General features: G+C 34.7%; 4 protein-coding genes across 5 annotated transcripts; 3 read left to right on the plus strand and 1 right to left on the minus strand.

Moving 5' to 3' along the window:
• The first annotated feature begins 2,017 nt into the window (after positions 1-2,017).
• LOC142623798 (protein MIZU-KUSSEI 1-like) lies at positions 2,018-2,761 on the plus strand. Its single transcript, XM_075797255.1, has one exon. The coding sequence runs from the start codon at positions 2,036-2,038 to the stop codon at positions 2,759-2,761; it is 726 nt and encodes a 241-aa protein (XP_075653370.1). The 5' UTR covers positions 2,018-2,035.
• Positions 2,762-9,346: 6,585 nt separating this feature from the next.
• LOC142624300 (uncharacterized) lies at positions 9,347-20,184 on the plus strand. The gene is made up of 8 exons (XM_075797831.1): positions 9,347-9,700; positions 9,799-9,915; positions 14,155-14,381; positions 14,469-14,680; positions 14,804-14,906; positions 16,243-16,613; positions 17,539-18,037; positions 18,773-20,184. The coding sequence occupies exons 1-8, from the start codon at positions 9,538-9,540 to the stop codon at positions 19,919-19,921; spliced, it is 2,841 nt and encodes a 946-aa protein (XP_075653946.1). The 5' UTR covers positions 9,347-9,537; the 3' UTR covers positions 19,922-20,184.
• On the minus strand, positions 20,163-26,632 carry LOC142624301 (putative glucan 1,3-beta-glucosidase A). 2 transcript variants are annotated; one of them, XM_075797833.1, is made up of 10 exons: positions 26,404-26,632; positions 26,189-26,304; positions 25,951-26,070; positions 24,284-24,466; positions 23,458-23,616; positions 22,427-22,596; positions 22,180-22,332; positions 20,932-21,284; positions 20,462-20,641; positions 20,163-20,301 (listed from the first exon to the last, which is right to left on the minus strand). In XM_075797833.1, the coding sequence occupies exons 1-10, from the start codon at positions 26,477-26,479 to the stop codon at positions 20,216-20,218; spliced, it is 1,596 nt and encodes a 531-aa protein (XP_075653948.1). In that variant the 5' UTR covers positions 26,480-26,632; the 3' UTR covers positions 20,163-20,215. The 2 variants fall into 2 exon arrangements, with proteins under 2 accessions (XP_075653948.1, XP_075653947.1); XM_075797832.1 differs by having other exon boundaries at positions 22,180-22,294; positions 22,467-22,596; positions 26,404-26,620.
• A 16,348-nt stretch (positions 26,633-42,980) lies between these two features.
• Positions 42,981-44,519, plus strand: LOC142626262 (transcription factor bHLH94-like). The gene is made up of 3 exons (XM_075800062.1): positions 42,981-43,460; positions 43,634-44,017; positions 44,238-44,519. The coding sequence occupies exons 1-3, from the start codon at positions 42,990-42,992 to the stop codon at positions 44,331-44,333; spliced, it is 951 nt and encodes a 316-aa protein (XP_075656177.1). The 5' UTR covers positions 42,981-42,989; the 3' UTR covers positions 44,334-44,519.
• The last annotated feature ends 17,564 nt before the right edge of the window (positions 44,520-62,083 follow it).

Below are 62,083 nucleotides of genomic sequence, written 5' to 3' on the forward strand. Positions count from 1 at the left end.
ATTTAAACTTTTGTTTGGATGGAGGGAGAGATAGGGAAAGATTATAGATAAGAAAGGAAGATGATCAAAATTTACTCATTTTTAATATATTAACATATTCCAACATCTTTTCTCTCTACGTTATTCTTCTCTCCTTTTATTTCCTATGTTCCAAACATATCTTAAGGTCGGTTGCCGCCCTAGACCAACACACTCGCCCATTATACAAGAAAAAAAAAAGGTATGCAAATACTTATGAATAATAGGGGGTTTTACTTTCAATTTTGATAATTGCTTCTTATATATAAAATTAGTACTATGTTTGTGCAATGCACAGATTAACCCAAAATTATACCTTCCCTAAAAAAATGTTTCAATGGTATAAGAAAAATTAAATGATAAAATAGAAAATAAAAATTATATCAAGTTACATGGTGAAAAACACATAATTTAAGACCGAAATTTTATTAAGGCAATAATTATAAAATAATTTAAAATAAATAATAAAATCTTTTTAAATATCTTCAAAATTTTGATACTTGAGTTTTTTCAAAGTAGTATTTAAAAGTGTAGTTACTTAACACAAAAAGAAGATAATCACTTGATTTATATAACTTATTGTTTTAAGATTTGTTAGATTTTAGACCCCTGGAAACACAGTTTGTTTAACCTAATTTAATAGCCAAGTTATTACTTAGGTCAATTATGCAGATCTAAGTTAAACAATAATAAATCATATTATGCACAGCAAAAAAGTAAATAATATAAGATATGATGACTTAGGAAAACCAATAAAACAACTGGTTTCAAGGTAAAAAACCTAGGGGGAACTATCCCAGGCGAACAATCCACCATATCAAGTTGAGATTTACAGTTCGGAATATCAATCCGTAATAAATCTAACACAGTTACCAAACTGAGCTGTGACTCTACAGACTTCCTTGATCTGGATCTTGTTCTCACATGAACCACCTGTTCATGCTTTGATCTACAGTATGCTTGATAGCTGAAGGCTTGACAACAATTTTACTCCACCGATACTAGCAATATGGATTTGATCTCCGATAGGTTCTTGTAGAGTTAGAAGGTTATAGAACCTCACAGATCTCATAGGAGTAACTCTCAAAACTTGAAAAACATGTATTAGGATTTTCCTTTTATACCTAGCAGTGTTGGACTCAAACCCTAAACATTTCTGCAGAATCGCAGATCAATTGGTCGAAGGTCTCTCTTGATCGGTCGAAGGTCTCTCTCGATCGGTCGAGCTCTTCAGATTTTGAATTCTCCTTTTTGCAGCTTGTATGTTCTTGAATCTTGACTTGTATCAACTTGAGCAATGTCTAAAACACTTCTAAGACACAAATATCTTATACTAAACATGTTTTTGTACTCGATTTGCCAACATACAATAAATTTAGAACCTAAACATTTAATGCTTAATATTTAGAACTTAAAAGGATTCATATTTTATTAGGTGCTCTTTTAATTTTAATTAGGTGCTCTTTTATTTCGAGCCTCTATCCTGTGTTTGAATTCCTCCTCTCCGCTTGTTACACTTCTAAATATATGTTCAACATCTTTTGAGCATTTAGTGGCCAAATACATTATCACATCACTGTGCAATAACTCAGTGTAACATTTATCTGTTTGGCAGCATTACTCCAATCTTATTTTTATCTTTCTTGTGAGCTAGGCTTCATTATTTCGATAAAATAGTGGTCAGCTCCATTCTTTAGTATCAACTGCACATATTTCAAACTTTTGGCGTCTAATATTTATCATTTCCACTTGTCATGGTCTTTAAATATTGCAAATCTGCAATTGAAGGTCCTCATATGTTTAATTAAAAATTTTTTGGTCAGAATTTGAGCACTCTCGTGTGTACTAAAATGCCAATTGCAATTTGATGAACTCACGGATATTCGTTAAACAAGTTTACATGAGAGGACACACGTCACGAAACAAACGCAACTCACTTTCACTATATAATCCTATACCATCTGCTAACTACTCACGAAGTCACACCCTTGACCCTCCCTTTAATTTAAGGTACACCATGTCCTACCCAACAATTGGTGGTGCCACAGCCACCAACATAGCCAATGGTGTCACCACCGTGGACTGCCAGAAGCAAGTCCGGTCATGGAGGTTTCTACGCTCTCTCATGGAGCTCCTTATCCCAAGCTGCAACTGCACCTTTATAGAAGAACAAGACCAAGATATCAAACAAGAAAACCATGTCCAAAACTGCAATAACAATTTACACCCAACCTTCACTTCTTCTTCCACAATCATCATTGGCACCATATTTGGCTATCGGCGTCGGAAAGTTAGCCTTTGTATACAAACCAACTCCAACTCCACCAACCCAATTCTCCTCCTAGAATTGGCTGTTCCCACAACAACTTTAGCTAGAGAAATGCAAGGAGGTATTCTTCGAATTGCGCTAGAGTGTGCCACACCAACAACATATATTACTCGTTCTTGCTCTCTTTTGTCCATGCCAGTGTGGACTATGTATTGTAATGGGAGGAAAGTTGGGTACGCAGTTAAGAGACAACCTTGTAAGGCTGATTTAGATGCACTTAGGCTAATGAGTGAGGTTGCTGTGGGTGCTGGCATGATTAGTGGGAAGGAGCTTAATTGCGAAGATGAGCTACTGTACCTCAGGTCCAACTTTGAGAGAGTTTGTGGGTCGGCTAATTCTGAGTCATTTCATTTGAATGATCCAGATGGAAGCATTGGTCAGGAGCTTAGTATTTTCTTTTTTCGTTCAAGCTGACCAATACTTAATTAGCTAGTCCATTGAATTGATAACTCCAAGTTCTATGGAGATGGCTTATGATCCATTTTTATTACCCTCCCCTTTTTTAGCCTAAACATTGTACCAATTTTTATTGGCTTTTGTGGTTCGAAAAAAGTCAGAAGTTTGAAGAGAACGTTCAGCAAAGAAGCCTCCTCCTTTTTTCTTTTTTATTAGTTTTTTTTAATCTCCTCTATAGCTTAAAATGAATACTTCTATTTTTCACGTTTGTTTTTGGTGCCTCGCGGTTTCTTCGTTTATTTTTCAATCACAAAAGACGCCTCTAGGATTTGAATACCTGATAGAGTAATGTTTAAATAATTAAATTTAGATTAAATTTTTAGAAGAATTGATAAATTATCATTGATATTAGAGGATGTGATTTTGAGTGTTAAGCTTGTCTCTATTCTACTTATGAATTTAATTGATAATTTATCAAATTTCACTTTTTACATTAGGAGAAAGTGAGAAACATATATAGTTACCACGCGAGGCAAGAGATTGGCTACTATGTATTAAATATTCTATGATTAATTTTAACAAAAAGGAAGAACAAAAAAGCCAATATATATATACTGTGATGCTGGTTATTATTTGGGGAAAGTGTTTTAGGTTTATTACTTAAAAGAGATATGTCATCATTAAATATAAATAAAAAAAAAAAAATTTGATTCATTATATTATAGCTCCAATAAAATAGCTTAAACCAGATATCATTACACCAATATTATTAATTAAAAACTTGTTCAACCACCAACTTTGCATAATAACTTGACATACTGGCCCGCGTACAGCTACCAAATTTCTGTCTCATTCCTTTCATTTCTGTACGTACTTGTTCTTTAGCAGACAAGATGAATTTTTTTTCCCAAATAAAATATGGTTAAGGAAATTATTTGAAAAGCCACTATATCCTTATTTACAAGATCTAATCATGGAGAGGATCAACAATAACGTTCCACGTCTCCATGTACCATGATGAAAGCATGTTACTTCCATTATTTTGTTAGCTAGCTTGTATGTGTAGTAGTGTTCGATCTTTCTATAACTTTCTGTGGGTCTTTCTTTCAAAATTGGTAAAGTAATTATATGAGCTGGTGCTGATTCCTTGTGTCCTTTCAAATAAAATGGACAACCAGGATGTGTCTGATTATGTGGGATGCACACATAGGCACATAGCTATAGACTTTGGGAACATAAATGTTTCATGAGGAGTTGATTATCATACCATGTGCACACTGTTATTGTTCAGGTGTTATTGTGGACAGTGAATATCACACATACAAGTTTGGATATTGTTGGAAATATATCCTGAGATTGCTAAAATTAATTAATAAAAGTATAAGACAGATACAATGATATCAATGTTATGGAATAAGAAGGTAGAGAATAGAAACTTATTGATTTGAGCTGAGGCACCGAACTAAATTCGCTGTCCTTAAGAAGTGATTTCGCACTTACTCTTATGATATTTGGTGCAAATAGCTTAGACGTTCACTCTTCAAGATACAACGGTCACTTTGTTAGTGTACACTCACAAACATTCGTGATGGATACCCAATCAGAAATTTTCAGTATATCAAAGAGGGAAATTATATTTGATATATTTATACATCTTTTGATACCAGTCTTATATAGAAAATTCTCATGTACTAAAGTACCATACTTATGATTTCTCTCAGCAAAAACCACGGTATACTCTCTATGGAAAAATCCTTGACTGCAACGGTAATATGCATAGGATTTCAATCTCAAGCTCTGAAATATAGGATTGATCATGGGTGATTTAGGTGAAAGGAGAAAGACAAGATTTGAGGAAGTTTTCCATCCATATATGCCGCAGGTCATTGTCAACTTTCTGCAAAAGGAGAAAGGAGCTGGACAGATTTGTTGTTTAAGTAAAGGAGGAGAGAAACAAGGGATTTATTTTAGCTAGGTCTCCACGTGATGGCGGACTTAGTTGTTGTTATGGGCTTGGGCTTAGTCAAGCAAACAATTGAGCTTTCAAGATTATAAATTTTAAACATATCCAACAATGATGTGTTGAGAGTGTACACTATTGAGTATGTAACAAGATTTACACTTATTTATGGATAAGAGGAGACCGATATGTTTTATATCATGGAGACAGATAATAAAGTCGAGTGTTGGGTTTGAGTAGAGTTTGAAGTATGTTTTTATGTTAGAATTCATTTTCTTTTCTCTTGTCCGTATGTGTGTGTATTTGTTTCTAAAAAAATAAGAGGAATGATATGTCCACAACATTTTTACAACATTTTTACAACAAATCCTAAGTGGCAAGTTGTTACTGGTTGTTATTGTTGGGACAAAAAAGTAATCTTAGTGTTAGATTCAAATTTGAACCTATAACAACTAACCACCTATGATTTGTTGTAAAATTGTTGTAAAAATGTTGTGGACGTAGCAGCTCTCAAAAAATAAATAGATAATTATCTTACATTGATTAAAAGAATGTATTATGTGTATTATAACTTATTTCACATTTCTTTAAAAATTACTATAGTTTTTTAGTAGAGTTAGAACTTAGAACTCTTTTTCCTCTCTCTTATAGGTGTGTGTATATGTTTGTTTCTCAAAAAACAAAGTCGAGCGTTGGGCCATTTTGTGTCATCAACACAAGAATGACCAATCTCTTCCTTTTGGGTATATAGGGTGGGCTAAGCCCAACTAAAAGCAAATAAATTAGATTCAAGAGCCCAACGCTATCATGAAACATATGGACTTTCAAACAATTGGGAAGGAAAAGTAAAAGGTTTGAGACCCAGAGTCAGAGATTTAAAAACTGTTGGCAATGGCAAGCCGATCAGCATATGGATTGGCTTCTATGTGAATACGAGTAGTTTTATAGGACAAATCCCTCCCAATAAGCTTCTTTCAAGCTTAAGTGATTCCTCCATTAGGGCCTACAGAGAAGGATGTTTTGCGAAATGAAATTATCAACTATCACCGTTCTGAAGCCAAACATTAAAAAAGTCTTTGAAGTTTTTTATTTCCAATTTTTTTTTTCTAATCCATGTTTAGTCCTTGTTAAAACCTCTGTAGATCAAAAGTACTACGCAAATGCTAAATTGCTGGCACAAAAAGTAAATCCTATGATACACATTCAGCAAAGGACAAACATTAGGACTACTTAACTAAAAAGGTTATAAAAAAAAAAGGACTACTTAGCTAAAAAAATAGAAACAAAGTTCTACTCAATGAGAAATTATTAGGTGCAGGAGAATTACTGACATGGTCTTTTTTGACTTTCTAACTAATAAAATGCTATTATTTATACAAATGTGATATCACTTGGTAATTTTTTATTTTTTATTTCTTATGTTGATTAAAAAACTCTCTCATGCATTTGCATAAATAGCATCATCTTATTGATTTAAAAGACCACGTCAACAATTCTCTTTCTAGACCTAATAATTTCTTTTACTCAAGCCCACTCTTTACAGCTAAGCAGTCCACCTATAGCCAAAACCAACTCCAGGTCCAGCCACATTGGCCCAACCACATGTCCTCCTACCTACCTCACTCAAGTGAGAAGAAAAAAGAGCTTTTTAATTTGGGCTCGTGTGATGTTTACATAAAAGCAACTATATTTAAGATTGTTACGGCCAACACCAACCAAAATTCATAATTATCCATATGAACTACAACTACTTTCTCATAGATTGAGCTCAAAAATTCACATCCTCACACAAATAACACCCACATATCTCACAAACCAAATATCTCACAAATATAAATTAACTCAAAAATCCCAAAATTCCAATACATCAATAACTCTCTCACACAGTCACACTTAACAAAACAAACAAACTATGAAAACGCAAAACAAGTTGCTTACATTTACAAAAAAAAAAAAAAAAACTACTGAAATTACTCTTTGAAGAAACCTATTTATGTTCTTCTAGGAGTCTTCTTCTCTCCTCATGTAAGACCCTTGGGCTAAGACCACTATACTTTTTGCAACAATGCTTATCCACAAACTTTCAACTCTATTCCTTGATGGATAATGAATATTCAATTACTTCAACAACAAAGAATTTTATTCCATTCTAAGAAAAATTAATTTGTCTTTCACACTAAGGAAAAACATTTCCTTCAACATTAAGAAAACTTAAACTAAATCAAATTAGGAATTTGAGATAATTTCTCAACCATAAAGATAAAGGAACATTTGAGTATGACATCATTTAGCAACAAAAAAAAAAGATATGAAATTAATTATCATAATGATGTGATGTTTTTTCTTTGATAAATAAATTAGTTACATTTTTAAGATAATAATATGACGCATATATAATTTTTTTGGGTATAATATTCCTTGGTGGTCCTTGTCATTCATTTTTAATTCCTAAAACATCAATTATTTATTTATATTTGTGTAATAATTATACTAAAGTGACGATTCAAATTATGTGGGTGTCATGCCCAAATGATCTTTTATTGGACTTGTGTATCTTATAATGGGTTGAGTTCACAATCAAGTTAAACAGACAAATAATATATGCAATTTTTTTTTTTGGCTTTCTACTTTTTTACATGGCCCATATGAAAATAAAATAAAATTTAAGTGATTATTAATCACATAAAGATTATTGAAGATATATCATCATAGACAAATAATATATGCAATTTTTTTTTTGGCTTTCTGCTTTTTTTTTACATGGCCTATATGAAAACACAATAAAATTTAAGTCATAATTAATCACATCAAGATTATTGAAGATATATCATCATAGACAAATAATATATGAAATTTTTTTTTTTGGCTTTCTGCTTTTTTACATGGCCCATATGAAATCACAATAAAATTTAAGTCATAATTAATCACATCAAGATTATTGAAGATATATCATCACAGACAAATAATATATGCAATTTTTTTTTTTGGCTTTCTGCTTTTTTATATGGCCCATATGAAAACACAATAAAATTTAAGTGATAATTAATTACATCAAGATTATTGAAAATATATCATCCTCGAACAATCAAGTTAAACAGACAAATAATATATGCAATTTTTTTTTTGGCTTTCTACTTTTTTACATGGCCCATATGAAAACACAATAAAATTTAAGTGATAATTAATCACATCAAGATTATTGAAGATATATCATCATCCAACAATCAAGTTAAATAGACAAATAATATATGCAAATTTTTTTTTTGGCTTTCTGCTTTTTTACATGGCCCATATGAAAACACAATAAAATTTAAATGATAATTAATCACATCAAAATTATAGAAGATATATCATCATGGAACAAACATATTTGGTAGTCAAAATACCCTTCATGAATATAATAATAACACCTTTTTTAATTTTTATTTTATCAGAATAATAATGTCTACCTATTAGGAACCAATGCCCGAACGACCTATAATGTCTACTCTTCACGTGGGTTCAATTATAACATGACCTTAATCTTAATCTTACTAGGGTCCTAATTGCTTGGCCAATGGATATCTTAAAGGGCTAATAAGACAATCAAAAGGTACTCCTTTGTTTCCAGTATAAAATTAAGGGATGTTCTAATTTAGAAACTATTTTTTAAAACTTTTTATTAGAAAAGAGAAAAATGAAAAATGAAATGTTCACAATATTTTCACAACAAATTTTAAGTAGTAGATTGTTATTGGTTGTTATAGGTGAACAAAAAATAATTTAAGTTGTAAATACAAATTAGAATCAATAACAATTTATCACCTATGATTTGTTATGAAATGTTTGACTTACCTCTAGTACTTTTTTAACTGAAGGTCTCCTTTTATTTTATATTCATAATGACAAGTGGTGGTGAATTTTAATCTTCTCCTAGTTAGTGGGTGATATGATAGTTTCTCATTAAAATAAAATAGAATCTAGTTAAAAAAAATATTGAAGATAAGTAAAACCCTGTTATGAAAAGTTTGTAAAAAATATTGTAGACATAGCACTTCGTAAGAAAGAAAACAAATGACTTTTTTTTGACAATTTTTCATATCTACTATAAAATTTGTATTAAAAATTTCTTAAAAAAAGATAATAACAATTGCACTAAAATAACATCCTATTATTGATTTGCAACTTTGCAAGTCAAGGTGTTTACTTTTCCTCTCTTGTTTGGAAGACTAAAAACAATTATGCTAATTCCGATAAAGTTATAAATAATAAAACCATAACCACTAAGTTAGGTGTGGATGTTTAGATGTTGCCCAACAAATTCTAAAGATCAAATTAAAACTCATAAACAAAATCATTTAACATTTCAGCAAAAAAATCAAAATCATTTAACAATCACAGTGGACCCGGTTTGGATTCAAAAGTTCAAAGTTCAAACTTACTCAACAAACATAAAAAAAACGAGCACTAACAGTCTCTAACCGCCATTTAGGCTTTTGGTTCTTTCAGTCTGCAACAAAAAACTACACCAAACAGTCATATGAAGTCTGGTAGTTGAAGCTAGTAGGCAGCTGTAGAATTTAGAAACACATCAAAAAAAAAAAAAAAGTCTCTTTTGAGTTTAGAGAGAGAAACAAACTCTCAAACTATCAAAAAACACCAATTTTTTCTTTAACTAAAAATTGATTCTCTCTCTCTCTCTCTCTCTCTCTCTCTATACCTTCTCTTCAAACTTCTTACCCCAAAAAATGCTTAAGTTATCTTATCAACATCGTCATTCTTATTATCTTCTTGGTTCACTCTTTTTCATGTATGTCTTGTTCCATATCCCATAGACCAACAACACATAGCTCTTATGGGACGCCCCAAACTCACCACCATTTTCACCTCAAACAATCACCAAAGACTTCCTTCTTCTGACCCCACTAGCCAAAACCTTGTCGGCGACAAGTCCGATGCACCCAATGATGGATTCCCTAGTTCTGTTTTCGGGTTTCTACGCCGCCTTATGTCTGGAAGTAAGTGATTTTTCTGGGGTTTCTGTTTTAAGGATTTTTTGGGACTATGGTTTTTGTTTGCTATGTGTTTGTGCTTATGTCTCTTTGAAATTTTGTAGATAAAATTGATGGGGGGTCAAGGACAGAGGCGGAAGAGAAGGTGTACTCTTGGTTATACGCCTTGGCCCAGTCAGATAAGTACGTGGTTTTCGAGTATGTTGGATCCACCGAAAGAGGTGAGAATCTTGTCTTCATATCTTAGTTTTGGAATTGTTGGCATGGTAAATACAATGCCAAAAAAAGTATTTGATATTTCTCTTTAATATTCCCTAGAATTCTTGAATTTCTTCCTATCAAAAAAAAAAAAAAAAAGAATTCTTGAATTTCTTGTTTGAACTTTGTGTGGTACTTTGGTGGTGTTGTTGTTGTTGGCGCACATGCTAGTGTTGTTGAGTCCCATTCTTATGAAAAAGTCTGGTACCACACCCTTGGCCACAACATTGGCCATAATTCGCCTATGTGGCGAGTTGTGGTTAGTGGAGGGGTGACCCACCATCACTCCTCCACCAATCACAACTTGCCACATTGTGGCCAAGGGTGTAGTACCAAAAGTGCTCCATTCTTAAAGATTTAAGCTCTAAAATTGACACAATTAAAAGTTGAGTGGATTAAATTAACACAATTAATAATGTGAGGGACCAGATTGAAATTTGCTTAATAATTTGAGGCTAAATCTGTAATTTAGCTATAAATTTATAATCTATAATAAGATCGTTGTGAAAGTAATTGGAAGCCTTCAAGTCAAATATGAGATTGTACCATTTCTAGAAATTCATCTGACTTTGACTATCAACTAGGCCAACGTTGATACTTGGAGTTAGGGGTGGAAGTATAAAAAAAAAAAAATTATGAAATTTGAAATAAACATCTATTTAGGGTCCGTTTGGGATCCGCTTATTTTGTTGAAACTGAAAACTTTTTACTAAAAGTACTGTAGTAAAAGATAAAAATTGGCTGAAATAGTATAGTGAGACCCATGAATAGTACAAAAGTACAGTGAGGTCTTTTTTAAGAATAATAGCAAAAATAAACTGAATAGTAAAATAAGTTAGTAAAAATAATCCATGCCAAACACACACTTAGGGTCCGTTTGGATACAACTTATTTTGCTGAAAACTGAAAATACTGTAATAAAATAATTTTTAAATGTGTGAATAGTGCCATGGGACTCATTTTTTAATAATTTTTATGAATAAAGTGGTTGTGGGTCTCATGAACAGTGTGTAAACAATGCACTTTATCCCCTAAAAGCTGAAACACGTGTATAAAGAAAAAAAAAAAAAAAAAGAAAAAAAAAAAGAGGAAAACACAAAACGGCAGACGCATGAAAATAATTCCTATCCAAACATATACTTAGTATTAAATTATTAACAAAGATAAAGACACAAAATCACTATTTCTTAAAACATTTCAATGCAAATATTTATAAAAAAAAGAACTTGGCGTGTATCTTTGATGCGTGAGTTTGCTATTGGGTAAGTGTAAAATTATTTTGTTTAAAATTTTTTACCGGGCCAAGTTGTTTGTTTAGAGTAAATTTGGTTGATTGAACTTAATTTTTTCTAGCTTTGTTATTGATAATTTTTGTTGTTGGGTTAATTTTTTTAGGCTTGTTATTGAAGTAGTATAATTTTAACCCAAATAAAAAAATTTGGGGGCAACGTCCATGAATAGCTACTTCCCTGCTAACGACCCTGAGAGTAAAATTTCATATCAAATATGTCTCTATTCCTAGCTTAATGAAGCTTCTTGGAAAGAGGAATAATGTCTAACAAATTGAAGCATTAACGGATGTTGCTAAAGAAAAGCAGTGAGCGTAATGGGGATATCAGTTTTTGACTTTAGTTTTCATGGAACCCCCTCTGGAAATGTGTACGAGTGTGTTCAAACTATTTAGAAGCAGACCTAATAAACTATTCTCTGCTTCATATAGGGCATGAAATATTTATGAAATACCCTCTGCATTACTTGCTCACAAAAAAAAATGGCTCCATCTCTTGCCTGACCACTTTTCTAGTGTACTTGATGAAATCCACTACTTGTTCAAATATGTCAAGAATGTACCTAAATAAATTGGTATTATGCGGTGTTCCCTGTGGCCTGTGGGCTAGGAGTATGAATAAACTGTAGGCATATAGTTTCAAATACCATATGTAGGGACATGGGATTAGGAGTCTACTGGAAATTTTAGTTTGTGTTGTGGCTAACATATTGCAATTAATCTCTATACCATCAATAGTATACTGAAAGGTTTGTGTACAATGGCAAAAATTGAATAGCCACATCTGGTAGAAGTCATCAATAAGTTGGTGTTTAGTGTAAATGTTTCTGCCTGGTTCTAGGGCTTGTCAAGTTTTGCACATAATCTTGTTAGTCTAGAATGCAAGGAACAACAACCAAACCTTAGTCTCAAATTTTTGGGATTGGCTATGTATCTTCAACAGATTAGTCTAGTTTGGCCGCATGAATTCTTTTCTAACATTCTAATTTCTATTCTATTAGAGGTCACAATTTTTTTCCTTCTTCCGCAAGAAAGGTAATGCTAGACTCATTATCTTCTAATACTTATTATAGTCATGGTATTTTCCTACTCTCGGTCTAGGTCAGGATTGTCCTTTGCCTAATTATCTCTCTCAATTTTGAAGAAGAGTGTGCAGGATGACAATCGCAAAATGTGATTAAGGTTTGAACCTGTCACCAATTGGTTTTGTGTCTAGATGCACTGGTTTTAACTACATTGATTAAAATTGGATGGCTTTAGTTATAATGCTATACTGAAAGCAGAAGTTATAACACTGAAGTTGGATGGTTTTAACTACTATTCTGAAAGCTGAAGTTATAATGCTGATTATAAGACTATATTGCAAATGCACCAAGATTTTTTCAGATAACGTTATCTAAAAATTAAAGCAATTTATTTGAAGGGCTGGATCAGCAAAAACGTCCCTAAATTTCAGTTTTCAATAAGTCATGAGAAATCTCAAACTCACTGCCACTACAATTTCCTTAAATCTATGAAATGTGAGATGTAAATAAAAATTTAAAAAGGATTCGTTAGCATTTCCCATATAAAAAATATATGTGAGTTTTGTTAATGAGTGCCTAAGCCCAAGTTAAGAAATTATAAATATTTTATTAAGAGTTGTAATGCACACTTTTCAAAATGAAATTACATTTGGCATGCTTTCTTGATATTTGTGCATAGTTTGACTTATATTATTATTATTATTATTATGTAAAAAAAAAATCATTTCATGGAGTATTAAATACACCTTCTTGATAAGTATAAAATTTCATCGAAAAAAGAAATAAGTAATGCTAGTATCATAATTTTTGTCACAACTTTGCCACTATTTATCTATGTGGCGAGTTGTGAGTGGTGGAGTTATAGACTCACATGAACCTACCACATTTACTCCACTATTTATAATTTGCCACGTGGGTAAGTTGTAATCCTAACATTTTCTTAAAAAAATCGATAAAGGAACCAAAGCACACAGGCCTGGTACTAAGGATCCAACAAAAACATCAAAACTATGGTGCAAATAAAGTACAACTATCTAACAACTCAGCCAATGAATTTAAAATAATAACACCCGAAGCATTTGTCCACTCTAGCAACATCTGGAGGAAAAATAGCTTCAAATCATAAATTGATCTCTTAGTTCCTTCAAAAGTATGAGCATTCTTCTCGCCTCAGATAGCACATAATGCAATTAGAGATCATATTCCAAATCACCGTAGGCTTACGTCTGCTAAACAACCTAAACTTGTTCAACCAGCTAGCTAGGAGATCCATAACAGATCATTTTTTTTTTTTTTTTGAGTAAACATAACAGAACGTGGTGTCACCCAATGAACCCCAAATAAGGAAAATAAAATATTCCGCAACTCTTTAACTACATGGCAATGTAACATTAAATGATCAATCTTCTCCACATCCTTCTTACTCATGCAACACCAATCCAATACACGCGACAGAGTACTAAATGCACCTTAACTTGCGTCCTCAAGGCACTTATTAACTAAGCCTATGTATATTAGTTGAAGTAGAATTTGAAGTTCTCACACTGATGATCTTAAATGATGAAGTAAATAGAAAAGTCATTGTAATACTTTCTCCAAGGAAACTGGAAAGATCGGTAAACAAGCAAAATTTCTTTGTTTATTAACATCTGCATTCATGTACGGCATTATCTACCAAAAATTTCTGTAAGACTTACCCATGTCAAGACAAAGAGGATGGGGATTTCTAAACAAATCTTTTTCTTATTTTTTAATGGAAGGTGATTTTTTTTTAATCTTTTCCTTTTTCACTTTACCTAAATTGTCAAATTTGATCCTATTATTCTACAAAATTTATTGCATTAAATGATACAATGAAATATCTTAGTCTTCCTTTTGCTTTTGTGCAGGCCTGAGCTTCACCGAAGCTGAGAGAAGATTGAAGGAAAATGGCCCAAATGTTCCTCTTGATCATTCTTTTCCAAGCTGGTGGCATCTTCTTTGGAATGCCTTTTTTCATCCTTTTAATATCATTCTTATTGTTTTGTCTGTGGTTGCATACATAACCAGTGACAATCCAAATGGATGCATCATGCTTGTGTTGGTTTTTATTAGTGTCTCCCTGCGATTCTACCAGGTATCTATTTACTTTGTTGAGTTGATTGGTGCCATAAATTTCCATTTCTAAAATGTGGTCTTTACTAACTTTCCATTTGCCTTTCAGGAATATAGCAGTTCAAAAGCAGCTATGAAACTTTCAGAATTAGTTAGATGTCCCGTCAAAGTTCAAAGATGTGCAGGAAGAGTTGTTCAGACTGAATTAACTGTTCAAATTGATCAAAGGGATGTTGTTGCTGGTGATATTGTCATTTTTGAACCTGGGGACCTTTTTCCTGGAGATGTGAGGCTGTTATCTTCAAAACACCTTGTTGTAAGGTATTAGCTGGAAAACTTTATCCTTTCTGTAGATGAGGATTTCTGAGTTCTTTCATTCCATTTCTTCATTTTTTTTCTACAGCCAATTTTAAATCACATGATCACACCCTGCTTCTTGAACAGTCAGTCCTCACTTACAGGGGAGTCCATGACAACAGAAAAAACGGCTGACATCAGAGAAGATCAGAGCACTCCTTTACTAGAATTAAGGAATATTTGCTTCATGGTGGGTATACTTATTACTGTGATTGTTATACACCACACACACACAATCACAGAGTTTCCTGGAATTTTCATAAAAAAAAGATCATTTTTCAATCTTTTCCTTATTCTCTCATTAATTTTACGTAATTAAATTAGACATGATATAATTACTTCGAATGTATGAAAAAAATATTCAAACATAATTATCACATCGTGGAAAACAGGATTTTTTTTCAAGAGGTCTTAAATGTCAACTGAATTTATAGTTTTATACCCCTTACTCAAATATAAGTTGAGTTCAGGACATGGGCTTTTCTGCCTACTTTACTTGAACCCATATTACGTCAATAGCAGTCAAAAGCTACTGATCATCTTGGTAAATTTTTTACTTCACTTGGTGTTTGTGAGAAGCAGATCTGTTTCTCTTTTATGGCTGTAGGAGAACTCTGGTATGATTGTCTTTCCAACACTGGGATAATAAGATATTGCATTGATGAATAAAAAAAAACAAAAAAAAAACCTTGATCAGAATGTTTTAGAGAGGTCTCATCTTGAATTTTTAAAATGCCATCTTTTTTTATGTAGTCTGGATGTCCCAACTTTTCATATCATGTTTTACAGAGTGTTACCGTTTATCCTTTTCTTTCTTCTTCTTCTTCTTCTTCTTCTTCTCTCTCTCTCTCTCTCTCTCTCTCTCTCTCTCTCTCTCTCTCTCTCCCCCCCCCCCCTCTCCCTGCCTAACACTTTTATGTTAAAAACATTATTAAATACTATGTCCACATAAACTAGATACGTAACATCATTCAGCAGCATGTACATTATTTTTCTATATCATGTTTCCAAGCATAACATATAGAAAGACCACTGCATAAATAACTGAAGCTGATGATTATTTATGTGCTTCTAAATTATCATTGTTTTAGGGCTAACCATATCTGAACTTCTTTATTTTCAAGTGTCAACTGGTAAATGAACCTAGGGCTTCATCCGTTCACTTTTAAGAGCATCATCATTACTGAAAAAATCAGAGAGTCATACATAGGGCAATTTACTTTGATACAATAAAGAATTTGATTTTAAAGCAAGGCCTTCTACAATGTTAATGAACCCAAGAACCTAAAATCATAAATCATAAATTTTGGAGGACCCAACTACAAATGGGATTGAAATCTAAAAGATTTTGCTGTTGGACCTGGGCGTAGGGGGTAGATCAGGTAGTATTTTTATCTCTTTTTTTGTCCTTTACATTTTTTTGACAAGTCTGTCTTCTCATCAGGGCTCTTTCATAATTGGTTGCGTATTGGTTATTATGTTTAAATTAGTGAGAGTATAATATTGGTTCTAATAAAATATTTCAGGGAACAAATGTGGTATCAGGTATTGGAACCGGCCTAGTAGTTTCTACTGGATCCAAGACTTACATGAGCACCATGTTTTCAGCCATAGGGAAGAGGAAACCACCGGATGACTTCGAGAATGGTGTCCGCCGCATATCTTATGTGCTTATTGCTGTTATGCTTGTAGTAGTCACAATCATAGTCTTAACTGATTACTTTACATCCCATAATTTGAGCGAAAGTGTTATTTTTGGAATCTCAGTTGCAAGTGCACTGACTCCTCAAATGCTTCCCCTCATTGTTAACACAAGTCTTGCTAAAGGAGCACTTTCCATGGCCAGAGATAGATGTATAGTCAAAAGCATAACTGCTATTCGAGACATGGGATCGATGTAAGTTTAAATTTACTTGACAATTTACTGGAAGATAGTTTCAATACATAAGTACATAAACATGTTTATCTATACAATTCTTGAACTTGCTGCAGTTTATATACAGATGTACATAAACACATATATCTATAAAAATCTTGAACTTAATGCAGAGTCCTGTTGACCCTGAATATCAGAAACCATTTTCTGCATCTTAGAATGCCCTAATTAGTGCCCCTGTCCCTCCCCACTTCATTCCAAACTGGAAAAAGGATCAGAAATTCACAGGAAAAGATTGCATTTATCTTATATATAAATGATCAAATATTTAAGTTCCTTTAAATCTCACCATGATATGTCATGGTTAGTAGATCCGTTAAATTACTGATTGCCCCAAAAACTTAAGCTATTTGGATACGATAAATTTAATCATTTAACCAATACTTCTAACAAGATCAAGTGTACAAAAGCAGTACCATTTGATGTTTTCAGTTATTAAGTAAATTATTGGATGGTGGAACCATATGTTAATTATTAGAGAAAAGAATGTTAGAATTTGACTGGGTTGTAGTGATTGTCTCAGGTTTTATGTTGTCAATACTGAACTAAAATTTTCAATAACCCTAGTTCACATTCTATTAAAGAAAAGTGCTACTAACTCATTTTATCATATTAATAGGTCTATACAAACAATTTGATGGAGGAGGACATACTGTTCCAGTACAACATGAACTAAGTCTGACCAAGCCAGGTGTCAAGCCATTTCCATGAACTTGAAAATGAATAATATTTACAGTTAGATGCTAAACTAGGCAAAGGAGATACCCTTTTGAGTCTTAACCTGGTTCCTATCATCCATTTTGTAATTGCTAATTCATCAACATTTTCATTTTGAGATTACAACATTTTATGTCCCTTTTTTCATCCATTTCCTCTTTTTGTTCAGGGATGTCTTATGCATTGATAAGACAGGTACACTTACCATGAACCGTGCAATCATGGTTAATCATCTTGACAGCCAGGGTTTACCCAAAGAAAAGGTTCTACGGTTTGCGTTCCTTAACTCCTACTTCAAGACTGACCAGAAGTATCCTCTGGATGATGCAATTTTGGCATATGTATATACAAATGGGTACAGGTTCCAGCCATCCAAGTGGAGCAAGATAGATGAGATCCCATTTGATTTCATAAGAAGAAGAGTTTCTGTTATTTTGGAAACAGAGTCATATGTAGAAGATAGAGATCATCAATTCCTCAAACGATTCATGGTAACAAAAGGTGCACTGGAAGAAGTAATGAAAGTTTGTTCTTTCATTGAGCATGTTGACAGTGGTGCAATTTCAACTTTATCCTCAGAAGACTATCAGAGGATTCTAAGTATGGCAGAAGAAGTAAGCAATGAGGGATTAAGGACTATAGGAGTAGCAATAAAGAGGCTGAAACTGGTGCGTCAGGATCTCTCTCTGTCTCTCCTGTGTTCTAAAATATTTAATTCTATCCAACCGAGTTTGAAAAATCTTATAGCTTCTGCTTGCTTTATATATTCAAAACGTTCCTTTTCCTTTGTTGCCTGATGTGACGTCATATTGCTGGTAAAAAACAATAAGTGGCACACTAAACGAACTACCAAATACTAATTTCTTCCTATTTGAGTTTCTGAAATTGGAAGTCCTTGGACTTGGTTTTAACCAAAACTAATACACTGTAGACAGAAAACATTGTATAGCAATCAGCTCAGCTGAGTTTGAACTAATTACAGTTCCAAGGTACATCTGAACTACAAAGTCACGTATAATAGGAGTGTTCAAGTTCAATAGTTACTAACTACCTAGTTGATGCAGCCCAAGAAAATTTCTTCATATTATTTCTAGCAGAAGTAAAAGGTATAAAAGATCTTCCTTTATTTCAGGGAGCTTCAAGTACAAAATTCCATCGGTATATTTGCACAGTTGTGTGTGATGTGTATGCATGAGTATACAGGAACTCCTCATAAAAACCCCCCTATGATTTGATCCTTTACCATTTATAACATAGTGTGTTAAGAGTTCTAGCGAATCATATTTGTAATTAGTGTTTCTTGTCATTCTGCAAACTGTGGGAGAGTGAGATTGATAGCCACTACAGAAGAATTGAGTCAGCTTAAAAAGTATTTACTCATAGTTCTATTTCTAATTTTGCAGCAAAACAGTAATGGAAGCATGGCCAATGATGAGGCTTTTGAATCGGACATGGTGTTCCTCGGCCTTGTAACTTTCTTTGACCCACCTAAGGACTCAGCAAAGCAAGCTTTGTGGCTGTTGGCTGAGAAGGGGGTGAAAGCAAAGGTATTAACAGGTGATTCACTCTCCCTTGCGATAAGGGTTTGCAAGGAAGTAGGCATCAAAACAACCCATGTAATTACTGGACCCGAGCTTGAGCTACTCAGCCAGGAATCCTTCCATGAGACTGTTAAACAAGCAACGGTACTAGCTAGGCTTACTCCAACTCAGAAACTCCGAGTAGTACAGTCATTGCAGACGGCTGGCAAGCATGTTGTTGGGTTTTTAGGAGATGGTGTAAATGACTCCCTGGCATTGGATGCTGCCAATGTAGGTATATCAGTTGACTCAGGAGTATCAGTTGCAAAAGACTTTGCTGACATTATCTTACTAGAGAAAGACCTCAATGTCCTTGTTGCCGGAGTTGAGCAGGGTCGGCTTACTTTTGGGAATACTATGAAGTACTTAAAAATGTCAGTTATTGCCAATGTAGGAAGTGTTATTTCACTCCTAATAGCAACCCTGGTCCTTCAGTATGAGCCTCTGAGTCCAAAACAGCTTCTTACGCAAAACTTTTTGTATAGTGTGGGTCAAATTGCTATCCCGTGGGACAAGATGGAAGAAGATTATGTGAAAACCCCACAAAGATGGTCCAGGAAAGGCTTACCTTTGTTCATATTATGGAACGGGCCCGTGTGTACTATTTGTGATGTAGCCACTCTCGTGTTCCTTTATTTCTATTACCATGCTACCGATCTAGAAGATGACAAATTCTTTCATTCTGCTTGGTTTATCGAAGGGCTTCTTATGCAAACTTTAATTATCCACTTGATCCGGACAGAGAAAATTCCCTTCATTCAGGAGGTTGCCTCATGGCCTGTGATCTGTTCAACGGTTGTGATTTCGGCCATCGGCATTGCAATTCTTTACACACCAATTGGGGAAGTCATGGGATTCGTTTATCTGCCTTTATCATATTTTGGATTTCTGGTTGTTCTTTTTGTAGGATACTTTTCGGTTGGTCAGGTGGTCAAGAGACTCTACATTTTTGTTTACAAAAGATGGCTTTAGATAACAGAATGAATTGACATGAGAAAGTGCATTTGCACAAAAGGCTACTAGGAATGCGAGATTAGGAAGAAAATTTTCCTCTGAATATTATTGAGTGTAACACATATAGCCTTGAAGTTTTTACAGTATCATCTACAAATTCTGTAGATTCTTTCTGCTATAGCAATATTATTGCACTTTGCAATTTTGTAAAAGAACATGAATGTGATGGTTGAGAAGCCAAAAATCAAAGAAATGCCGCATGGTAGAATCTTCCTCTTCAATGGTAGGTCATGATGCAACTTAGTTGTGACTTCACAATAAAGAATGCATGCAGAACCAGGCACATGTCAACCCAAGCAACATTAAACTGTTGAAAATTTTCTTGTTGGGTGAATCACCTGCACAAATATATAGACTTCATACGATACCTTAAAACTGACTTGCTTGTAACAGCAAATGTAAGAAGTAATTAAGGAACTTAGATTCACTACCAAGATTTGTGCATTTTATGCATTTTGTGCATGCAAGACAAAAACCAGACGAGCCAAGAGTATTTACCTAGTTGGAGATAATTGTTCCTTATGTTCCATTCAAAATCCCAGTGCATTCTGTCATTTTTTAGCGTCCAATATGCCCATCCAAAAGAAGCTGAATCATAAACCTCCAACTGGGCCTTCCCAAACTCTTGGTAATCTGTCGGAGACCCATTCGTCACATTCCATTCATTCACCCATTCCCCTGAAATCAATCCACTTTCAAGATACTAAGAAACAATAGTATTTGTGCCAGAAGAAACTAGGGAAACTAGGGTTTCAAATTCAGAATATTAACAAAGACAAAGAAACAATAGTTGTCCTCTCTATGCACAAAAAATTTCAATTAATTTTAGTTTGTTTTGACCTACATATTAAGAAAGAAAAGGTTCATTTTGAAATTGATATGATGATATCTGAATTCAAAATTTGATGTGTAGCACCTCTAAGTAGAGTAGTGCTTAATAAAAGACAGAACGCAGACTTTTGACTTACCAATAAAAACAAGTGGACCATTTGTGCTATTGAGGGCCTGTAATTGGTCTTCCCTGCTCTTGTATATGAATTGTATATTATCCACAGCGCTCATATTAACATAGAAAGGGTCAAAGAGATTGTAGAAATGCAAATCCACCACTATGTTGTGAGAGCCTATGTTAGCCTGATAAAGTTCCAAGGGATCTGCATTGCCAATTCTTTGGCAAATTATTACATGAGCCGTTGATGAGTACTTTCGAACAATTTGGTAGCCTTGTTTGTAATATGAAACTAAAGTATCCAATGGAACTGTGGCTGCTGATGGTTCATTTAAGAGCTCAATTCCTAGTAATGCTGGATGTTTTGCATACCTGCAAATGAAAGAAGCCATATTTTATGGTAAATTCAGAGGGGCTGAACTATCCTTAAGGTGTCATAAAATTACAAGGTGAAAAACATAGAGATTCTTCAACTGGAAATTTTACCATCGTTCAACAAATCATATTACAGAATAATACCTCACAACTCTCTCAGTGTGTGTGTGTGTGTGTTTGAAAGAGAGTGGCGGGGAGGCACAGAAAAGAAAATATATGAGGGAAACATATGCATCATGCTTTGTGAAGCCTTCAATGATGGCTTTCATGAGAGCGTAGTAGCCGCAAGTGCTAGTCAGAAATATATAAAGTATGTTGTAACTGGGAGAGTTTCCTCCAAGAGCAGCAAGAACCTGGGTAAATCTTTTAGTCGAATGAACATGATACTTTAATGTCACAATTAGTAAAATGCTTTGTTTGCTATCAGTTCACCAAAATAAATTCTTTATGTTCATCTTCATTATATGCCAATGATATGACTAAATGGAGTTCTGTTGATTATCATACTCTATTGTTTCAAGAATTTTATTGATAGAATTCCCTTTTCTGATTTCAATATACAAACCTGGTTCTATATTTTTAAACGTTATTCTGGTGATAAATCCCTTTTAAGTAATTGATTCCCCCCCCCCCCCACACCCCCCCAAAAAAAAAAAAAAAAAACTTCTTTTAAAGTTGACCCATTTCAACCCCATCAACTAATCATCCCCATAAAACTAATATGATTACTAGATAAAATAACATTTCAATAAAAGCATGTAAGCTTTTAATGCTCAACACCAACCATAAAAAATCTGACACTTTTGATAGATATTTAAAAGAACAAGCGGAGAACTCTGAACAATGACTATATCTTAACAATCCAATAATTTGAGCAGACTGCAGAATATACCTGGAAGCTAGAAAGTCTATAACATCCAATGTTTGAGAGATGTAATCTGGAGAAGGCCAGCCTGTAAAACCATCTCGACTAGCACTATGTTCCATCCCATTTTGGGAGCCAGGAGCTGCATGAAGGTCGATTATGCACTTAATGTTATAGGCTCTGCACCAAAAATTTTCAGGCACAATATCAGAAGGAAATGCTAAGTTCTGAAGTGTCACCAATCAGAACAGAATAAGGTGAAAGCAAGACCTACTGTGCCCATGAGAATGCATTATCCAGGGCTTCCAGAGTACCTCCAATAAATGGAGCAGGAGGATTAGGATCAGAAGCAATCCACCAGCCAACTGGGATCCTCACAGTATTTATTCCATGTCTATACAAAAAATGGAAATCTTCGGTAGTGATAAAAGTGTTTCTATGTCTCTGCATTTTCAAAAGGTTGATAAATTAATAAGACAAGAAGAAGATAACACTAGAGGAATCTTTAACTATATTTTTTTATTGGTAATTTATGCACGCACCCAGTGGGTCTCTTACCCACAACCTCACCTTCCACCTAACACTTGCAAGGGGAGGAGATGCTAGCTAGCTCATTGGCTTGAAAGAATATATAACTCTCATCTAGAAAATATTTCAGTCTTATAATAAATTAAAACCAAGAGATTGTTCTCAAGGGGCTTTATATGGCTCATGGATATATAAAATCTTTTTCATACCTATCCAAAGTAAAATAAGAATGCTAATTAAAGCATCCTAAATACATCACATGGCCATGCTCATTTGCTAGATAAGTGCAGACAAAGATTTGGAGATAAACACATGGCTAACACAAAAAGAGTTGATTGCTAAACATTTACTAAAAGTCTTTCTTATGCATTTTACTTTCAGTAATACTTACCAATCCAAAATGCTGTTGTAGTGTCAGAAAATGCTATTATGAATATTTAAGCTGTTAAATTTTATCTCACCCCTTTACTACCACTATTCATTAGTTCTCATTACATTAGTCAAATAGAAAAAAAAAAAAAAAAAAAAAAAATATATATATATATATATATATATATATATATATATATACTGTGTGTGAAAATAAGCCAGTGCTAAATACCCCTGGCTTTTTAATTTTAATCTCTACCTTTTGGATCTTGACATCTTTGCAGATTACCTAAGTTTATGAGAATACCCAGATAAATTAATATAGAGGGTGCCTTTCCACCTGGTATACTGGTTGAAAAGATTTTTAAGAAAAGAAACAAATAGGTGTTGCAGAAGATATGGAGTTACCTGAAGAACCTTTTTGGCATCATTGTGTCCATATCCGTTTGCAAGCTGGTAATCTCCATGCAAGCTATTTGCTACAATCATCATCTCAAATGTGGCTTCATTATCATCCCATCCCGGCGTCCCTGGATAGTCTCCGGTGAGCTGATTTCCTATTGTAGCCTAAAGAAGGGAGTATATGCTATCACGTTTCTATAAATAATAATTTTTAACATCCTATGAAGAGGCAATTGCACGATGACATAATCTCAAATGCAGCAGGTTTAGTGTTGACACAGTGGTGCACATGACATGGTTTAAAAGTATTTGATGGCTACAAGCCAATTAAAGCCTAATTATGACCACCAGATTATCTCAAACTTTTTATGAGCACAACTTGACAAAGTCCTCTGAATCTTCAATAAGTGCGCCAAAGTATATAAATAGAGTTGATATATGAATATATGACTATCGTGAAAAATAATTGCATTATTTCTGATTCTCATTGTCCCTGATTTATATTTTTATTAATTAAGCAGAAACTTTTGCACAATTTTATTGTTATTAATGGTTTAAATTTATTTACAACTTCCCTATCAGTTGATAAATCATTCTCAAATCCAAATGACTGTTGGACCCCAAAATGAGAGATTTTGGAAACTGATTCACAGAGGAAAAAAATATGGTATGGCTGAAGATGTTTAACACTATGCTCCAATCGGTAATGGAACATTCACACTGCAAGCTAACAAGCATGCCTGCACATCATTTTTTGCTACAAATGCAATGCAGAAAATGTGGGTACTTTTGAATCTTTTCCTAAACACACAAAGCAGGTGAAAAATTATACCTGCAAATAAGCCCCACTCTTGACTTTGATGTGAACTCTACTGTTATTCCTTTCAATGAAAAATGTTTCTGACGTGGAAGGTGATTCTGCAGTTGCAGAGATATAGCAACCTACTCCATCACATGTTAGAAATTGGCCTTGGGAGGTGTGAAACTGAAATTCTGATTCTGAAACTCTCCATAACTGTAGGAGGATAAAGTAGAGAGAAAACTTCATCAGGAGCACTTCTCGTATTGAATCCACAAACTAATTAATGAGGTTATGATAATTAGTTCAGAACATCAAAAGAGGCTGTCATGTTCATTCAGTTATACATAAAAGACAAAACATTACTTCTTAGCCTCCAAGCAATGATAAATGAATATAAGATTATTTCAATGAAGCTGAACTAGTAATGACAGTTGCTTGATACAACTAGTAGGGACCTCAAAATTCAATTATTCCACCATCTCTCAACAGGCACATTATTGTGTTACTCCTGGGAGCAGTTATCCATGAAATTTTTACTTCCCATTCCTCAAAATAAAGAAAAAAAAATAAAAGAAAAATAAAGGGAGAAAATAAAACCCTAGAAAAGCCCAATTCTATCCATACATCTCTAAATAACAAATGTCCATGCAAAGATAAACTTTTTTATGTATTGGGTTGACACCAGCAACTCATAGTACTAATCACTGTAAAACATGAAAATCTGACCTTATTTTATTATTATTTTTCTTATTCTTGGTAACTTGTCCCATTCACTCTGCAGGAAAATATGTTCCAGTAAAATTTCATCCCCACAACAAACGAGATAGTTGGGATAAGGTTTTTTTGCCCATTTTGATCTGAGAAATGATTCCATAGCCTCATCCAAATTTTTTGGATTGTTAAACACAAAAGCAAGAATACAACTCTTCATTCTCACTTCATAAAGTATATGACTCTTGTTTAGCAAGCTGCAGATGAAAAATCAGAGACATAGGCTTCCATTCCCTCATTCCTTAAACTAAAATTTTGTCTCGCTTTCGTTCTATATCTATATCTTTAAAGTCATTATTTTTCTTTCCAAGTCAAGACAAATATTGCCTATGTGCAGCCCCCAGTCTTACTTCAGTGATTTTTAAAACTTTCCTCATCTTGTAATGTTTCATGCAAAAAGACTGGTTAAGTAACTTATTATGCATAAGTTATCCTAACTAGATTCTGTATCTAAAACATCAATTAGGTCCAGCTTTGAACAAGTTCACATTATATTCAAGTCTCACACAAAGATTGAACTCAAGGAATTCAAACAAAGGAAAATTTTACACAATTAGCATTGATACTTTAGGGAGAAGAAAAATTATAAGAAAATGGAGAAGAAAAATATATATAGATAATTCACTGAATAAATCAACATAAAAAGTTCCTTCAACTAAATAGGACTAAAAAACAATTCGTTAGAATATTAGTTCAATGATTAAATTCCCAATTTCTTGACAACTTAAACCATTGGGACAATTGGGAGAGTCTGTGTCTCACTCGAGGGGGAGTGTTAGAATAATAGTTAAATGATTAAATCATCCTATCCAGACAGCTGAAGCTTCTGGGATTAGTAGCAGTTTTATCACAATTAAAAAACACCAATATATATCAGAGCCAATAGAAAATCACATGCACCAAACAATGTGATCGGTGCATCTCACCTTAAAGCTTTCCCACGAAGATGCAACATCTCTGCTAACTGTAACATCCATACCTCCTCCATTCTCTGCAGACACAAACTTCTGCAATGTCACTGACTTAAATTGTACCTCTGTTCCATCCTGCATTGCCATTCCAAGAAATGGGTCAGCCAAATCAGCCATAAAGAACCCAGAATATATCCAAGAGGACCAAGACTCATAAACCCAAAAAAAAAAAAAACTTGGATAAGAAACTCACAAGCATGTCTCCATTGGGAATGCCATCAAACAGTGACGGCTTAATCCAACCTTCCACAACCAGCCACCCTCCCAAGTTCACTGCTTTAACTTTAGAATCCCCACGTAATCCCTCCACTTAAGCAACCAACAGATGCAACATAAGAAAAACCAGTCTCAATTCTCAAGAAACAATCAGAGAATCCAAGAAATTGAAGTTAATGGATTTGAGCATACCTGAGTATCCCTTAGAGAAGTTGAGCCAACAACACAGTAGAAATGCACATACCCATTTGCTAAAAGTGAGTTCCATGAAGAATGCAGGCCCCCCCACCCCAAAAAGGTTCAAGAAAGGTAAAATATAGTATCCATTGGCTACCCAATAAAGAATGAAAAGATTATTCAAATTCCAAGCTCTCCCCAACACCCCCACATGGAAGAATCTCAGTAATTCCTCCCTTATTACTCAATTAATACCAAATTCAGCCTTGTAAACAAGCACAAAGTATACCTTTTTTCGATACCCCATTAACTAATATTTTGTTGAAAGTTGAAACTTTTGTCCAAAGGCAAAACAAAACAATACCCATTAAAATAAGAGCAGAAGTAAACAACAATCTTTTAGAGTACAAAAGAAAGAAAAGAGTGTGGCGGCAAAAGTGTTGACATGCAGTAGTCGTGAAAATTGGAAAACGAAGAAAGAGCAAAAAAACGTGACTTTTGGTTTTGGATGTTGGAGATTTTTGAAGGCATTTTGGTGGGTTTATTTTCGTTTTAATTGGTTGATTGGAGAAAGGTAGGAAATGGTTAAAAAAAATAATAAAAAAAACTAAAAAGCCAAGAGGTATATGTGAGCTTTTGAGCAAGGTATGGATGGGGAAAGAGGTGATCAAACTGAAGAGGTGGTTCCACCACCTTATCTAGACTTCCATGCGATTTGTTCGTTTGTTGGTTTTGTTTAAGCTCGTGGATGATCAGCTTCAAGTGGGAGAGATGTAGTTTGTTTCTTTTCTTTTTCGAGGTTACCTTCTTCTACGTTTGCAGAAAAAGGTTCAATTGAACTAACTCACTGTGAAATGTGAATTGGAAGCTGCAGTTCGGCCTAACCATGATAATTGAAGATGATTTTCTATACTCTCTTTATTGATTGTTTTAATTAGATTTTCAAATGTTTCTAGAGTCTCCTTTTGTATTTTTGTATTTTTTTTTTTTTTGAGAGAGAGGTTTTTTTTGTTCTTTTAATTCTGAAAATATGTATAATTTTTATAACTATTGAATAAGTATCACTACGTGAGTTGAGCTCTTCCTCCGAAGGATGATTCAAATAAATGCATTTCATACTAAGTAATTTGTAATTCTTTTTAAATATAAAAATTTCTATGTGAAAAAATATGAGTCGATCTAGTCCAACTTGACTTATCAAACTATTTTCAACCCGCTTTAAAGAACACTTTTAATGCAAACACAAATCGACCCAAACCGAACCCAACTCAACTTGTTTGAACCATCTACTTGCTATAGTTGGATCAAAGGGAATTAAGATCAGTGCTATTGCACTTTGCAATACCTTCTTAACAGATCAGATCAAAAGTTAAATAATTAACTTTTTATATCAACCATTGGATCAAGGAAGTTAAAAAAGTAAAAAAAAGTTGAAAGTTAAAAAAGAGTTAAGAATTTTGAAAAAGTGAATAATGTAAGAGAAATTCCATGGTAGCTATTGCACCGGATCTTAAATCCAACCAAGGGTTTATCATGTCTGAGACAGGAAAGAGAAAGTATAATGGTAAAACTTTTGTGCCATTGTTATTGCAAGTGGCCTACTTTGAAAGGTGAATAAAAAGTGATTTATCCATGAGAAAATAATAATATTAAGACACACCTAACTACACACTCAAACTTACAACATACTTAAGTAAGTAACCATGTGATTGGTGCACTTAATTTTTTTTCTTCTAGCAAGTATCGTGGTGGTTTCGTTTGTGAGTACTTAATTCCAATTACAAGTTGACACTCAAGCATATTGTGAAATTAAGTATGAGTTTAGGTGTGTCTATAAGAGATGTGAAAATGATTGTCTATAACTTACAATCAATCACTTCAATAAGTGGTGGTAAAATTTGTGATTGGAGAAGAACAATTAAGAATCAATAAACACCTCTTATGTAATCTATAATCTAATTATCAATTTATATCTATAGATATATCTAAAAGCTAAAACGTATTATTTATTGTTGTTACGTTCCAGTTAAGCTACATCAGCATCCACGTTACTATTCTTTTTTCTTTTCAATTTTCCTATAATTTTTTTAACATTCACTTCTTCCTTTTTTAATGTTTACACTTTCTCTAACCATTCTCCATCCATTATATTTTCATTTCCCCATTACCCTCTACTTTAATATCACTATTCATCTTTCTTTTTATCTTCCCTTATTTTGTCTCTTCTTATTCACACCCTCTTACTATAAATTTGCCATCCTCTCTTCCATTCTTTGCATAGTTTTCCCTAACAAAAAGGTTATCTCTCTCTCTCTCTCTCTCTCTCTCTCTCTCTCTCTCTCTCAATATTTTTGGTGGATTTTTTTAAAAAAATTTTCTTTCATCTCTGCTTTGGTTTATAAATTTTTGTATTTTTAAGAACTCTAATTTAGGTTGATGAGATTTATTTTTGTGTTTTAAGTTTTTTTTTTTTTTGTTCTCTTTGATTGTTAAAAAATAATATTATTGTATTACATAGCATGATTTGGATAATTTAATTAGTGTTTATTGTTATATTTTATTTTTTTTTTACTTTTTTTTTTCCTTCTCATCTTATTTTATTCAACATTGAAATAAGATGGGATCCTCCATATCATTAAATAATTTATATTTTCCCATTTATGGTTATCAATAAGAAATAAATATCATGGATGATTTAGATAGGTATAGATATAGTTACAGTAGTGGTATGTCAACAAAAAAATTCCCTTTCTGGATTTTCAAGGAAATATGAAAGACATTTCTCTAGTTTGATCTTAATCAATTAAGACATCCATCCTTCTAAAAAAATTAGACATCCATAATATCTTAACGAAGTAGTAATGAGCCTTATATTTTTTTAATGTATGAAGTGGTTAGATTAATGTTATGTCAAAGTAAAAAAAAAAAAAATTAAAATTAAAATTAAAATTAAAAAAACCAAGGAAATATGAAAGGTCTTAAAAAAAGAAAAGGAAATGGTGACTAATTGTAGAAATATGATTGTTTTAATTACCATTTTTATAGATTTCATTATTTAGTTTTAAATATCTAAATTAAAATAGATAAATATATAAATGCAAAATTATATGTAAAGTTATAACAGCACAAGATAAATATGTATAGATAATATATATATATATATATATATATATATATATATATATTTATTGGTTTTTGATTATTCATGAATCATTATTTCATTGTTTACTTATAAATATCTAAATTAAAGTTTTTTTTATAGAAAAATATAATTAAAATAGATGAATATATAAAGGTAAAATTATATAAAAAGTTAAAACTACCCAAGATGAACGTTTAACCACTAGTAGATATGTGTTTTTTGAAAACTAAAAGTATGCTTGATTGCTCTAATTGGAACTATATAACTATGCAAATATTGTTGCAAGTGGTTCCATCATTTGCAAATTATCAAGCTTTGGTAGTTGTGGGGACCAAAATTGACCCTCAGCCCAACAAGTGTGAGTGATGGGCCAACAGACCTACAATAATAGATTTGTTAGAGAATGAACTTAACAGGTGAAGGTTTAATGAATTAAGTATAAGTCACAATGGATTAGTTTAGTGCTATAGAGATTGAGAAGTACGATTTTGAAGAGAAAAACAATCCTCGGTCAAATCCAAGGAAGGTGTGTTCTTATATCAATTTCAGACTTTCATGAATACACAAAGTTCTTAGTATATAGAGTTCTTCTTTTTCCCCCATTTTTTTCCGACCTCTATTTTTCATGGAATTCCTTCCCTTATATACTCATTTCCCTCTTTCCCATCTTGGCCCTCCACTTATTGATCAAGTAAGTGATCTCTTAGATGCTTGTCCCATCAAAACCTTCTTGAAATCTTTGTGTAGCTGTAAGAATGAATATCACTGTTCAGATATCATTTCCACATAAACGTGGTCAGTTGGTTAGGTGCAGAGCATTCAATATGGTGGTAGTAGCTTTCCTCTGAGATGTTTCCTAGTTCTCTGTTGACTCATCTTTTTTAAGCTTATTCTCCTAAGCATGGTTGCCTTCTGCCCAGTATTCACTGGGCGGTCAGGCTCTAGACCCCTGTTCTGTTTTCTAAGGAAGTTTGGCTCATCAGGCAACATTACCTATTTGTTGTCATCAGCCCTCATCCTTGGCCCACTAACCTACTTGCCCTTATTAGTGCTTGGTTGTCCTCGGGCTCCTGGGCGTCCTTGGGCATGGCCCAAGGCCCAATACCCTTACTCAGTTCTCTTATCCCCACAATAGCCCCTTGAAACTCCAGTCTTTCTCTCCTCTGAGAAAAGTGAGGTTTCGATTTTCTGTTGTTGCGTTTCTCACGTTCATATAACCTCCCCATGTGTGAGCATCATTTCACCGACAATGAGCACATTCCTGACGCTTCGTCATATAGGACACTTCAACAATTACTTTGCACGACGCCCTGTCCCTCATGTTCTACGGTGTGATTTCAATTCTACAGTAGAGGTTTTTCATAGGGATTCGAGTGTGAACTTTCCCGCTCACCCTCTTGTCCTATATAAAATGCTCGGAGAATCCAAATCCTCCATTTTTTGAATCCTCAAACTCTCAAGAAACGGTCCGAGGTGCTCTTTCCCTATACTTTTGTAAGTACCCTTTAGCCCACATATTGATTATTAGGACCCTTTCTTCCTCAACCTCTTATTTTTTACTTCATTCTTCTAACACTTTTTACTCACTTCCTTAATGGGTAGGTTTGCTAGTTTGGTAGATACCCCTGAGGTCATAGAAAACCTTAAGGCCCAGTATAATATACAACCTAGGGTCTCTATTCGGCATTGCCTTCAAGGAGAATGGCATGCTCTAAGATCAGAGAGAGAAGTGGTGATCCCTATGATCACCTTCATAAAGTGAGGGATGAGGATCTCTATGGGTAGAGTGACTAGGGATTTCTTGATTGCCCATAGACTTTGCCCGACCTAGTGTTCCCCAAACGTATTTAGGATACTAGGTAGTGTGGACACCCTCAATGAAAAGATGGGCGTAAATCTCATCCATCATGATGTTAACTGGGTATATAATTGTCAACTCCTTAAGAGTATGGGATACTATTTTAAAACTAGGGTCTCGGAAGTTAGACTCATCTCGTGTCTTCCCGAATCTAACAAGGGCATGAACCAAGATTTCCTGATTATTTCGGGTGAATGGCATAATGAACTTTATTTTCTGACACGAGAGGGGAAACTAGGTGGGGTACTTTAGGCTTAAGCTCCTTGTATTAACACTGAACATTTTTACCTCATAATCTCTTATTCCACTTCTTGTAATATGAAAAATTACTTCTCTCTATTTAACAAACTTCCTTTCTAACGACACTTTTGTTTCTGGGATTTTTGCAGACAAAAACTTCACAACCCCCAATTTCAATTTCGTCAACGAACCCAATTTGACGAGGATACTCAAGTCCAAGATCTTTCTCCACATGGACGGATAGTTACGGGCCGCCCACGTCATCCTTAGGTATAAGCCAATCTCCACCAATTTCTGGGCTCCTAAGTACATCAGAAAGGTGAAAGATCCTTGACTGCACCAAATCAACATCGCAATATTCGGCTTCCTCGGTGGCCTTCCCCTTGCTGGTACCTAGCAAGTTGAGCTTCCTATTCAATGAACTTCTAGGGAAGAAGCAACCTCTTCACACCAAGTTCCCAAGGAAGCGATGACCAAAGTAATAGAGGTTGTAGATTCCGACGAGGATTCCAACAAGACTTTGGAGTTTTTGATCAGTCCTTCCCTACAACAATATGTATAATGCAATAGGATAATATTTAATAATCAATGAGAATAAAAAAGATAACAACTTAAAACACAAAACTAAAACACATCAACCCAAAGTAGAATTCTAATTAATACAAAAATTCATCAATCTAAAGTATGGATACAATAAAAAGAAAAAATCAAACAAAAAATAAAAAACAAATAGAGAGAGAGAGAGAGAGAGAGCGCGCGCGAAGTAACCTTTTTGTGTGAAACAACTATCCATAGAATGGAAAAGAAAATGTCAAATTTATATATAGTAAGATGTTGAGAAAAAGAAAAGTCAAAATAAATGAAAATAAAAGGGTAGAGAGAGAATGATATTAAGGTAGAAAATAGTGGGGAGATGAAAAGGTAAAACGGAGAGAAAGTTTTGGAAAACTAATAATAAAAATAATGGTTAAAAGATATTTTAAATATTAAATAACAGAGACACTTTTGGTCAAAGTTTGCCGATCTAAATCTAGAAACCCAACACTATCAAATAGAGGGATTGACAAAAGCGACGGCATTTGTGGTCTCTTGGAAAGCACATTGTCATAAGCGAGATCCAGTGGCAAGAAACATCAAAGCTTTTGAGGCTAAACTTCTTGCTTCCAGCCCAAGACTAAGCTATCTGAACTTTGAACTCCTTTGCATGGCAGTGACTGTTGGGTGCTTGATGCTTCATTGGGCGAAAATGGCCTACTACCACGATTTAGCAGAAAAATTAGCAATCTACCCTTGTTTTGGAAATATGTAGGGATGTACCACCTTTTTGAAACTTGAGTTTGTGAAACTCGAGTTTGTGAAACTCGAGTTTGTGAAACTCGAGTTTGTGAAACTTGAGTTCATGAAACTCGAGTTCCAGAATCTCAAGTTCTTTGAAAAAATATGCTTCAAATTTGCCGAAAAATTTCTTACGGTACTCGAGTTCATAGAACTCGAGTACCATTGAAAACTCGATTTCGCCAAACTCAAGTACCCAAAAAGTTGTAGAGATCTCTACGTATTTTGCAATACAGTTTGCAAAAATGTGCTATTTGGCTTTTTTCGCCTGCTTTGTCGTCCTTGCTTATGGAAAGTATCAGTAAGCATAACTATGGAGTATATAGCTTCCCTTTTAAAAGAATTTTTCTTTTCTATAAGTTATCAACAAACACAAGTTTTTTAGCAAAGTCTTATACATGAACGTTCTTTTCATAATAATAAGTGATTTGTGATAAATTATTGACTGTCTCAAAAGTTTAAGTTTTTGAAAAATGATAAATTTAATAATTTAATAATATAATTATAACACTCCCTCTCACGGCTCAAACTATCTCTCAATAGGTGAGGTCTAACATATGAGATTTTAAAATGGGAAGTAAAGTGGAGGAGACAATGATAGAACTTAAGACATTCTGTTCTAATACGATGATAAAATTAAAAAAAAAAAAAAAAAAAAGATAATTGATTTAAAAAGCGGAAGCAAGAGAGAGAGAGAGAGAGAGAGAGAGAGAGATAATTTTATGGTTTGGCTTAATGACCTATATCCTCACCACAAAAGGCTAAATGGATACATTTGGATTCACATGATTGATAACACATTACAAGACAACCCATATTTATAATGGAGTTACATACAATAGTCAAACATTATTTGAATTCAAATTTCGTATTAATAGTCCCATTTTTCCTTGTATCAAAAAAAAAAAAAAAAAAGTCCCATTTTTACCATTATCAGGTCCTATGTTTGAGCAATCGTTTAGAGACCTTCTGAAACTCTGATTTTTGTGTTCTTGCTGTCGTTGGAAAGGTCTTGCATCCTACCTTCAAAATATAGCAACAAGTGTTTTTCACACAAATACACCCTAAAATATAGCTTTGGACAAGAAAAAATGGGTTTTGTTCAATTTGTTCTAACTTGCAAACTTACTTTATGGCCTTGCTGGCCACCGTTTTGATCAAGTAAGGTGTCGTTGGAAAGCTTACAATGTCTATTTTCTAAATATGTCCATTTTATTGTCCCCATCTTTCGATTTGGTAAACTAGAGGCTTGGGAAAATGGTTTCAAAATCATGTTTATGCATAAAGTTTCCACTTGAATATTTTTGGTACATTATTTTTATTCCAGTGGAGTTTTTGCCATCTAAGTATACCAAATTAAAGTTCATCATGAGATCTCTCAATGAATCATCATTTGGGTCAATTGGTGGTCTCTTGATTATAATTTAATTAAGATTAAACTAAAATCAAGTTTGTGACACTTAGGCAAAAATAGCCTAGTATTTTAGCCAAAGATTCAATGTTGTTGCAATATCCTATACGTTTCAGCTCAATTTGGGTTTGTAAACTATCATTTGAAAGGGAATTTCATGATCTTTCATATGGGTGCAAATTTATCACGATCGAAATGTCAGATTTTCAGTCCAACCATAGTCAAACCTCGATCGAGGTTTGTCAAACTCGGTAAAAATTAGTCAAATGGTTTTAAATGGTGAATTAGATCGAAATATGGAGGTTGGATGATTTTATGGCTAATTTGACTGTTGGTTAGATTGGTCAAACTTGATCAAATGAGGTAGTTTTATGATCTTGGGCTCTTGAATCATCAAAATAATTTATTCATCATCCATGTAAAAAAATGCAAATTTAGATTTATAGTGCTCAAATTGATATTATGGCATAAAAATCTAGGATCAATAAAATACAATATCAGGTTCCAAAAACCCATTATACACAGGCACACTTAATTATTATTTTTACGAATGACAACAAAGGTCAAGAATCACACAAGGAAATTATTCCAACAACAGGAAACCAAGGCTCAAACACTAATTGAAAAACGTTTTTTAGACCCTAGTACGGCTTATTACCAATTTTTCTATCCTCTTATGAATGCTCAGTTGGGGATCAGTTTATTGGCCTGCTTTCTTATTCACAAGACTCACAAACTGGTTCTTTTAAGTATATGAAGGGGAGCATTGGGCTCTTCCATTATGAATCTAAGGGTGTGATGATGACACATGTTTCCATCCCCTCTTGTTGTCATCTAGACTAAAAAGATTTCCCTAGCTAGGCCTACTAATTTGTGCCCTTACTGTTCAATCGGGTCAGTCATCATTGTCCATAGTAGCCATACAACCCACTAGATCTCATTTACGACAAATCGACATAAAATAGTTGACAACAATGTCTCTTGTACATTTGCTGCCTTAATAATATTCACATCTTAGCTGAAAATTAGTACGTAATTATTTTTTTAGTTTATATGTGATCATTAAACTTATTTGGTTTCAATCTTGTCCATAAATTAAAGATCTGCCGTGATTCTTAAGAACCCTCCAAGGGTAAAAAATAATCAGAGGAGACAAAGCCTAACATAGACGTTATGGGTCACGGGGTCAGTGTTCCCCATCAACAAGAATACGTAGAATTGTAGATTCCTAAAATTCGTCTTCTTTACCTAACAATGACAATACTTCCTCTAAAGCATTCACATTAACGATCAAGCATCACTTGAAAACCTCAACTTGTGAATAGATCGATCTCACATTGTAATTTTGTAAACGTCCTTCAATAATAATTAATTAGAACATAATCCAATAAATTTCCAAAACATGACCATGAGAGACCTTGCTAGCTATTTGAAATTGAAAATCCAGCTAATAAAATACCATTGGCCTTTAGTTTGAAGGTTGAAGTTGTAAGTGCACAATTGCATCTGGACCCAAAAACGAATATTAGGCTCAGGCCCAATGAGTCTTATACAATAAAATTTGTAGAGTATAGGTTTGAAATCTAGGCTCGGAATATTGAAAATTCGATTAACAGGCTAGAGTGTTACAATTTGTGCAAATGATGAACAAACATGACAAATAGATCTCCTCAGACGTAAGCCGAGGATGATTTGTATAAATATACTCTCTTTAGGCCAAAGTTTACAGTCCTTCGCTCCTATTTTATTCTTAGCAGAAAGTCTATCTCTCTTTCTCTTTCCTCTCTCGTCTCCTTATATACTTCTTCCTCTTCACTGTTCATCCACGTGTCGTACAAATCTTTCCCTTAGATACTTTCTTTCCCACCGCCACCTTGAAATCTTCAAACAAATAGTAAGGGGGGTTGCATCCTACTATTCAGAGGTCACTTCCCCATTAATGCGGCCAGGGAGATAGATACAGGGTCTTTAATGTGGAGGTAGCAATATTTTCTCTAGATATTTCTATCACATCCTTGCGTCTAGAGGGTGTTTGGATCACCCTCTTACCCATTAGTTTTTCCAGAGTTCTGCCTTTAACCTTCTTGGCCAGTCCCAGAGTCATTGCTAGGCCTGTCCGAGAAGACATTCCTCCTCGGATAACTTCTCGGACCTTTGCAGCGTAGACTAACTTGTGGGCCTGGAGGCCTTAATCAAAAACAAACTGGTACCCGTCAATAAAGCCCAAAGCCCAAATGTTTATTCGGGAATTTTTATTCCCCACAGAAGTCACTTCAATTATATTATTATTATTATTATTTTGTAGTAAGTCACTTCTAATAATCATGATTTACTTTCACAACTTTGTTTCAAACTTTTTCTTGTTTTATCTCCTATACGCTATACCCATACTAAATGGAGAAAGAATATCTCCACGTTAGAACAATAGAAATTAATTTAATCAAATTTTTCTCTCTAAAAAAAAAAAAAATTTAATCAAATTGAAGAAGGTAACTAAAAAAAATGCTCAATATGTTCATACCTATTACAGACCATTACATACATCAAGCATCCCGCTGCACTAGCATTATAGCATATAGAACCTTTGACATATCTTCAAGCTCTTTCCTTTGCCTTTGTGCAATTACTAAAAAATAACCTAAAGTGATTTGCCCACAGTGTTGAGTGTTCCAGTTTATTATTCTCCAAATCAAACTTCTCTTATACCATATTGACAGTTATTTTGAGACACACATAATTTTCCGATCTCCATACCAAGAATCTTCTTAGTGATGCCCAAATCTTTGATATCAAACTCCTTACATGATAAGGATTTCAAATTTTCAACCTCTCAAATGTTCTTAGCAGCAATTAGCATATATCATATTCACAATTATTAATGGTTCAAGTTTTCAACCTCTCAAATCTTCTTAGCAGCAATTAGCATATATCATATTCACAATTATTAATGAAACCAGTCTAAATCATATATGAGTCAAAATTTGTTGTATCATTGTTGTGGATAGTATATACTACATCAACCCAGAAAAGAGATTTCTTTAATCTATTGCATCATTCTAATTGTTTCATATAAATTTGCTTATCCAAATCAATATCAAAGTAAGTTGTGATTAGATTTAGTAAGTTGTGATTAGATTTGGTACTGTTCAGATTTGCTTATATTACGTGTTTATTTGTTTAGACCCCTGTAAATCGATTAGTTTAACCTAATTGATTAGCCAAGTAGTTACTTAGGTTAATTATTCAATTCTAGGTTAGACACATACAATCATATCATATAGTGCAGAAAAATAAATAAGACAACGATATGATAATCCTGGAAAACCCACGAAACCAACTATTTCAAGGTAAAAAAACTGGGGAGGATTTAACCTAATCTATCCTCAAGGCAAACAAATTCATTATGATAGAATGAAAGATTACAATAGATTAAAACCCTAAATCTAAAGCTACCTCATGTAGAACTTACTCATAGGACTATGTGCAGCTCCGAATCCACAGACTCTTCTATCTTGAATTTGTCGCACACAAGCACCCACATTTGTGACTTTGAGATCTCACTCAAGGGTTTTAGATCACCAGCAATTAATGATCTTGTAGCAGTAACTTTAGATCTACCGGTTCTAATAGTACGAGAATGATTTTCAATAGTGACTTTGAAAAGAGAAGGCACAACACATTTTAGATCTCACTAAAGAAGCTCCAAAGTCTTCACAAAACATGCCTTAGGGTTTCCTATATATACTAGGTGAATTAGATCTGAAACCCCAATCATTTAATGGGCTTGATGGGCTGTTGGGTTTTAATTAAATTCTGCAGAACCCGTGTCTTGATCAGTCGAAGTTGTTTCTCGATCAGTCAAAACTGGCATGTTTCGAATTCCTAAACCTGCAACTTCCTTATTCTTGTAGAATGACTTGCAGTACCTTGAACATTGTCTAATATACTCTATAGACTCTAAGATCTATATCTAAACAAGTTTGTACTCATGGTTTACTAATTGTTTTAAATTTTTAAAACCTAACATTAGGGTTTTTTTTTGGGGGGGGGGGAGGTTTGGGAATTAGTTAATTTGATTAAGAGGCAACTTTATAGGATTTGGGAAATTTTATAAAAAATAGTTAGGGCATTTCTAACATTTAGTAACATTATTTCTACTAAAATACTAACTCTCATGCAAGATGACTAATTTTTGCACAAAAGACCACAATATTATGACAAATTAGGGGTGTCAATTCGGGTTAGCGTGTTGGGTTCGTGTCGTGTCGAAGTAGGGATATTCGACTAAGTGGTTCAACCCTAACCCAACTCATTTAATAATTGTATCATGATCCTTCAACCCTAACCTAACCTGTTAATGAGGCGGGTTGACCTGACCCAACTTACTTGACACACTTAATAAACAGGCTGTATTGGGTTGACAAGAATGTAACACAATTATACAACTCATTTCAATCTGCTTAACATTAAATATAACATCCATCTAAAAACAAATATTTTTTACATCCCAAAAATAGTGCATACACTTCAAGTCTTCAACCCACATTTGAAATAATATAGTTCAATTTCCAATTATATTAGGTTACATAAAGTTTATAAAGTTTCAATTTCCAATTATACTTGTAACTTTTTTGTAATTACTCACTTTTCATTTTAAGTTTAAAGTATAGGTTGGATATAAAAAGTATTTGACAAATCTAAAATAAAATGAATATTTGTTTGTTATACAAGTTAAACGAGTTGTGTTAAATGGGTCATTTTAGGTTGAGACAAATAAATTGGTGTGTTAAACATGTCTATTGAGGGTTATGCGGGTTGACTCACTTATGACCCGTTTCTTATCGTGTTGCTTTCGAGTCAATCCGTTTAAGACCCAAACCCACTAAGGTCCAACCCTAACTCGCAAAAACCCATGTTAGGTTTGTGTGGTGTTCGCGGGTTAGGTCGAACATTGACACCCCTATGACAAATGGACCACATTGACACATTTCTTGAAACACAAGGACTAAAGTGACATGAAAATATTTTAAGGACCAAACTAAAACTTTGTGAATTTTTCAGGGACCAAAAAATAATTAACCTTGTTTAATATATGATAATACTGTGATAATCATTTCTCTACTGTCTACCCTCTCACTATTACTAAGCAATGTATTTGATGTTTTTTTAGTTTGGCTTCTTAAAAAAAAAAATTATTTGTTTATGTACAACTTTTAAAAGTTTTAATTTTATATATATATACACACACACACTTATTTTGTAAGTAATATAAACCGACAAAAATCATTTATACCAAACCAACACCTAATCATAAAAAATAAAATAAAATAAAAACAAAAAAACACCACCTATAATTGTAAATCAATCATAACAAAGGACTATCCTCATCCATAAAGAGATGATGTCCCCCTTTTCATTCAAATATGAATATATTCATGGGTCTGGTTAAAATATGCCTTGTAAGGATGTAAATTGGTTTGGCCCAATAGACTTGGACAATAGCCCAACAAGCCCACAACAATAAATTTGTTAGAGAGTGGGTTTAATATTGAACGTTCAATGAGTCAAGTAAGAATCTCAACTGGCTAGTTTAATGTTAGAATGAACGATAATAGCAAGTTGAAAAGAAAAACACTCATCAATCAAGTCCGAAGATGGTATGTTCTTATATATATATCAGACTTCTACAAATATTCAAGTTCTTGGTTACAAAGAGGTTTTTTCCTTTATTTTTCTCTGATCTCCCTTTCTGTAAGGGAATCATTTCCCTTTTATACTCCCTCCCTTCCTCTCATCTTATCCTTCCATTTGTTGATCAAGTAACTAATCTCATTGATACTTGTCCCATCAGAACTTTCTTGAAGTCTTTTGTGGGTTGCTGTAAGGCTAGAAGTCACTGTTCAGGTATCACCTCCACATTAATACGGTCAGTTGGTTAAGTGCAGAGCATTCAATGCGGTGGTAGCAGCTTTATTCCCAGATATTTATCAATTCTCTGTTGACTCTCCTCTCTCCAAAGCTTATCCTCCTTCCAAGCATGGTTATCCCCTTTCTAGTACTTGTTAAGTGATCAGACTTCAAGCCTCCACTCTGTTTCCCGAGAAGGTTTATCTCCTTGGACAACATCACCTGCTTATCTTGACTAGCTCTCGTCCTCGGCCCGATAACCTACTTGCCTTTACTAATACTTGTTTGTACTCAGGCTCTTTGACGTCCTCGACTGTGGCCCACGACCAATACCCTTATCCGAGCCATTTATCCTCACATGCCTCTAGAGCACACTTTAATCATACATTTATCCACAAAAAAAAAAAATTATATGAAAAATTGAGAAAGTTGTAAGAAAAAAGTTAATCATTTTTTCATTTTCCTATTGTATGTGCAAGTTAAGTTTATAAAAACGTGAAAGCTTGTATTTTCTAAGTCTTAACAATACATTTAAACATCATCTTTGTAACGTGTGAAAAATGATATGTTTGTGAACTAAAAAAGTGATGGAGGCTAAAGGGGCAGCAAATGAAATTAAGGATGACAAGAGAGTTACATAGAAAACCCCAAGATTTAGGGTGAAAAATCAAGGTGGGCTAAAGGACTTGATATCCTTATCACTGTAAAGATTGTGCTATATTTTCTGGGAATATGATGGTTCTTACATAGCCTTTTGTACACTTTCTTTCTTTCTTTTCTCCATTTCTTTCTCTGCTCTCTTTCCCTCACCCTATTCTGATACCTAGGATGCTCGGAAACATTTTCCTCTTTTGGTACGAGGAATATTTATGACTGTACAAAGACAGGTATCCTAATTCTATTGCCTATCATAAACCCTAAGACAGCTAGCATAGTACCACTCTTTAGCTAGAGGAGAGAGAAGGTCGGCTGAATGGAGACTGGGCATAAGGAGTGACTCTGAAAGGTACAAAGACAGCAAGAGGAGAGAGGGAGAGAGAGCTACAATGGCGAAGGGGGCTACACGTGTCCTGCTGTGTGGTTTAAGCACGTATTGGCCAATGAGGAGGATAATGTAGCACCCAACTAGGGGAGACCAAATTCTCTCTCATGGTATTGTTCGGTGACCTACACAATGTACCAAGCCATGTCCTCTTTGCCTTGCAGTGATGCCCATGATATTGGCACGAGCCAAAGGCATAGCTCCCTTCGCTAATGTTTATTGCCTTCATATCTCAATGGCATCGACGTGTAGGGTCAGGAAGTCATCTTCAGTCATAAAGGAGCCGTTTGGTATGGTTATTTAAGCAACACTTCTTAGTTTTTAAACAACATTACACGTATTTTCACACTTTTTTACCTACACATATTTTTAAAAAATATAAACAACATTACCAAACAACCCTTAAACTTTCATGTTCACTTTTGCAAGCTTGTGTATTATATACTTATAATAAACTTCTTAAAATAGTTTATCAAAATACGAGAGAGAGAGAGAGAGAGAGAGAGAGAGAGAGAGAGAGAGAGAGAGAGAGAGAGAGAGAGTGGGGGGGGGGGGGGGGGGGGGGGAATGTTTTATCGATATGGGGTTAGCTTTGGAAGGTTAACAAGTCAAAAAAAGTGACAAAAAAGAGATGTTTTTGGGGGTTGAAAACAAGTCACAAAAGAGCACATATACAGTCAGTCATTGGAAAGGGAGATTACTTACATGATTGCAGACTCTGCCCCCCCTTGGTTTTGTGTGGTCACTCACATGGATTCCTCTACTGACTCATTTTGCTCCGTTCTCTCTGCGCCACCACGTACTCTCGCACACAAACATAGACTCACTCTCTGTCTCGTTTGCTTGCGTCCTATTATGTCGAACAGTGATTACGATTACATGAAATAATACTAAAGATGCTTTCGTAAACCTGCGTTATTACTTATTACCCAATAAAGGAATAATCATTAGTAGAAGTCACAAGCGCTTAGTTAACAACTGAATTAACTTACCTTTTAACCGTATAATGCATCAATCATAAACTGTTTGTACCAGACTTTCTATGAAGAATGCGTGCTATACACGCTTATAATTGGACGTAACACAATCATTGGTTTCTTTAATGATCTTATAATCGTATAATAACAAGGAGAATCACCCTTCCTCCCTCTCTCTCATGCACAATTCACTATGCAACTTGGTGTGTAAAATATGTATTGGCTGACTAGTGCAACTGGTTCTAGGCGTATATTTTATTAGATCAACTGAGGACTTTTACCAAGAAATAGTGATCAAGCTCCACATTAGAGAGAGAACCAAATTTACCAGTTGTTCGTAGAGTTTGGGATTTAAATTTTGCACTGTGTTAAAAGGCACCCTTAACACCAAATTTTATGTCAAATATTGTCTTTATGTCAGTGTTTTGTAAATTCTATACATTTTTTGTTCAGTTTTATACTATTTTTTCTATTTTTTTAATATTTTTACTAAGTTAGACCAACATTATTTTAATCTTAACAAACATTTCACTATATTTGTTAATATTTGTTAACATTTGGCTTAAATTTAATAGGTTATAACACATATATTTCAGCCTCTCGCTTTCTGTTAAGAATTTTGAAACACCCTCTTGATTTTATATATCAGTACTAGACTAGCTAGCTAGTCTCTGAGGGAGAGAGAGAGAATGACTTTAGAGGCTGTAGTGTTCCAACAGGACTCGTTCAATAATGGTTGCAGGGATATCTATGCTTTAGGAGCAGGTGGAACATGGAGCTATGGCCTGGGTCTTAAAGAAGACAAAGTCTACTTTGAAAAACTTGGCAATAATGTAGAGCAAGTCTCCATTGCAAACTTGGAATCTTTACCTTCTTCAATGGTTCAAGGTGTAAAGGAGCAAGACGCGAACACTGCCTCCCCAGATAATTGCACGATCACTGATCGTGGATACTTGGCTCAGGGACTTTCTTTGGTGGAAGCTCCAGCAGCAGCAACAATGGGCAGGCGAAAAAGACGGCGCACCAGAAGAACCAAGAACAAGGAAGAAATGGAGAATCAGAGAATGACTCACATAGCTGTGGAACGCAATAGAAGAAAGCAAATGAATGACTATCTCACTGTGCTTAAGTCTATGATGCCTGCTTCTTACGTGCGAAGGGTAGCTATTCTTTCTATTTCCTTAGATAATTGATTAGTTGGCATGCTTTTTAAAAGTACTTTTAAAAATTTTATATGCAAAAGAATCATGATACTCTTGGTTTTGTTCAAAGATCGAAAAAAGTATAAAATTTGTTATAATTGATTTGTGTGCGTGTGTACACATTTGAGAAGGGTGACCAGGCATCAATATTGGGGGGAGCCATTAATTTTGTGAAGGAGCTAGAGCAACTCATCCAGTCCATGGAAGCCCAAAAAGGAATCAAGCAAAGACTAGACAACAGTTTGTCCTCTGGTCTCTTCTCTGGTTTCTTTACCTTGCCTCAGTACTCTACCTGTTCTAATGAATCCAGTGAATCAATGATGGAGAAGCGGTCAGCCATTGCAGATATTGAAGTGACAATGGTAGAAAGCCATGCCAATATCAAAATACTATCAAGAAAACATCCCAAGCAACTCTTGAAATTGGTGGCCGCCTTGCAATCCTTGCACCTTATCGTTCTTCACCTTAATGTCACAACTGTGGATAATATGGTCCTCTACTCTTTCAGTGTTAAGGTTAGTTTGAGAAGGGGTTTTTTTTTTTCTTTTTTTTTTTTTAATTTATGTGAAAGATGGAGATTTAAACCGAGGTTCTCCTCAAGGTGAACAGCATGATACCCAATGAGGTATAAGACTTTTGATGTATAGAGATACTAAAATAAACTTTTCATACATTTATTTTGTTAAAAATTTCAAACCCATTATTAATGTGGGGGTTGTGCTGGGTTTGAAACAGGTTGAAGATGATTCAAAGCTAACCTCTGTGAATGAGATTTCAACTGCTGTGTATGAGATGGTGGGTTGGATCCAGAAGGAAGTTCAATTTGCTTGAATAACCCTAGAATCTTATGTATTTTGTAAAGTGTTTTCTGCTTCTTGTATTTGGATTATAGGGTTGGAGTATGGCTAGACTTAAAGCTTTTCAATATTTTCTAGGAATTATATGTATCATGCAGTTGCTTAATCTGTGCAATTTTGTTGCCTGTGAGAAGTGAGAACTAATCCATCTCGTGCAAGCAACATTCAAGTGCTATATATATATCATAACACGACATGCATGTTAAATAATATCTAATTAGTATAAAACTTATGCATGTTAAAAATATAAACATGTAAGATTTTTAAAATATGAATTCAATAACAAGTTATTGGATGATGTAACATTACTTAGAGTTACACCATGTGTAACTTGAATCCAACTCTCTCTCTCTCTCTCTCTCTCTCTCTCTCTCTCTCTCTATATATATATATATATATATATAGGTAGGTACAGTACTTTAAGTATTGTTTCTTAAGTTTCCCTTTTAAGATTCAACCATGTGGTTAGTTAACTAAAAAATATACTTTCATCTTATAAAAAAAAAAATCTATGTGACAGAATCTTAGAATAAGAATCTAAATAACAACACCTAAATACTATGCCTAAGTTTTGCCCATATTAATACTAGATTTGTTTTTCTTACAAATTTCCTTATGCCACTGATACGATAGCTGATCGCATAAACTCAAAATATATAGGGATGCTTGAATTTAATATTTCAAAAATTGTAAAACTACGGAAAACATTGTCATATCTATTATGTATTTTTAACAATGAGGGGGATTTAACAAAGGAGAAGAAGGCTATGCCAATGAGCCCAAGGCTCATGGCTATTATATAATCTTATTTTATCTGACTTTAATTATGAGATTGACTCACTAAGTAACAAATATGGTTTAACATGGAATGTAAGCATTATTAAAGATGTGTTCTAAAAAACATTTACCACATCAATAATTTTAAAACATGCAATAATAATAAATAACTTAAGAAAAAACATTAAGTTGTTTTTATTTTGAGTGATACTATGTACTACAAATTTTATTGCATAAATTTTTTACAATTTGACCTATAAGCTAGCAATTACCAAATAGTTCAAACATTCATTTATAGAAAATGCTAAAGTTATTATAAATTTTACTACCTTAAATTTACAAATTGATGTGGCAAGAATACGATCGGTATATTTAAAAAACATATTAAACAAATGTTTAAATTACTCTTTTTTATGTAGTAGCACATAGTTTGTAAGATTTTTTTTTTTTTTAGAATATTAAGTATTTTTAACATGCACACACGGAGAGAAAGAGGAGAAGGTCTTAAAGAAACTGATAGTAGTATATTAAGTATTATGTAGTAGTTCTTTAAAAAAAAATCGTGGTAGCTTTTGCATTTTTCTTTATTATGTTGTTTAGATAGGACCAATTATTTTCTTGCCACATCAACTTGTTAATTAATAAAAGGCTAAAGTGCAAACTACACCCTAAAGTTTAGGGTTTTTAGATTTTACACCTTGAAATTTTAGAATTTAGATTTTATTCCTAAAGTTATATTTTGCTTGCATCAACAATCCCTTGATTAATTAATAAAAGGCTAAAGTGCAAACTACACCCTAAAGTTTAGGGTTTTTAGATTTACACCTTGAAATTTTAGAATTTAGATTTTATTCCTAAAGTTATATTTTGCTTGCATCAACAATCCCTTGATCCATATTTTCCATAAGTGCCACATAACTTTACCTCATAAGTTTAGTCTATCCAATAAAATGATACCACGTTATCTTTTTATTATGTGATGTCATTTTTGTAGCCAAAAAAACTTTAAATAATTAACTTTCCTTACGATACTAATACAATGGTTGATCGCATAAACTCAAAATATATATGGATGCTTGAATTTAATATTTTAAAATATAGGCTAGAAAAGGGCTAAAAAAAAATTGGCTCCCTGTTTTTAATTTAAGGTTGATCAAGCAAAGGAGTAAAAAATAAATAAATAAATTCTAGTTTTAGAAACAATTATGTTCAGAGGGGCCCTAGCTCCTATGCTCTTATTCCCAACCAAATTGTAATCCTTCATCTTCAAAAAAATATATGGTAATATTTACTGATTAAGATAAAAATAATCCTTTTCTTATTTTTATTTTTTTGGCTGCAGGATGAAAATTATCCTTGAAACGCGAAAGGAATGTACAAAAACATGTTCACCTCGTGGGAAGGAATGAAATGGTACGTGTCCCCTTTCTTCCTTCTTACATTTACCACAGCCCTATTGCCATTGAAGGACACTCAACAATGATCCTTTTTTCATTTATATTTGATAGACCAAGAATATATTGACCCCTTAGGTAAATTAACCAATAATTAGCTAAGTAAATTAATTAAGTCAATTTAACATGCAAAACGCGAGGTAGTACAAACAAATCACCAAATAACTAAATGCAGCGAAAATTAAATTTGAAATGGATGATTTGTTTACAAATGGGAAAAACTACCGAGTCAAAACCCCATTGGGTGAATTTAAGGCCACCATCCCCGAGAATCCATTATTATCAAAACAAGCGGTTACAAGTAAATACCAACCTACAGTTGAACCCTTACCCTAATACACAATTGGACTTGTAATGTAGTGACAATCTCTCCTTTCAATGCACGACTCCCAGTACATAACTAACTAATCGATGCGCGGATCTTAGTACACGACTTACGCACCAACTTGATAAAGATGTTGGCTGCAAAGTACTTCAGTTCATCCACACGATGAAGATCAAGAAGTTCCTTGATTACAAAACCCTACAACATACAAATGCAGCGGCTTCTTCAAGAGAAAGATGAACTAGGGCAAATTGTCTTCGGTCACAATTTGAGTGAATAATCACTTTGCATCAAGTTGCATCACCTTAGATGGCCCTTAAAATAATCCTTATATATGTTTAGGGTTGTGAGAAAAGAAACCCTACACAAATAGCTTGGATATGCGTAAAAAACAGATTTAGAAATCTGATTTTCGTAATCCTTGATAGATAGGTTATCTATTGAGCTGCGGTCGAGCATCAGGCTAAAAGCTCCTTTTAAACTTTAATAGATACAATCTGTCAAGCTATCTGTCAAGCTTTAAAATATAGCACTTCTTCACTTGTTTATTGAACAGATTTGCATGACTTTAACTCTTGACTTGAATACAATGTTGCTTGAAGACTTAAACCATCCTAGATCTACCCAATTACAAGTAAAATGCATTTTGTAAAAGGATTAGCCAATTCTAAATGAAATATGTTCATAACAAATTCCACATATGTCCTAACAATCTCCCCCTTTGGCAATCCGTGACAAAACCACAACAAACAAATGAAATATGAGAGAAGTCATAAATCACTTAACTCATACTCACTTGTTGATTACAATAAAATCTAATCCTTATACAAACTCTTGAAAAACTTTACAAAAAGAAAGTTCATGGCATAATAAATTTTGACAACCTGTATTTCTGAAACGCTTTAAACAAAACTCGTCAAAGCATCTTAGTGTGAAATAGAAATTAAAATATTGCATACATAAGAAACTTGTGTATGAAGAAAGAAAAGAAACAACACACGATAACAACATCATCAAATATATATCAAAGATAAATACAATGTGTGCTATCACTAAGTGGTCACAGGATACATAAATCCTCACTACATCCCTAAAAAAAAAAAACACACTCCCCCTAACAAAAAGGTCCTATGTTAACTCTCTCTCTAAGTATATGACTACTCATATCTAAAACTACTCCCTTTTTTTTGTCATGAATGACAAAGGGCAAGTCAATGAGAAGCAGTCATCTCCTCATCACCGGAAGAGCTAGCATCCTCATCCTCATCATCACTGGAGCCATCATTATCATCCTCATCCTCTGAAGCCTGTGGAGATGGAGAGGGAGAAGCAAAGAAACCACCTATCTAAGCCTAACGTCGTGCAATACGACCCACACGAGTGTTCACCTAATACAACTTAGTAGTGAGAGTATCAAGGCAAGCATTCATGCGCTCAAGCTGCGCCAAGATGGTCTCAAGTGTCACACCACCCTTAAAAGAAGAAGGAGTGGAGGTGGATGGAGGAGTTGTCGTCCCAGTCCGTGGCCGCTTCAATCAAAGCTGGGCCTCGCTCCGTCGAACAGTACTAACGTCAATGGCACACATGATGGGAAAGTGATCTGACTCGAGATAGGAGACAGAGGAGTGGCGAATGATCCTCGTGATAGTAGAAGAAAAGATAAGCTTATCACTGGTCGTCATATCCTTATAGACATCTATAAGGGAGAGAATGAAATGAGAGGGAAAGTCTATAGTAAGGTTCTCTAAGAAGGACAACAAAAGGCGAGAACGAGGCTCAGTAATAGAATTATAGTGAAACAAGGGATGGAGAATAAATGTCATCACCATATTCAGGAACCTCGGACCTTTTGCAAAGCCCGAACATGAGGCGTTTTGGCGTTCACCTCATGACGAAGGTGTCTCACAAAAGAGAAACAGAAGTTCATCTTTAGACACAATCCTCAGATGTAGACAACCGGGGTAATCAGGATGTGATTCTCTCAGAACATGTAGCACTTTGGAGATAAGCTCCAAAGTCACCACTATACGTGTATCTCATACAAGAGTAATAAACAGAGGTACAGAAGAATCAAAACTGTGTATATTGGAGTAGAACTCTTGTATAATCACGGAGGGAAAACTCACAGGTATCTCACATAGAGATACCCAACCCCACCTGTGTATGACAGTTGGAAGAGTAGTATCGAAAAAGTCCGATAAGATAACGTGGCATTCCAAATGAATGCCACGTTTGGAGAAGTTCTCCGAGAAATCCTTACGGGCCTTCTCATCATGGAACCTGACATGAAGAGAAGTAGAATCAGAGGATGATGCCCCGAAATGAAAAGGGTTCCAGGATGAAATAGATTTGCGCTTGGCTGCCATTGCATAGACTATCCGAGAGAGAAAGAGAGAGAGAGAGAGAGAGAGAGAGAGAGAGAGAGAGAGAGAGAGAAACAAACAAATAAACAGAAAAACACCATCAACAAGAGTACCAAAATATGGAAAAGAAATAGGTACGTATGCATGAACAATGCATGAGCATGTGACGTGCAACAATAAAAAGTCATGAGCTCAGCCTAATCCAATCCTACTAGCACACAAGATTCCAACATATAAAACATACATCTAAATGCAAGAAAATATTGTGAAAATGCTAATGGAATGCAATGCATGATCATATATCATCAATTACACAACATCTAACCCAAAATTTTCACAAAGATCTTAAAAACCCCAAAAATTTTCAAAAACCCCAAAACCTAGGTCTAAAATGCATGAATGCGTGAAGAAAGAAGGATTTAGGACATTTACCAAGTGATTTGAGCTTGGTCTAGGCCGAAAATCACATGGGTAGGAGGTTTTGAGTGAGAAAAGAGTGTTTGGGAGGTGAAAAAACAAAAACTGTCGAGAGAGAACGAGAGAAATGAAATCTGAAAACGCGTTGGATCTATTTAAAGAAAATGTGTCTTGATGGATCAAGACCTATTGAGAATCTGCCGAGCACTAATTCGCGATAGATAAATTTGTCAAGGTGCTATCGAGAATTTGTCAATGGCAAAGAACCTCGATGAATTGAACAGCTATCGAGAAGTTATCAGCCAGATAGAAACTTTCTCAATGGATCAAGAATCTATCGAGAAGCTATCGAGACAAATTCTAAATAGCCCAATGGATCAAAGATGCAATAAGATCTGTCGAGAAAAAGAAGTCCAAGGGTCTCAATGGATAGCTAGTTGTTGAGAGGCGTCGAGAAGCTGTCGAGCTTGATAAAAACAAAATTTTCAAATAGGAGAAAAAAACACACACATGAATGCAATTAAGCAAGCTACTCAACCAAAGATCCAAACAACATTTTAAGGTTTCAAAAACATCTCTCAACAAGAAGAAAATGAAGCATTTATGATCCACACACACACACACACACACACACACACACACACTAAACAAGTCTAACCAATTTTATATTTCAAAAACAAGTCAAGACAATTTAGTTAGGAATGGTAACGGGTCAGGTTCGGGCCGAGTTTTTTCATACCCAGACCCGATCCGCGAATCTGTCATAAAAACCAGGACCCGACCCGTTTATTAAACGGATTTTTTTTAACCCCAAACCCACCCCGTCGGGCCTCCGTGGGCCCCGTCCCCTCATGCCCAGCCAACCCCAAAATCAGAAACACAAACTTCCATTTATGATTTTTCGACCCAAAATCACAAACACAAACACAAATCCAAACACAATCACAAACATAAACACAGAAATCTCAAACACAAATGTCAGATCTATCATTTTCCCTTTCAAAATCACAAACCAAGCACAAATTTTAGATCTATGATTTTCCCTTTCAAAATCACAAACACAAACAAAAACTCACCTTGAGAAGAACTGAACCCAGAGAAAAAAAAAAAAAAGTGGAGATCGAGGTGGAGCAAGGCCGTTAGGCCATGGGAGAGGAAGATGAGAGGGGCAGAGGGCTGTGCGACAGTGTAAGATCAGCGACAGCGAGGACGAAACGGCGACGGCAGAGGGCTATGCCTGTGCTTGAATATTTGTGGGCTTGTGGCCGTGTGAGTGAGAGAGTTGAGAGATGAAGAGGGAGAGGTGGCCGTGTGAGACAGTGAGTGAGATGGCTGAGATTGTGATTTGTGAGCTAGAGATGAGAGGCGGAGGTGTGCTGAAGAGATGAGAGGCGGAGGAGTGAGGCTGTAAGGTGAAATGAAATAAGGGATAGAAAAATATAGGGTTTATAACTATGTATATATATGAGGGTATTTTAGTAACTATATATATAACCGGGTCGGGTCCGGGTTCGGGTTCGGGCCGGGTTTTGGAAAAAACTCGAACCCACTTCGGATTTTTTTTAAAAAACCAAAACCCGGCCCTATTTTTTATCGGACCGGGTAAAATTCGGCCCATTTAGGTCGGATCGGGCCGGGTACCCGCGGGTCGGGTAAAAATTGTCATCCCTAAGTTTAGTGAGCATATATTAACACATGTATTCCTTGTGATGGCCAAATCACATTGTACCTACACATATATCAAAAGTAGCAAAGAATTTTGCATGCTGTGTGTGAAAACATCGCAAGATTACATAAGTGTCTCATGTTATGATGATTTGAGATATGAGAAGCTCAATTTTGCTCACACACGATCATAACTACTTGATGGGGACTATCACTTTCGAGATACATCCTATAATTTCCACATCTTCTCGAAACACGCTTGCAACCATATTTAAAAGCATTTTGATTCTTTTTTCTTTTTTTTTTCTTTGCATATTTTTTTTTCTTTTGAGCATATCATGCATGGGCATATATAGATAGAGAAGAAATATCCAATTATGTTAAGTTTTAAATATCATAGTTTTGCTATGCCGAAGCATACAGATGTTATACATGATTGGCGGGTTTTAGTGGTGAGGTGATTATTTATGTCTTTCTCTTAGGATTTTTTATTCCTTTCCGTCAAAAAGAGTGATACGAGTGTTAAGTACAAAAGATTACTTAATCTTACTCATCATAAACACGAGCCACAAAGCTCACTTGCTTAGTTGTGCATGGAGATGCTCATCTAAGTTACAAATGATACAAAGTTTAGAAAACTTTGTTTTAATAGTCATCCAAGGTACATAAGTACCAATGTACACAAAACATACACTATTTTCGTATTTTTTTTTTTCAATTTTTTTTTAATTTTTATGAAAAGAAAAATAAAGCAAAACTGAAAGCAAACAAACAAAAACATGTTAACACAAACAAAGCATAAAACTAGACTGACTCAAAAACACGAAAGCAAAACATACAAGTAATGCATAAACAAAGAGAGAGAGAGAGAGAGAGAGAGAGAGAGAGAGAGGTGACTAAATCACTTTGAGCCTTTTTCCTTCCACACCTTAGAAGAACCTTTCCTTTGTGCGAACCTTTCCTTTGTGCGAACCCTTGAACCGGAGGTGAGGGGAAAGAATTGAAACCGTTCAAGTTCAAAAGGAACATGAAGGCCTTGAGAAGATCTCCAAGAGGAGCAAAAGTGGATGGAAACTAATTCTGGTTTCCAGATGAGATCATACTATTACTTTGTTAAGTGGCTAACCACTTGTAGCAATTAGGTCGAGTATTTCCTGTAGCACCACAATGATGACAGAGATGCTGCCTCTGTTGTTTAGACTTTTGGTTATTACCCTTCTTAGTCCTAGATTTTTTAGTCTCTTTCTTTTCAAGTTTAGGGGTGCTCCTAAGATAGATTTATCCTTATTTATATTGTCACTAGCTAAAACAGTTTTAACATCATTGTTCTCAGAATCAACATTATTAGCAGGTGGAACAAACACAATAGTACTAGAAGAAGAAATATTAGAAGAAGAGAAGTTATACCCCAAACCGGTTCTATCAGAAGAAGATTTTTGAATGCTAAGCATCTCATCAAGCTTTGCACTGGAAGTCCTCACCAATCAAGCTCTAACCTAGAATAGCTCCTCTTCAATTTTTTTGTTCTTTCAGCCAAGAAGTTGTTTTCAAACCGCAATACTCCAATGATCTAATTAGCTTCATCAACCTTTGTGAAGAGCTTTTCTCGATCGAGTTCCACATCACTCAGCTTCTTAGTGGCCAGCCTATACAATTTATCATGCTTTTTGGAGACCTTGTATAGTTTTGCATAGGCTATATGGATGTCATCATGTTCATCCATTTTCTCAAACTTAGACTCCACCTAGTCCTCTTCTTCATCTATCTCTTCAACAATCCTCTCAGTAGAATTCACTGTGGCAATGAAGGCATTCAAGATTCCCTTGTCATCATTATCTGAATCATCCTCAGGCTCAATGTCACTCAAGGTAGCAGTAAGGGCTTTGCTTTTCCCAATGGTCTTATGTGTCCAAAACCTTGACAACCGAAACACTTTGGTCCAGAGGGAACAGTGTACTGACCGTCATCCCTAGCATCCTTCTTTCCTTTATCTTGGCTCTTAAACTGTGAAAAATTAGATTGCTTTCGGTCCTTGTCAAATCCTTTCACATTGGTATTCTTCATAAACTTTTTGAACTTCCTTGTGATATAGGATTTCATCTTAGAATCTTCATCATCAGAAGACTCATCGGTGTCACTACTTTTAGCCTTTAGTGTCATGCTCTTGCTCTTACTCTTGCTTGATTTCCCGATCCTAGACAAACCCAATTCATAGATTTGCAAGTTACCAACCAGCTCTGTCAAAGGAATTTGGTCAATGTCCTTTGATTCCTCAGTGATGGTGATCTTGGCATGGAATCTCTCTGGAAAAGATCTGAGCACCTTTCTAAAAATCTTGGGTTCTGAAATAGTTTCCCTAAGATTAAAAGCAAAGTTCACTATGTCCTTCAGCTTGGCATAGAACTCATCAAATGACTCATCATCTTCCATCTTAATCTCTTCAAAGCTCATGGTAAGCCTTTGAAGCTTTGAATCCTTGACAGCCTTAGTTCCTTCATAGGTTGTCTAGAGGATAGTCCATGCTTCCTTAGCAGTTTCAGTGGAGGATATCTTCTTGAACTCCTCATTTGTAACCGCACTGAATAACGCATTCAATGCTCTGCTGTTGAAGTTTGCCACTTTGATCTTAGCATCGTCCTAATCAGCCGACACTTCGTTTGGCTTGGTCCAGCCTATCTCCACAGCTTGCCACACCTTCTCATCTAAAAACTGCAAGAAAGCTCTCATGAGTACTTTCCAATATGCATAGTTAGTACCATCAAATAAAGGAGGTATAATTAAAGATTGTCCTCCATCCATGACAAACAGGGGTCAATGGATCACACAGAAAATATTAACCCTAATCAAAGTGTGCCCACTCTGATACCATTTGATAGGCTAAGAATAGATTGACCCCTTGGGTATATTAACCAATTAATTAGCCAAGTAAATTAATTAAGTCAATTTTACATGCAATACGCATGGTTGCACAAACAAATCACCAATTAACTAAATTCAGCGGAAATTAAATTTGGCACGGGTGATTTGTTTACGAATGGAGAAAACCACCGAAACAAAACCCAACTCCCGAGAATCCACTATTATCAAAACAAGCGGTTACAAGTAAAAGAATCTCAGTACCTTACACCAACCTACAGTTGAACCCTTACCCCAATACATAATTGGACTAGCAATGTAGTGACAATCTCTCCTTTCAATGCACGGCTCCCAGTACGTGACTAACCAATCGATGCGCGGATCCCAATACGCGACTTGCACACCAACTTGAGAAAGATGTTGGCTGCAAAATTCTTTAGTTCATCCACACTATGGAGATCAAGAAGCTCATTGGTTACAAAATCCTACGGCATACAAACGTAACAACTTCTTCAAGAGAAAGATGAACTAGGGAAAATTGTCTCTGGTCATAATTTGAGTGAATAATCACTTTGCATCAAGTTGCTCACCTTAGACAGCCCTTTGTGTAGGCCTTTTTTTTTTTTGCAAGTGTTGGGCTAGGCCGCACGTTGCTACACTAGGCCCAAGATTTTCTGCTGGGTTAAGGAGTTGGGACCGGTCCAAGAACAAACCTTCCTGGTCCGGCTTGTGCACAAACAATGCCCTTTGGTGATTAGATCTTTACAGCAGGCAGAACTATCATGTTCGCTACAGCAGGCAGATATGATAAAGAAGAAAAGAAAAATAATAGAGATTTAAGCAATATAATCAGTGGGCCTCAATGAAAGGTGGTCGTTTTACACTATAGTATCAGAATAATGAATGTTAGATGGAGAGTCAGGAGCGTATTAAAGAAACAAATGTTAGCCTGCCGCGATGGGCTGTTTTACAGAGCTTACGTCAGGAAAGGGAACCACTCCCTCAACGCGACTAATTTCTCTGAGGGGAAATTAGCTACTTTGAAGGAATGGGTCTAAGTGACTTGGGTTGAATGAGATTTATTCTTTTCTTTTCTTTTTTTTGTTTGGTTAACAGAGAGCATGAATTGGAAGGGGAGAAGGGGATTCATCCATTCGGTGCATACCAATCACTTCATTCACTCTGTTTCTTTCTTGCCTCTGTTTCTTTTAATCCTTTCCTTTTCTTTCGTTTTCTTTTCTTTTACTCTCTTTCTTTTTGTCCTTTCTCCTCTGTGTTTTCTTATTCCCCTGTTTTCTATGATTCTTGCCACTATTTTATAGAGGTTCCCCCCCACGTTCTGTTCCCCCCTCAGCCGTGCACTGTAGGGCTTCTTACATAGGGTCAGTCGTGCTTGGCTTTTTACCATTTTAGCCCTTAACCGTTTTTGTCTGGCATGGGCTCATTTGTCGACCATCACTGACTGGTCAGTCACCCAGCCAGTGCCACCCTGTTTCAGTCAGAGAAGGCTTTTTTGTTTTACTCACTCCTTGCGGTATTCCTACCTGCCACGGAGTGAATACTCCCCTTCCCTTTACCCCTCACGGCATGCACTTGGTGGTTCCCACTCAACCTTGCCTTTTTTGGTTCACATGCCTTCCCAGTAGAACATTGCTTCCAAAAGGGCTTGAGCAGGAAACACAAAAATGGGTTTTTTCCCCCTCCCCACTGCCAGACCATATCCCCTTACCTCTGACCCATGACCTCACGATTTCCTGTATTGGCTGGGTACAGGCTGGTGGTGTCTGGGCCTTACGCCTGCCCTACCTCCGTGCTTGTTCAAATCCTACCTGCTACTCATCTGTCTGCCGCGGTCTGAACGTCAAACTGCCCAGCCTATTGCTTATTTTTTGCTTCTTTTGGCGTGGGCTATTTCACCTGACCTTTCATTTGTGGCTTGCATCTTCTGAGGACTAGGCCATGCTTGTTCGTGGGCCATTCCAAGCTTTTATTCCCAGCCCCTGTTACTTACTTCCTGTCACACAATTCTGTCATGCCTGCCATGAGGCCTAGTTGACCCCAAGCCTGCTGGGCCACTTTAGACCTTTTCTGTTCATTCTTTCTCCGAATGCCCAATGATCTCACTAGGCCCTTTTGCTACTTGCAAGCTCCTATTGTCCCACCTATTTCCATTCGGGTGTCTTGGCCCACTTACCCTCTCGGGCGTCCTCGGCCCTTTTTCAATTCTACGTCTCCCATGGGCTTTTACTGACTTCTTGGGCTTCCTCGACCCAAGTATTTCTCACTTTTCCCTTGGGGCTCATGGGTTTTCCACAATCCCTTACTTTCTTAACTTACACTACTTTGGGCCTGTCGTAGCAGCTATGGCCCATTCTCACTTTTCCACATCCATACAGCCTATGGGTTCGTGGTTATTTTCTTCAGGGCCTTTTTAGGCCCACTTACTTCCTCAGGATCCATTTATTTGCTTGTTAGACCCACTATTCGTTGTTCCTACCACTCGCTTAATGGCACTTCCACATTACTTTCTTTAGCCCATGACTTTAGGCCTTCCTCTCTTCTGGGCTTGCAAAGAATGAGCGTCTACACCCTTAAAATAATCTTTATATATGTTTAGGGTTGTGAGAAAAGAAACCCTATACAAATAGCTTGGATATGCATGAAAAACAAATCTGGAAATCTGATTTTCATAATCCTCGATAGATATGTTATCTGTCGAGCTGCTGTCGAGTATCAGGCTAAAAGCTCTTTCTAAACCTCGATAGATACAATCTGTTGAGCTATCTGTTGAGTTTTAAAATACAGAACTTCTTCACTTGTTTCTTGAACAGATTTGCATGGCTTTAACTCTTGACTTGAACACAATGTTGCTTGAAGACTTAAACCATTCTAAATCTACCCAATTACAAGTAAAGTGCATTTTGTCAAAGGATTAGCCAATTCTAAATGGCATATGTTCATAACAAATTCCACATATGTCCTAACAATATTTGAGAATGAATATTGAAGGGTAACACTTTGATACTTTTTTGGGTTTGGAATGGTGAAGAAAAAGTTCAACATAAGATAAAAACATAATTTATCTTTATTTTGATCAATTTTATATAATTATTTTGTCAAGCCCATTTGAGAGAGTTCAAATTACTATATTCCCATAACATGAATATACCAGGAGCTATAAGTGTGGCATCACGATCAAATTAATTGTGTGCCGTTAATTATTTATTGTATTACTTTTTGAGATGGTTACAACTTTTCATATAGAAGTATTATCTACATAATAGGTGTATTTTTTTTCTTAATAATTTCGACAATTAGAATGAAAGAAGTGGGATTTGAAATCTAAATATTTTTATTGAAAACACTATAAAGCGTTAATTGAGTGACAAATTTCTTGATAAATAGAGTGACTATTAATAAAGGCTTGCAACATTAGATAAAGGATGGTAATTAATTGTGAGGAGGGATACAACTATTCTTAGAGTTGTGACTTTTCATAGAAGAGTGTGTATATGGAACCATAAATTACCGTTCTACTTCTACCCACCTACTTTCAAATGGCGTCTTGCTAGAGGAAATAAATAAAAGATTATTCCAACCATCAGCTTTCAAAACCACCCATATCAGGGACTAACAGTAACGAGGGCTATATATTTGTTATGGTTTTTTTTTTTTTTTTTTTTTTGTGGATAGGTATATAATAGATAGGAAGAGATGAATTTCGGCCACAAAATGAGACAATATAAAGAATGTCATTACTATTAAATTATATTAAGTGTGACTACTAATTAAAAATTACAATATTTGTCAAAGACTCAAAGGGTTGCAATTGTGAGGAGGGACTTGACTATTCATATAGTTGTGACTTTGAATGGATCAGAGGACTGTGTGTGTAACTATAAATTAGGCACTACGCATCATTATTTTAACCATCTATTTTCAAATACCATTCCTACGTTAACAGGACTACCATCAATACCAAGAACCAATAATAAAACTTTGAAACATTTGAAGTCAATTTTTTTTATGGTTATTCATACTTCTTTCTAGGATGAAAGAAAGTATTATTAAGGGATTAATTGAAGCAAACGACCCAATTGATCTCCTATGAAAAAAAATCATTGTAAGCTACCACGATAGCGGAGATTTAAATTTAAAAAATATGGGACAAAAATTTCATCGTCTTTATAAAAGTTCAAGACCTACCCTGAAAAGGCCAATATCAAGGAGATTCTATTTTTCATTACATTGTCCTAAGGAAGGACAAAGAAGAGCTATAAAGTTCAAAAGAAAATCTACAAAGGCATAAAGCCAACTATTGGGTGAAGTACAAGGCACGGCTGCCATGAACAGCCTTGGAAGATCTAAAGCTTTCTAAGTTTCAATCGATACTTATATGGCATAGATATCTGCACCAAAGCACTTTGTATAGACTATAGACACCAATAATGCATGAATGGAAAATACGTTATTTTGTCCGGTCTTGTTGAAGTCAGTGATAGTCATTGATATCCTTGAGAATTATAATATTTAAGCTTCTACAGGATTCAGCTACAACTCAATTGCGTCATGACTTATAACTTCAAAGGCTTTTTTTTTTTTATGGTAGACTTCAAAGACTTTTAGTTAACTATGTTAAGACTACAGTAGTGTTGATGATCCTCAACTACTCACAATGGACGACCCTGCTCACCAAATGTATACTAATGCAGGAAATAATAGGCACTCTATGTGGTGCAAAAGGGGTCTGCGGCACATTAACATAACACAAACCATGAAGGAATAGTTTAGAGGGGTAAAGACGTGTCAAATCTAAAAATGAGCTAAACACGTAAATTCAAATCATTTCAACAAATCTCCACTTTAAAAATTAACATGTTTGATTCCTTAGATTTTGCGTACTAGCCAACTTAGGGAACTCATACTCCTTGGTTTGAGTAATGCATCATAGACCTTTCCACACAACAAAATGGAATCAGAACTTTTATTACCACAACAATTTGGTATAAGAGATAAGGTTTGCTGCTTAGACGTTTGGAATTGTTCTCTTTGAGGAATTTCTTGATTATTTCGTAAATCTGAGCATTGTGGAGAAAGATATATTAAAATTAAAAATTAAAAAAAAAAATAGTTAGAGAAAATCAATAAATAGGCTTACAACACTGTATGTTATTTTGTCCAAGGATCATAGGTACTTGTTGATCAAAAAAATATTCTTCTTTAGAAAATTGTGACTGCCAATATGCTTACAAAGGTATTTAGTGGGGCCAAGTTTGAACATTGGTTGGACGTGACTACTATGCTTCAAGTTTCAGCACCTTTGGATGCATTTGACGCCTATTGGTGCATTTGGAAGTAGTCCGGGATAATTTGTGCTTTGCTCTCTTTCTTTCTTTTTTTTCTTTTCTTTTTTTTCCTTTTCTTTTTCTTTCTCTTGTTTTTAGGCTCTAATGGTTTTCAATCTTTTGATACTTAAGGCGTTTATGGATTGAGAGTCTTGTCAAGGTGGAGATGTGTTAAGGTAGAGAGAGGATTTGATAAACTTAGGTGTAAATTGATCCGCCAAATACAAATCCTTAACGCATCTCCACCTTGGTGAGACTTCTCTCAAATCACAGATGCTTAAGTTCCAAAAACAAATTAAAGCTTAACCAAAAAAACAATAATGGTAAATTGATATTTCTTGTCCACTCAGTAAGGTATTCTTTCTCCACCAAGAAATATGTATTAAAGTAATATAAATAGAAAAATACTACAAATTGTTTATTTACTTTGGCCCAAGTATCCTCCCACATGAGGAGAAAATAAGACGCTTAGAAGAGCATAGTGTGATTTTGAGTGTTTGTCTATTGTTTGAGTAAGAGAGCACTATTGATTGTGTTGGGCTTTCTAGTGCTTCTGAAATCTCTCCAAATTCCTAGTGAAATTTTCTCTTTGCTGCATGGACGTATTGGGTGTTTGCTCTTGGAGACTCGTTTACACAAGAAGCCTGTATCAGAGTTTTCATTATCACATCACTACATATACGGATGTCAATTTCAAATTTTTTACATATATTCCTCAATGCATAAAACAGAGTGGTTCTACATGAATCGTGAGGAACCGGGAGGGGGCAGGATGAAATTTTGTCCTGTCCCACCTTAGTCATATTTTCTTTCATATCCCTATATATTTTATATACTTATAAAAAAAAAATCAAAAACACCCTTACATAAATAAGTTAAAAATTTATAGTAAATTACACTTTACCCTCTAAACTATGACTTCTTCTACACTTATCTTTTAAATTATGAGAATGCACATTTTACCTCTCTAAACTATGTCCCCTATTATACTTACCCCTAAATTATGAGAATGCATACTTACTTTCCTAAACTATTAACCATTGAATGGGATGCAGTGTGTTACATGAGTAATAGTTTAAACGTTACACAGGTAATATTTTAAGAGAGTAAAGTATGTGTGTTCTTGTAATTAATTTAGAGGGATAAGTGTAAAAGATGATATAATTTAGGGAAAAAAGTGCAATTTCTCCAAAAATTTATTAAGGATTATTATTTGGTAAATGTTTGGTTTGTGTTATTAAATTTATGTTTTATATTGTTCTTTTATTATCTATATTGTTTTATTTTTATATATTTGTTAATATGTTATTTTCCAAAATTATGTGTAGGGTGAGGCGTGGCAATGTGACCGTGTGAGTGTTGGCCTCATAGGACGGGTATGGGGTAAGGTAACTTTTCTACGGGTAGGGGTGAGAACCCATGATCCTGTTTCATCCTCCCCATTAAAATTCTTAATTGTATATACCATGTGTGGATAACAACTCTGTTTAGAAAAGGTCAAAACAACTCTACATAATTTGACAGTGACGCTAAGTTGATAATTAAAAAGAAAACGAACCAACTCTAAGAAGGAAATTAGACTAGAAGTTTCAATCCTTCTTTAATTTGATCTAGCAATGAATATATACTTTTATGGACTTAAAATTGGATTGCATAAGTTTGTAAATAGATTCATATGATATTAAATTATTACATGTAGTTTATTAATTATATTCAGGTCATTCGTAATAAAGATTCATAGATTTATAAAAAGATAATAAAATTCAGTCATGATTTTAATATATATATATATATATATGGAAAAAGAATAAGTTAATCAAATAACTTTTGCACAAGTTTGAGTTTGTTCAATAATGAACCAAGCTTGAACATGTATATATTGTTTGGTGATGAGCTCAAACTCAGCTCATATTTGAAATAAAACTAAATGAACAAATCTGAACTTTTAATACTTGGCTCAACTTAGCTCATTTACAACCCAAGTATTTGGTTATACACACAACACATAGGTAATAAAACTTCCGTAATCTCAACTATAGCAATCGCTTTTACAGAACACGTATCAAGAGGATCTCGGAAATAAATCGTAAACCACAATTTGATGGTGGTTGAAGTGAGTTTCAAATTATTAGACTAATCTCTATTGTTCATCTGTGGATTGTGTGCTGGAGGAGGTGGGTTGCATTTTTTTTATTCTCCAGATTGTACATTTGGCTTCATCTTTGAGTTGCTAAGAAAGAGATAACATGGGAAGTGGAATCAGATAAATTCGAAACGATTTCAAAGTCACTGCCAAGTTCCTAATATTCAATACTGTGCAGTGTGCATCAAAGTTAAGAGGGGATGGAGATATTCACCAGGAAATTCACTTCAAAAAGAATTGTGAAAGTGCAAGCTTGAAGCTGGGGGTAGAAATTTAAGGAGCATGCACTTGCACACAAACACGATACCATTATGTGAGACCACAAAAGAACCAAATCATTTTATTGTAAGGAATTCTCTAGCGGCGGAGTTATGGTGAC

The sequence above is a fragment of the Castanea sativa genome, chromosome 2 (genome assembly GCF_040712315.1).
Source record: "Castanea sativa cultivar Marrone di Chiusa Pesio chromosome 2, ASM4071231v1".
NCBI classification, from domain to species: domain Eukaryota; kingdom Viridiplantae; phylum Streptophyta; class Magnoliopsida; order Fagales; family Fagaceae; genus Castanea; species Castanea sativa.

What these genes read in the sequence shown, in the direction of transcription:
- LOC142624300 (XM_075797831.1), top strand. Translation starts at nt 9,538, where the DNA reads ATGGGACGCCCCAAACTCACCACCATTTTCACCTCAAACAATCACCAA. An exon ending in TGTTGGATCCACCGAAAGAG is followed by an intron (nt 9,916 to 14,154) that starts GTGAGAATCTTG and finishes GCTTTTGTGCAG; the next exon opens with GCCTGAGCTTCACCGAAGCT. An exon ending in TAAGGAATATTTGCTTCATG is followed by an intron (nt 14,907 to 16,242) that starts GTGGGTATACTT and finishes AAAATATTTCAG; the next exon opens with GGAACAAATGTGGTATCAGG.
- LOC142623798 (XM_075797255.1), top strand. Translation starts at nt 2,036, where the DNA reads ATGTCCTACCCAACAATTGGTGGTGCCACAGCCACCAACATAGCCAAT.
- LOC142624301 (XM_075797833.1), bottom strand. Translation starts at nt 26,479, where the DNA reads ATGGAACTCACTTTTAGCAAATGGGTATGTGCATTTCTACTGTGTTGT. An exon ending in TTCCCAATGGAGACATGCTT is followed by an intron (nt 26,071 to 26,188) that starts GTGAGTTTCTTA and finishes ATGGCAATGCAG; the next exon opens with GATGGAACAGAGGTACAATT. An exon ending in GAACAATTATCTCCAACTAG is followed by an intron (nt 20,302 to 20,461) that starts GTAAATACTCTT and finishes ATATTTGTGCAG; the next exon opens with GTGATTCACCCAACAAGAAA.
- LOC142626262 (XM_075800062.1), top strand. Translation starts at nt 42,990, where the DNA reads ATGACTTTAGAGGCTGTAGTGTTCCAACAGGACTCGTTCAATAATGGT. An exon ending in CTGCTTCTTACGTGCGAAGG is followed by an intron (nt 43,461 to 43,633) that starts GTAGCTATTCTT and finishes ACATTTGAGAAG; the next exon opens with GGTGACCAGGCATCAATATT. An exon ending in TCTACTCTTTCAGTGTTAAG is followed by an intron (nt 44,018 to 44,237) that starts GTTAGTTTGAGA and finishes GGTTTGAAACAG; the next exon opens with GTTGAAGATGATTCAAAGCT.